The 72089-nt window shown below is 39.3% G+C and overlaps 3 protein-coding genes across 4 annotated transcripts; 1 reads left to right on the top strand and 2 right to left on the bottom strand.

Annotated features, from left to right (window-relative positions):
* Positions 1-16764: 16764 nt before the first annotated feature.
* On the bottom strand, positions 16765-23711 carry CRIPT (CXXC repeat containing interactor of PDZ3 domain). The gene is made up of 5 exons (XM_041477303.1): positions 23586-23711; positions 22673-22738; positions 22186-22240; positions 21429-21532; positions 16765-19234 (listed from the first exon to the last, which is right to left on the bottom strand). The coding sequence occupies exons 1-5, from the start codon at positions 23599-23601 to the stop codon at positions 19170-19172; spliced, it is 306 nt and encodes a 101-aa protein (XP_041333237.1). The 5' UTR covers positions 23602-23711; the 3' UTR covers positions 16765-19169.
* On the top strand, positions 23649-44262 carry PIGF (phosphatidylinositol glycan anchor biosynthesis class F). Its single transcript, XM_041477300.1, has 7 exons — positions 23649-23703; positions 23891-24137; positions 25778-25869; positions 26734-26850; positions 31382-31490; positions 42370-42503; positions 43858-44262. The coding sequence occupies exons 2-6, from the start codon at positions 23910-23912 to the stop codon at positions 42481-42483; spliced, it is 660 nt and encodes a 219-aa protein (XP_041333234.1). The 5' UTR covers positions 23649-23703; positions 23891-23909; the 3' UTR covers positions 42484-42503; positions 43858-44262.
* RHOQ (ras homolog family member Q) lies at positions 36082-60154 on the bottom strand. Of its 2 annotated transcripts, none has more exons than XM_041477301.1 (5): positions 59963-60154; positions 59749-59807; positions 44661-44825; positions 43826-43921; positions 36082-43085 (listed from the first exon to the last, which is right to left on the bottom strand). In XM_041477301.1, exons 1-5 carry the CDS (start codon positions 60102-60104, stop codon positions 42930-42932), a joined length of 618 nt encoding a protein of 205 aa, XP_041333235.1. In that variant the 5' UTR covers positions 60105-60154; the 3' UTR covers positions 36082-42929. The 2 variants fall into 2 exon arrangements, with proteins under 2 accessions (XP_041333235.1, XP_041333236.1); XM_041477302.1 differs by having other exon boundaries at positions 44661-44758.
* Positions 60155-72089: the final 11935 nt, after the last annotated feature.

Genomic DNA, 72089 nt, shown 5'->3' with positions numbered 1-72089 from the left:
AAATAAAGTCAATTTGTGATACAGACCACATCAGTGTTCCCAACCTACAGTACAGAACTATTACAAATCATTAGAATGGCCCTGGGTGTCAGAACTGTTTTTCCTAACTTTGTTTCCCAACTTCAACTGGTTATGTGATACCATGCCAGAATTTTCACTTCTGCAAATGTGAGTTTCACCCACATGTTCACCTAAGAAACTCTGTTTATGCACCAAGTAAGTAAGAGTTAAGCTCAGGCTAAGGAGCTAAGGAATAAAGAAATACTTAACCAGATCACTGTCCATTTACCATTTTATAGCCATTAAAAATTTTTATATGTTATCCATATGTGAATTTTTCAACTGAAAAACCCAAATCTTAGTATTTCCATGCTTCACAGTGAAGTCACAAGGTATAATCCATGAAACTCCAAAGCGTGATGAGGTCCTCAGCTAGAAGATAGCTGGAAGAACAGTTAGATTTATTTGAAAGTACAGAAAATGACCTGAACAATTAATAGGAGGAAATATACTGTTTCACTCTATTAGATGAATGGCATTTTGCCTGGAATATGAGTCATAAAAAACATTATATTCTGAGTGTAAGACATGGCTAGGCAAGAAGGAAGGGGGAATAGTAATTTGGAGGATAAATTTCAGGAAGAAATAACTAAGAATACACTGAGGTGTATATTAATGCATGAATAACTACTGTAAGATTAAAAGCTCAGTTGCATCTTATCACTTTGAAAGTCATTCAATTTAAAAGAGTCCAGAATTCTGCTGAGAGAATTAATCACATCTCAAAGCCTGTCAATACAGCATGTGAGAGCATAGCACAATGCATTCTCAGTCTGGGACACCTGCCTCTGGAAAGAATTGTCAGTACAGGTTTGATGAATCACAGTCAGAGCTTTCTTGAGTCATTGCAAAACTATCATTAACAGTTTCAGACCCAAATAAACACTGGCAAGACTAACTGAAACTCACAGCTCTCCCACAGAACAACAAAGGTTTAGCAGACACAGCCTGGTCCAATACAAAGCTTTGAAGAAAGTGAAATGTGAGAAAAGCCAGAGACTCAAAATTGAAACATTATTCATTGCTTCTATAAAGAATCCCCCAAAGTTACTGATGGCATATTCATCTTCTCTGGTCACGTGTAGACATTTTATTGGTACTTAGAAAAGTACTTTGGCAAAATGATAGTAGCAATGCTGGCACCTATAACCATACAGAGAAGTCTCATATTACTGTGGCACCAATTTCTGTTTTCTCTTTTTTTTTGTGGACTAGGGTCACTCGACCTCCTCTGGTATCATAGTATAGTGCATTGCTGTTATCGTCAGCAGTGACTGTTCAAAAGGAAGGACACCAGAAATGCAAAAGCATGTCAGGACTGAGATAGGGAAAGCTGTGGGCATACCTTAGTGACAGTAGGAAAAAGCAGACAAACTTCCAGTGCACAATGACTACATCTTACCTGAACTGCTTGCCAAATGTAGTCCTATCCACTGCCATTAACAAAATCCAGTCCTAATAAATTTGTGTAGACTTTTTGCAGGACCTGATTTGACACATCTATTACTGACATCACACAAGTCCTGCTTTGAGGAATTTTTTATTGAATGTGCAGATACAGTCTGCAGCCAAAGCTATTTCCATAGGATTTTTGGAAAAATATTGCTTTCAGCAATAATCTGGACAAAAGATGCATCTAGTATATTTTACACGTTATATAGCTAAAAAATACATTGGATAATTTGATTTGCTGCTATAGTTGAATCTACTCACTTATGCTATGAGCATAAAAGCAACTCACACACACACTTAGATGCACTCTGCCTAGTTCTTTTGTATTACTGTGCACATGGCCTCTGAATTTTCGTTTGGCAATGTATGAAGCTTATTATCTAGAATCTCTTTTTAAGGCTATCAATTTTATTTAATATATTCAGATTTTAAATTTATGGCTTTGATTTTTCTGTCTTGATTCAATGCCCAGTGAAGTCAGTGGAAAGTTCTTATTGACCTAAAATGAAGTTATTTGAGGCACTTTTCTGTGGCTGGTTTGATTTGACATTAAAGTTCTTCTTTAAATATGTTCCTCATATTTAAAATGGGTTTGGAACTGTCACAAAGTACTGAACTGTTTTCTGAATGCTGAGAAATGACTAAAGAGCACAGCTTGTGAGAGCCTGCCCCAGCTCTCACTGAAATCAGCAGGAGCTGTTTCATTTACTGTAGGGGAAGCTGAGCTAGAGCTGAAGATCAGAATGACATTTATTCCAGGATTTATTCCAGAAAGTGAAAACCTAATATAAAAACCAGATGGTTTTGTCCTTTCTGGGTCTTTATTGAGTTGGAGAGAAGGTAGGATTCCAGTGCTGGCCACAATTGAATGAATTTAATTTAATTAATTTTGCAGATTTAAATTTCCAGTGAAATTTTCTGTGAAACTTTCAGAAACTCCAGAGAGTTTCTGTGAAACCCTCTACTTTAATCTGAAAAAAAAAAAAAAAAAAAAAAAAAAAAAAAAAAGAAAAAAAAAGAAAAAGAACAAAAGGAAAAAAGTAAACTAACTGCTTTTAGAACTACAGAGAAAAGTGGAATGCCATAAATCCTAAGAGCTCAGAAATAAGAAGGCCAAGTCCCTCCTCACAGAATGATACATGGTAAAATGCTATGATTTTTAAATCGGCTTCATAGTTTGGAAGACTGATTCACTTTGAAAGGCTTAGTGTCATTAATGCCTCTGTCTCACTATGCTGGATAATTATTCTCTGGGCCATGACATTTCTCTCAACAGAATCAGCACTCCAATAATGCTAGAGTCTGTCCAAAAAGTCCAATTTCAAAAGGTAAAAGTCATGCAAGCATGTCATCAAAATTAGTTTTATCATGAACTCATATGGAAATGTATTAAATATGGTGTTAAAAATACAACATTATAGTCTGCCTTGTTCCTTGTATAAAATCAAAGTGGAAGAGAGATTAGAAGACCTTTTTCAAAACTATGTAAGAATGCACTAGATCACCTTTTTTTTCTGGAGGGAAGCCTGTGTCATATACAGGATAACATATATCTTTGGCATATAATAGATGTTCTTTGGAATTCCAAGACTCTATTACTGATACAAGAATGATTATTGACAACCCTAATTCTAGATGTGATCTGCTGCTCATCCACTGTACTCAGATTTCTTCAACACAGAAACTATTGAGAGAGCAACTATATCACACATAAAATATCTGAGCGCTTTACCAGCTCTACACACATTGTTATGCTACCCCGCTGTTCATAAGGAAAATGCTTGTTGTTTTCTGAGCTGTGAATATCTTCAGGACCTTCTCCTCCCACTGTCTCCTGCAGTACATGAAATATGCCCTACAGACCTGAGCTGTAAGATTTTAACATGCACCTACTAAGGCTGGGAAAATCAGACATTCCTAATACAAAGGATGCAGCCAGTTCCTGGCTGCATTCCTATTTTCTTAAAGCACCATATTACCACTTCTAGAGAAATAATTTTTAATTAATGAAGTATCTTCTTGCTAAAATGGCCTATTAAACCTCATGGGTCTGCCATATCAGACTTATATAGAATATTTTAATGAAAAAAAATTTATTTTTTAAAAGGCCCTGCTTCCAAAAACCAAAGGGATTTTATAATTTTATGAATCTCCAAGTTTTTATTTTCTTTTCTCCATTTTTTAATAACATGGATGATAAATAATCTAAACTTTAATCCCACAGATTACATTTGTGACTTTAAAATCTTATTTTTTCTTCAGAAACCCACTGCACACATTATTTCTATCACTACCACTGCTGGGTATATTTAATTCTGGATATTCCCATTGCAGTTGGTTAGAAAATTTTCTATTATTTTTTTGGTTGAAAGTATGTCAAGGATAAGCCTTTTAATAGGGACCTTTATGAGTCAGTATTTAAAGACCAATTAAAAAAACTATCCCCCTGCAAAGAGAAAAATCAGCAAATAGTTACAAACACATTGGTCATGAGTGAAATGAAAAAAAGAACAAACAACAACGTACCCAATTTTGTTTATCATCTGAGAATCTGTTCCAGAGGCACCATTTGAGATGCTTCCCTTTCAATTGCATATAACAATTTGATACCATAAACAAAGGCCAGATCTTGAAAGTGTTCACATGTAGGTATGACCTCTGTTCACATGGAATTTGCCTGGGCTAAGATGATTAAAGTGATGGTGGTCCTGAGGTGTTCACCAAACCAGGTCATACAGCAGAAGAAGGAACTCACAGACAGTGAGCTTAAGACCAAAAAACATCTAGGAGCAGTCTAAAAGTTAACATTGAGAATGTGATGAGAAGAGAGACTTGCAGAGCTCATCCTTCTTACTTAGTCTGACTGTGCTTTCCCTTTCTTTTGCTAAGTCCATCTGGGATTCACCTCTATTTTGCCCTACTGCTCAGTTCTTTGGCTAGTTTAGGACAATGATAATACTGTAGCTTCGTTAATAATTGGTAGAAGCATTTTTAGGGAGTACTGCAGCGATGACTTAAGGACTTGAATGAAGAAAATGGAAGACAGTGCAGGGAAGAAGTGCACACAAAAGAAAAGTACTTTATGGAAAGCGTGAAGAATGCTTTACTCAAAAAAAATCTCCTTCAATAAATTGCATCTTCTGCTCACTTTCTCTAACACTGGAAAATTACCTCCTTTTTTATCACTGCTTTCTGGGCTGCACCCATTTATTTGTGAAAGAAAAGAATTATTTATCCAGTGCTTTTGCTGTGAGTCATATTTCATTTGGGGATCACAGTTTCTATGTGTCAACTTGATTTTGCTCTCACTGTAATTCAAATGTTTGCGAAGAGGTTCCTCTACTGCTGCAGTGCATGGCAGACCCATTTTCTCATCCTCTCAGCACAATCACTACTTGTAAACTTGGGGTTCTAGTTTGATTTTTCAGAGTTTATTTGATTTTTCTCTGTATAATAAATCCATGTAGTTTTTTCCATATGTTGAAAATATTCTAAGTATTCTAAGACTTCGCATTTAGAAGAGCCTCTCACTGTACCTTGATTTGCAATCAGTAAAACAGTTAAAAAATAAAGTTTAACCCTAGAAATTTATCATATTGTGACTGGGACAGAAATTGGCCGGAACTCAAATTTTGGGAACTCTCAGCAATATTCAGATCCAGGTGAAAAGTTGAAGGCTGTAAATGTACCTGAGTCACAGATTTACACCCAGAAGAGAAGTACCACTTTCTTGAATGGAGGGAAAAAGGAAAGAGCTGGTCTGGATGCAAACCCCTATCTCCTCTTAGCACAACTGTGTCCTTAGAGTAACTCCACAAGTTAACTGCAGGCTTTTTCATTAAAGCTGTTCTCAAAGTCTGGATGGACACCTGTATTTCCCATTTGGGCTGTATGGGCAATTTGTCACATTACAACCATAAACCCCTTTACAGCAGTTTTCTGCTCTGAAGCCAGGTATTTCCTTTCCTGTAAAAGTTCATCTGTTCATGTACACTTAGTGATGCTGTCTTGATAAAGGTCTTGATGAGATGATGACCATTAAGGATACTGACAGGCTGTCCCTGTGTAAGTACCACTTACTACCCTTTGTTACTTACTGTCTAGCTCTTTATGGAAAACTCTGTTTTTCAGTCTTGGATGCCATGTTGAATAAATGGAAATAAAGAAGGAAATAATAGTGAAGATAATAAAAGAGGAAAAAATTGCTGTGAGTTCTTATTGCCCAGGGAGGTAAACCAGAAAACACTCATCCTTAAAGGCATATGTTAAATTGTAGCTTCTTACAAAGATGGTTTGGGGAGCATGAAATGTGAAAGTTGTTTTATCTGTGGCATAAAGCCAGTCCAGGGCTGGTCAGTGTAGATGTCCTTCAAGAAAGAGTTACATTTATTTCTGTAGCTAAATAGCTGAAAGCTGATGGCCTAGGAGGGGGTAAAGCTGCTGCTCTCCTCCAGGTATTCATAAGCCCCACTGAAATTAATAACAACAGAGCAAGTATTGCTCATGCAAACTACACCAAGGGTCTCTACCCAAAGTCAGAAAAGTTTAATCCAAATTTTACATTCACTGACTTAATCTTCAGATCCTTTCATAACTGAAACACCTACGTTTATTTGCTAGAATGCCATTTAAATGAATTTTTTTTTCTAACCAGTAGAACTTCCTTTTTTTTCACCTTCAGCCATATACTTATTTCTATGTACACACTGCTTAACTACTGCATGGCCCTAGTACTTACTCCACATGAATCTTTGGCAGCTTGAATGACTTGGAATATGCAAAAAATATACCTACCTGCCTTTGCAAAAATCCTGCTTCTAATCCAGACTCCCATAAACTGTGCCTCAAAATAAACTGATTAATAATTTGAATCACTGTTTTAATTATGACCTAATACAGCAAATGGAAATTCCTGACTTGGATCATTTATTGTTTTCCATTTCCATGGTTTTTTCCTCACAGAAAGAGTTGGATTCTTATTGATTAGTAATGTAGTGCTCATTTGCAGCAGAACATAGCCTTTGTATTACATTGGGACTTCTTTTTGCTAATCAGTAAGACACCTTCTTTTCAGTCACAATCATTTAACATGGCATGTATTTATTCAGATTTCTAATGCCTGTATTTTATTCTAAAAAAAAGTAGCTGCTATTAAGAGTCAATTTATTTTTGATTCCTGATTAGTGTTAAGCTATGCTTACATGCCAACTGGAATTCAAATATATTAAAAACATTCAGAATATTAAAGTAGTGCTTTACCATCTGAATAAAATCAGCTTGAATACCCAGCAATAGGAATAAAAAGGCTTTTCAAAATAAAATTCCCATTTATAATGTCACCTTGTCTTTGTGAGCTGGATGATTGTTCCTGGGCATTCCATCCTTCACAATGTTGTAAAAGTAATGTTATTCTGAAACTGGAGGGAATTAAGGTTTTCAGCTCCTTAGCATCTCAGCTGTAAAATACCTCTACATGTGCCCTGTTTACAGCTTCTAGGCTCTGTTTCAGATGCAGGAGTGAACCTCATATCAGTATTGCTGGTGAAGACATGCAAGCACAGTTTAGAAACTCAGCGTTTGCAGTTTCTGATTTACACCTATACTGCTGTGATCAGAGGCCACCCCACAGATTTAGTTGGCACAGAAATCCTGTCTGCTCATTAATTTGTTTAAACATCACCTTTCCTCCTAGGATCATTCCTAGCAGTTATTCAGCACTTAGACACTTCCTTTTTGCAGGTGCCTCCTTTGAGTCATGACAAAACTGGCAGATAAAAAGCTCTGCATTGCCTCCCAACCTGACAAAGAAAGATGACCTCCAGAGAACAGCTGCAAGGTACACAGGTGAAACTGCATCTCCACCTCTGAGAATTTTCTAAGAAAGTTCTGAGAATACTTTCCCCTTCTTATAGCAGGCAAGGCTCTTTCACAAACAGGAACAGTGCCAGTGATAGACTGTGATTTGTTTAGACCAGTAACAAAGATTATATCACAATATTTTTTGTAGGAAATTATAGTTTACATAATGAGATTTTATTATAATTTATATGGTTAATTGCAGCTTTTTACTGGCAGGGCTGTTTCATGCCACAGAAATGCTATCTTTTGTGACAGCATTTCTCTTCTCAATCAGACTTCTTGAAAGCTTGCACACAAAACACTTGCCATCATCTACAAGCAGAAAGATTGGCAAGAGAGTGTTCTGTGTGAGAGTGACTTAATTGAGGAGTTGGCACCTCACCCTGAACTGAAATAGCTTCAAGAGCATGCTGCAAATATTTTCCTATTGCCCAGACCTCTCAGTGGGCAGGAACTTGGCAGGAAGCTCAGGTCTGTATGAAATGTAGGTTCTGTGGTCTGCTTAGCTAAGATCTAACCACCATATGTACATATTTTACTGGCAGCTGCTGATGGCCCTGCTGGACATCTGCTAGGTTTGTCAGATGACTTTTGCAAACAAACCAAGGATACCTGTAACTTCCAGACTGGTGCCTCTTTCTGGGTAGAAACAAAGATTTCCCACTATAGAGGAGCTCTCCTTTCTCCCGAAGGGGCTGATGCTATCAAATAACAAGCATACTCCCTGCACTTGAAAAAATGGTCCATGTACCCCCGACCCAAAACCAGCACTTGCCAGAGACCCTAGTGTATTCCTACTGTAACTGCAAGGAATGGACTGTGATATTGGAGATTGCTTTATGGCTGTGATAGCAATGCTGATGATGCATTGGAAATAGATCACACTGGTAAAATACAATCTCTTTGTTGTGGCTGATAGATACCTTACAGAAAAAAGCAAGGTTTCCATATGTTGACCTCAGAATGTTTAAAATATGTATTAAAATAAGTGGGTGCTGGTTTAACTCTGGCCTCATAGACTTGGCCAGAGAGGAGTAGCAAATGGTTTCAACCATAGCTGAGCTGCAGAAAGTGAGGCATGTATTTCACTGGCTTATACAAATGGGACTGGGAGTTCCTAATGCTTTCTTTAATGCATCCTAGAACTGCCACAGCAGTCACATAATCCAAACTGTAACAGCAGCTGAGTATTTTTTAAACAAAAATATTTTGAGAGATAATTCTACAAAGAATACAGCAATGGTAACTGGTACATAGGACACTATGAATAGGCCCAAATGCCTTTTTTGTCAGATTAGATATGGTGGTGTACAATCATTTGTATTCCCAGCCCAGTACTCCTCATTAGTACTACACTTAACTGGCTTTTCAAAGCACTAAACAAATGTTTTTAGCACAACAGCTCACTTCATTACTTGGTGTTCAATGTGATGGCATGTGCCTGGAGCACAGCAGAACCATCTCCATGCTACTTCATAAGTACAAGCTGCCAAAGCTGATTTTGGACCCAGATGCCATGACCTTGGTGAAGTCACTTGCAGCAGCTCCACCGAGGAGACAAAGCTGCTCCAGTGCTTCATTTTAGGCTAATTCACCTGCAATGGGATATTCAGCCTTGAGATGGGCACTGCTGCTTATCTGCACGAAAGTGCATTTCAGAGCTGTTCTCAAAAGTTAAGAATGATACTGTTGTGAACCTTTGTCCAGACATAATATTCTAAAATATTAAACTCAGATTGAAGATTTAACAAATCACTGTATGGATGTGTATGCCTTCTATTGCTCAGTGCTGACAAACAGCAGGACAGTCACCAGCATCACCAAGGACAAATGGCCTGAAGTTGCACCAAGGGAGGTTCAGGCTGGATATGAGGAAAACTGTCTTCACAGAAAGCATTTTTAAGCATTAGAACAGCCTGCCCAGGGAAGTTGTGGAGTCACACTCCCTGGAAGTGTTCAAAAGCAGACCTAGTGCTTTATTATATGGTTTAGTGGGCATGGTGATGTTTGGTCAAAGTTTGGACTTGAAGACCTTGACGATTTTTCCATCCCTAACTGTTCTACAATTATTTTGCATTCTTGCAAGAAAATTCCAAACCCAAGGAAGAAATTTGTCATGCTGATCAAGAATTAAAGGGAAACAGACTCCAACAGTTTGACAGCACCAACAGTAAAAACAATTGCCAGACACTAGAGCTACCATATGTGGTGTTTGTGTTATGTTTGGAGAAACTCTATCAGCAAAACAGCTACTTCACAGCTTTGTTCTCACGTTCTGTTAGCACTTTGCAGTCTTCTAAAATTCTTGCTAGAGAATAAAAGTATTCAATTCATAGCTACCCAACAAAAAGCAGATGAGGTATTCTCTCACTGTTCGCAGCATAATGCCACTGTAACATTTTACTGTCAGAATCTAAAACCACCTACTCATTCCCACACAAGAAATCAAAAACAAACCAACTCATCCCACATACTAACAAAGCCTACAGAAGAAAAACTTAACTGCATATTCCCAAAGACACACAGGCATTAATCAGATGTCATGGAGAACTGGATGGCCAAACATCCTTGAGGGCTTAGACCACTAAGCCCTGCTCTTGAGGATTCAGCCCCATTTCAAAGGGCTCCATGGGTTGTTTTCTAAAAGATGCCTTGATTATAAAAGGTGTTTATGCTGTTCCCAGACAGCATCCTGCCTAGGAACAGCCAGAAAATACAGAATTGATTTTATCTGCTTCTCCACTGTCTTCTATCCTATCTGCCTGGCAGAACTAGGGTGCAAGCTAAAATTCCCAGCTGACATGGTTAGACAAACATGCCACAATGCTTCAGAAACAGCTGCCTGTTAAGCTGCCTTTTGGAATTCATGGCTCACCAGAAAAACAGCAAGGCAATTATGCGCCCATACCTAAGAGTCACTAGCTGGCATTTGGTTAAGTGGACTACAATGAAATATGGATATGTGGTTGTGGAGAGTCATTCTCCTCCAGAACTGCCCCTTTCCTCCACAGAAATGTTTCTATATCCTGGAATTAGGACTCTGTAATACATACAAATGTTATGGAGCCTTCTGCAGAATCCAAAGAAGAGGACAAACCTGTATTTGTTTAGCCCTCACAAAACATTTTTAATCCTTTTCCTTAACCTAAAGCAATTTTCTAGAACAACTTGGGAGAAGGGTTGAATGATACACTGTATCATGCAGTGAAGTACCATGCAAAGTATATAAGTACTGCATGTTCAGCCTGTTTTGATGTATCAAAAATGTTCAGTCAAGAGTTAACAGGCTGCCTCATTCCTCCAGTGAAGACAATTTATTTATCACTAGCTAGAAATTGCAGCTCAGAAGCAGTTTCCCACTTTTTGAAGGGAATACAGAACCAACAAGGTAATACAAAAAATCAGCTTCTATTGTATCATTATATACCCACTAATGGCAAACAGCATTTTTATTAAATTTTTTTTCTGGAAAGAAACCTGCAGTAATAGTAAATCAGATGGTGATGGTATATAAAAAATACCACTTGTTCTGATATGCCACATTTTGTACCTCACACCGTGCAGTACCTTATTACACAGCTTGATGCGAGCACCCATTCTCAATGAAATAAATGTAATGGGCATTAAGTCCCTAACTACCCTTACATATTTTCACCTCTAAACCAAATGAGGATCAATAATTGGAAGAAAGAGATACTATACTGCATCAAGAAGTGTGTCAAAATCTGACTGCTAATTTGAATTTGAATCAAAATTTTATCTTCTATAGATCTTGGGGTTTTTTTTCCTATCAGATTATTGATTTATTCAGTATTCTATAGTTTTAGTTAGTATAGTTTACCAGTTTTATGAATACAGCATTTTTCAAATGCAAACGTACTTTCAGATATAGTTGTTCTTCAAAGCACTGTAATCCTATTGACCCATTATCTTGACAAATGACCTACAACAAGCTGGATATGCCTTAATCTTTGGCAGAACTGGGATAGTATATCATAGCCCATACTTGTTCAAGTAAGAACAAATTGAACTGACAGTTTTATGAATGAAATATTCAATAAATATCAAAATTCCTATCTAACTTCAATCAATGCTGAAAGCTGACCAATTATACAGAGGAAATGTTTACACAAACAAAACAGCTGCATAGCCCAAAGTATTAAGTACTGGTATGAAACTTACAAACACACACACACACACACACACACACAAAATGTTATGGAAAACTGTTTGAATGGACCTTGAGGGGGAAAAAAAAATCTCATATGAAAACTCTGCTGTATTGGTTTCTCAAACTAATTCCTTCACTGAAACACTTCTTGTGTCAAGCTCCTGTCTTAGTGTACCCTGGTCATACAAGTACCAAAAGATTGCACATGGAAAGGGCACACAGAGACAAGGCATCTCCCAGCAATCCACATATGCCACAGCTCTTTTCAGTGAATTCCAACCCCAACCTGACACTGACTTCCTCATCAGCCTTGGACAAATCAGGTGAGTGGTTCTTATTTATCCACCTGGTGTGGGATTGTAAAGGGAAAATGAATGCTTACTGAGTGCTCAGTCACAGAAGTGTGCACTTGTGTTCCATACACTTTTACTGGTCCTAGTCCTACCATTCTGTCCCTAAGTCCAAATGGTGACATTTTCATTATGAATATAAAGGCAGGAATGAAGTCAGGGCATATGGCACTCCATAGTTGAACAGTGTTTATAGAATTGCATTTCACAGCCAGCATGTGACAAGCACACTTGCCAAAACCTGGCTAACTCATATATTCACCTCTAAAGAATCTTCATGACCTTGCCATATACAGTCTTATACTGGAAAGGATTTGAAACTTCTAATTATTCGCTTAAGTAAGCTTAAACTTGAAAATAAATGTCCATGGCCCCCAGCTGTTTCTGAAAAAAACAAACCAAAACACAACACAATCTTCAGAAATATTTCATAGAATAAAAAAGCACGGAGATTGCAAGCAGTTTATTTGCATGATCATTTGTTTTAAATTCAGCTAAGATAAATAATTTTTAAAGTTTTCTCTTTTATAATGAATGTGACATTCTTTAAAAACTTCTTTTTCTTTTTAATTTATGCATCATAATACCGGGTCATCTAATTTTTCCTCAGTGCAACTATCAGTACTGCACTTACTCAAAGTTCACCAGTAACAAATGCTTGTCTGTTACCCTGGAAATGTGGATTCCATAAAAAAAAAAAGGGGGGAGGGGGAAGGTTGTGAATATTAGCAGCAACTTGAGAAATAAATTGCATTTGCTGTTGTCTACAAAGTTTTCCTAGAAGCTTCAAAGATTCACTCACACAGTTCACTGTTTGTAATGTTTCAGAATTTGCCACAGAAATTAAATTTGAATACTTTGACTTCTAGAGCCTGAATTCTGCTGCCCTCACTAGCAGACACTTTTTTCTTTAGCTACCACCAGGAATTTCTCTGCCCAGTGCCTCCTCAACAGCACTGCAGGATGCCTCATGGACTGTGTATATGACGCCCACTTCGTTGTCTCCAGAGCAGTCCTACCAAATGCATGTAAATCCATACTGACCTACTTACCTGTCCACTATTTCTAAGCTAGGCTGGGAAATGTGCCAGTTTGGTGAGGTTCTGAATTCATATTTCACATATTCTGATGATAAGGCAGCAATTACTGTTACTAATATCTCACTATTCAAACAAGAATCTATTTTAAAGTAGAGCAACTCAGTCACAGCTTCAGGCTCACTTCAAACTCAGGCTGACACCACCGCATAAACAAAATATGCCTCATCTTTCAAAGACTTCTTTGGAACTCTAATAACAAACAAACCAAACCAAACCAAACCAATCTGAAAATCAGTAGAATAACTGTTCCCTTATATCAGGTTTTTTTTTTACTTCCCATCCTTTAGGAAACAATGCTTTTGAAAGCCATAAAATGAAGGTTATTCATCACTGAAATGTCATGTCATCACATTTTCAAAAGCCTCCCACAGAAAGACAATGAAAGATGTCAGAGTAAAGTCTTTGCTTAATGCAATTAGCATTCAAATATTTTAATCAATAAAATATGACAATTAGACTGGGCTAGAAGCCAACTCCCTGAGAGCCACACCTTTTTCACACATATTCTTATTTGCACTGCTGTGTTACTGAACAGTAGTAAACATATCAAAACAGTAAATATCCATGACACAATTTGGGAGCTGCATCAACTTAAAATCTTTACCTTCTATGGCAGCAAAAGGAGCAACCAAAAATCAACAGCAAGTAATGATTTCCAGGAGACTGGGCTGGTTATGATATATTTAAGATCCATGTGACCCATTTAGCCAGTAGAAAATGGTAAATGAGAGTTCTATGTGTTTTCATGTGACCTGAAACAGTTAACAATACTGATATTGAATCATCAGCACAGTGATGACACAGAAAACAAACCCTCCTCAACATTTGTTTTCCCAATGGCGCTTGGCAGACGAGCACACAACAAGTGCATTTGCTGAAGTGCTGATGCCTAATGAGTCACTAACATTGCTAAGTTCAGTTTGCATCTTTTAGTGCAAAGAGAGAGACAGAAAGGGAGTAGTTTTGAGAAGTTTTCTATTAGAAAGCCAGTCTGAAAATGGCTGCCTAATTAGACAGTTATTTGGTCATTGAGTCACCAGTGCCTGAAAAATCTACTTGCTGTTTATCACAAATATTTACCACAAACGGCATCAAGGCAAAAAATCAAATGTCAGTAGTGTCTTCCTGAACCATGTAACAAAGTAACATTTTACTAGAAATACCCACATAGAGAATACTTCACCCATCTCTTTCTTCAGTTGCTTGGCAAGATTTCAGATTCTTCCAGGTTCCTTGAACACAGCTTTTTCTGTTGCCCTTAAGTACAAGAAGTAAGCACTCCCTGTCAACAGAGAACTTGCATTTTCTGCATTAGCCAGACACGATGAACACACATTCTGCAAGTGAACTATGGCCCCTCCCATAAAAGTTGATCAAAAAACAGTTCCTAATGAATTTCAGATGACAACTTTGTCCATAAAAGCACACATCTGGGAGGAAGACAAGCAGTTCAAAACCAATTGGTCTTCATATGAGGCACAGCTATAATCCCCACGAAAAGAAACACTGGGGTCTGTTATTTGTAAGGATTGCCATCAGGCCTTCTCATACTGTCCAACCAGTTCTGTTGATTAGGAGAGCAAAAATACTTTAGCTTAATAGCAAACCTCAGCTGTGATGCAGCAATGTTTTCATTTTCTCACGATATTCAGAGAGAGTTTTCCTGTCACCACTATTCCCTTTTGCACCTGGTCACATTTATTTTCTAAACCAGCGATCTAGTGAGAAACTCATAAGCAAAGGAGGTACGTTCATGTTCCCATGCTGAACCAGTGCTCACTGAATAGACAGTTCTATTAAGCAACTGGTAGGTCAGTGCCTAAAACCACTTGGATTCTTCAACAGCCAAAGCAAATGACAGGAAAAGGCACACCTTTAGGCTGAATATGCTTACACGAAATCAGCAAGCCTAGTTCCAATCCAAGAAAAGCAATGATTTGTCAAGGGGAATTCTAAAGCCTTTGTAGCTCCAGAATTTTATTCACAGCATAGGAGCCCTATCATAAACTAAACTTTTTCATTATAGATGTAAACAGCTTGTGCTCTTGGTTATCATCCTTCAATGAATAGTTAATCTCTCACGCTGGGGAACCTTGTGCATCTATGGAACTTAGAGCTTCTTATTAGGAAAATAAAGCAACATGGTTCATTGCACTGCTTTGAACAGCCGTGTTTCAACTTTTGCATATAGCTTTAATGACCACTGATAATACAAAGGCACCAGCCATTCTTGCCTAGGACTGTGGGGAGACTGGCAGAGGGTCATGGCCTGAGCATCTCCAAGTGGAGCAGAACTGGAAGACTTGTACAATCTGAGGCACTGCAGAGAGATGGGCTGATGATAGGAGTGATGCCAGAACAAGCAGGTGCAACAGACTTACCATTTGAAACCTGCATATCTCTTATTTTGCCAAAAAAAAAAAAAAAAACCAAAAAAAAAAAAAAAGGAAGATTTTGGTGCAAGTCTGTGCCATTTTCAAGAAAAACAATGCTAAGTGGTCATGATGTCCTTGTACAGAAAAACAAAGTCTTTCTGGTTATTACTCTGTTGATGAAGGAACAGAATGAGCCAAAGAGGGGAAAAAACACCACCACATTTCTACAAGAAAACAATTAAAACAGTCTTAATGCTTTGGAACAGTATTATCAAATAATCATTCTTGGATGGCCCTTTCTCCAGCTTCTGCAGCAGGAAGAGCAGGGTTAAAAAAATAAAACAACATGGGAATGAATGGGACAATATCCTGACACAACAAGGACCCTTCAACAGTTCCTGTTTAATTTTCAGCTGATTGGCTTCTCCAGTCACAGTACATTATGTAGCTAATCTGTTCTCTTCATATTCTGCACCAAAATGTTGCTTACACTTAGCTCAGTAATAGTTCTGGCCAATGAACACACAAAGGAACAGCAAAGACAGTATATATTACGAATTCAGCAGTACCGAGGAAAATTCTAATCCTACTAAATTTGGCAGCACAAATCTCTTATGTAACCTGTGATTTAGAGGACAGGCTGATCACCCGGGAATATTACCGTGCTCTTCTCAGTACATTAAACAAAATTGGCAATTTTTCATTACAAATTTTGTTTTTTCACTGTGTAATGTCTCAGGAAAGACATCCCATGCTTACAAAACATTTTTAGCATCCACAATATGTTTTTATATATGACAATTCAATTAAATGGAGGGCGTATATAAGTTTAATAGCTACCCTTAAGTGCTTCTCTGCCAAGGCTACCTTGAACTGTGGTACATCTCTGAGGTTCACGAGATGGATGGCTTGTGTTCTAAATTTAAAGCAGTGAGACTTCAAAATAATGCTTGGAAAATGAGCTTTTCTGAAAGTTGAGTCTTATATCAGCAAAATTTACAGATCTCTGGAACTGATACTCTCATGAAGCTGAGGAGCTTTGAGAGCTACAGATGAAAGATCCTGAGCATGTAGAAAACACTAGAAAAACAGAAGTTTGTATCCACCATTAAAAAAACCCCACCAAATCAAAACCTGTCCTTTTACAACAAAAATAGATTCTAACATGCAAAAGCAGCTGTCCAGTAATAGGATACAAATGTAAAAAAGCTCAATTCACAAAATAATTATGAACCAAGCATCACATTATTTAAATTTCTGTTGTTCTTCAATCTTCAATATCTCCTTCAAAAGGAGGAATTAATTCAATGCCAATATTTATAGAATGCAATAAACACTCAACTCATGCCAATTCATTCAAGACGATGTCCTGCTTTTGAAATACAGATACAGGCCAGTTTTAGGAAAAGAAGTTTTATTCACAGAATAGCAAAAATCAATAAATCCTATAGCACATATCCATAAAGGGTGAAGAATTCAGGGATTATTGGAGAACCTGACACCTGAAATTGTCACACACACTGCTGACAAGATTTGCTGTGAAACTTGAAGCCAATTACAGACATTTTCTTCTCACCCATATAAAGGATGTGTCATAGAGATATACACCAATATGGGAATTCCTTGATGTGTTTGGAAACAAGTGGCCAGCACCAAGTTACCACCAGCTAGCTAATCCATGTACCTCCATGCAGTTGTTACAGTAGGAGAAGCTTTTGCAATAAAAAGCAGCAGCATTCCTCTCTTCTTTGGGGAGGCCCAGCTCATTCCACTATCCTGACAATGCTTCTCAGCAAATACAAAACGCCAAAAATAGTTACCGCTTTAGCAACTGCAGGAAGCCAACACATTTGAACGAGAAACTTTGGTGATAAATGCTCAAAAATTGATAGATAAGGATGCCAGGAAATGTCAGATAATCCCCTTTAGAGGGCTATTCGCAGCACAACTACTGCATGGCAGGAAGGCAACAGCAAAGAGGATACCTATAAGCCCAGTGTTCTTCATTTTGCCCCACAGAAAGAATAGCAATTTTTTCAGTTTCCATTAGTCATGTAGTTTCCTCTGTAATAATATGAGAACAAAAGGAAATCCAAACCAGAATCTGTTCATAGAGAAATTCCTATGAATTGATAGTTTTTCTGTTACAGTTGAAAGACATTTGCAGAAGCATGAAATTGCCAAGAGGAGGTTACAGGGGAGTAAACACTTAAATAGGTCTAGTAAAAACTTCACCATGCATTAAGAATTAATAATTCTTTGCCCTAAATTAATAATTAATTAAAAAATTACCATGAATTAAGAATGACTAATCCTTTTTCTTAAAATACATGCAAAGGGAGTGATCATTATGCTCCATAACATAAACTGCTTTCATATGTAGAAACTAAGCAAAAGACAAAACAACTGCAGAGCCACAGTCAGCCTCTCATGCTCAGAGACTGACCCCTTGTATCAAACCAGAGCTGAAAAGCAGGCAGCCTGCTTCAATCCTTTAAATTTGACACATATCTAAGCAATTACAGCATAGAAATCAAACCAAGTATTTAAAAGACAGACTAACTTAGAAAACGATGAGACTGAGATATTTAGAAATTGATGCTCATTATTTTATTACCTTGGGCCACCTGATACCATATGTAAAGTCTCAGTCCTAATGCCTGCGCTGGTTTTGGATGGGGTGGAGATCGTTTCAACCACTTTTAGTGGGTGTTCTGGATTCTGGATTTCTCTGTGTTCTGGATTTGTGCTGAACATAGAGTTGATAATACAGAGATGTTTTTGTTATTGCTGAGCAGGGCTTACACAGAGCCAAGGCCTTTTCTGCCTTTTGCACTGCCACAATGGGAAGCAAGTTGGGGCTGTCTGGGAGACTGGGAGGAGACACAGCCAGAAGAGGTGACCCCAGCTGACCAAAAGGATATTCCAGACCATATGACACCGTGCTCAGTGTATAAAGTGGGAGGAAAAGGAGGAAGGGGGGACATTCTGAGTGATCAGTTTGTCTTCCCAAGAAACCGTAACACGTGATGGGGCCCTGCTCTCCTCAAGATGGCTGAACACCTGCCTGCCCACAGGAACTAGTGAATTAATTCTGTGTTTTGTTTTCCCCATTAAACTGTCTTTATCCCACGTTTACAGGCTTTTACCCTTCCAATTCTCTCCCCAGTCCTGATGGTGGGGGAGTGAGGGAGCAGCTCTGTGGGGCTTGGTTGCTGGCGGGGCTAAACCACAACAATGCCAAAGAAAGAACTGGCAGGGCAACACACCAGATTTCACGAGCTTAACAATATGTGATTTAACCAACCATACTGTAGGCAGAAACAAAATACAAGAGGACAATTGAATTAAAATCTGAAGAGTAAGGTCATAATAGTTTGGGATGAGAATGATTATAAATACTTATAGGCCATACAACTAAACAAAGATACTTTAATGAGGAGATGCAAGTTCATATTTAATGTACAAACCATTACCATTACAAGCAGAAGACTTGTGATAGGGGGAAAAAAAAAGTATTCATCTCAAAGATCTGTGTTCTAATGGTAATCTAGTTTTAACCTATCCACTAGCATCTTCTCCATCCCTTTGAACTCTAACAGTTGCTGAAAGCAATTATCTTTAAATACCAGTTAATACTAATGCTAAAACAACAATAATCAAATATTATGTACATTTTAGGCAAGCAGTCTGTCTTTACCTCTCATTCCAAGTACTATCTTCCAGAAAGTATTATTCACAAATCATTTTAGAAAAAAGTTACTGTACAAAGACACAATCATAAAAAGACTAGTCAGTACAATTAGACAGAAGTTTGCTTGTAGTTCTTCGTATCCAAGACCTTCTTGCCACACATTGAGCAGATGCCTATAAGCACAAAAAAAGTGTGTAAATTATTTTGAAGTTATCAAAATAGTTTCTCAAAAACACAGTTACTATGTTTTTGTAAGCATCTTTTTCAAGAAATTGTTCAAATGAGCTCTTATTAGCAATCCATCTGTTCTCAGACACATTCTCAATAGATACTACAAACTTAGAAGTAATATTGTAACTCATAATACAAATTAATACGTTCAGCGTGTGTGAGATTCTTCCACTGAAGAAAATAAGCTCTATTTTGAGAGCATTATCATTCACAATAATGCTGGAAGCCTCTATAATTTGCTGGAATGCCTGAAGAGAGCCAGGAAAGGCTCACTTCTGACCAAAAGGTAAAAATGGTGTACTGTTAGTCCTTTTAAGTCATGTACACAAACAGGGCCTGAGATAGACAGACAGTAGCAGGACTAAGAAAATACAGTAACCAACAAACTGACTGCTAAATGGGGCATTCACAGGTGGGGTGCTTCAGAGAACGGAGGAAGTTTAGAACATGTTTTCATAGAATTAAGGTTTTTATAGAGCAGGAGTGAAAAGCAATGAACACCAAGAATACTTGAGAGTTGAAGTGATGAACACTGATGTCCCAAAGGACTTTGTCCTAAACTCTAAGAGTGTCAGGAGCACCAAAATGTACACAAGTTTGGCAGAGGGGAGGGTTGTCTCAATCTTTTCCTCTTCTTTCAAAGCAAAAAGGTGCTAAATCTCTTATCTGGTAGAACGCACCTCAATTTACACAAACATTCACCTGCAGACAAAAAATGTCAAGTGGCATCCACTCCTGCTTTCTCCAAATTGTGTGGTTTCATATACTGACATCATGAGCGGACACGTATCTAGCAGTTCATCAGGGAAGAGAACAGCAGGGAACATGGCACATTATTTACTCTAGAGACCAAAACTCAGCCCACTAAATATTGACTTCAGGTCTAAACTGAGGATTAATTAACTTGAGATTGCCTCTCAATTTCAGAGACATCCAAAAGCTGAAGCACTGAGCTGTATGACTGCATTTGCTTCAACAAGTATGCCCTAATGATATCTTTGATGGTCAGAGCTAGAACCTTAGAAAGTTCTTAATTTTATGACTCAGAGACATCCAAAAGCTGAAGCACTGAGCTGTATGACTGCATTTGCTTCAACAAGTATGCCCTAATCTTTGATGGTCAGAGCTAGAACCATAGAAAGTTCTTAATTTTATGAAGATAACAGGTTCAGCCTGGAAAGGTACACAAACAGACAAAGATCAAATCCTGAAGCTCACCCAAACCAGATATAAATCTAAGAAGGAGTACAAGGTTCTACTGAATGGGGTTCAGGCAGCTGTCTGGGGAGGACCTAGCAAGCAACATTCCTACAGCAAGCTGCTAAACCACGGACTCAGCGACACAGCACATATTTATTGAACAGTTAATGTCATAAACAACACTTACTAGTGGTTAGCTGTAGCTCTACACCTAAAAATCAGTTCATCTCATGTGCTGCAAGAACTCTTTGGCACTACATCATGTAACTGACTTCATTATGCTTTTTTCCATCCACCAGTTTTAGATTTAGCTATTATAAAAATGGGAGAGAAGGGACCAGAAAAGGAACTGCAACAAGCAACTGAGTTTTAGAAGACCTGGGGTTTTTTGGGATTTTGAGGACAATCAAACTTGTTAGATGACAGTTCTCTATGCAATTGCCAAGATTAAGTTTCCAAATGTACTGCTTCGGACACCACAAACATTCTATAAGAAGTAGAATTACAGAATGACAATGGTTTAAAAGAATCTCCTTCAGTCTCTAGTCCTGTCCCACTCAAAACAGCCAACTTGGATAAGGCTGGTTCAGGACTGTTCCAGCCATTCTCTGAATACCTGCTGTAAAGATTCCACAACCTCTGATGGTACCTGCTACTAGAGTATTTGATCACTCCCAAACTGAAAAATCGCTTTCCTTGCATGTAATTAGAATTTCCCATATTCTAACCTGTTATTTCTTTAATTATAATTATTTCTTATTCTATTACTGTGTACCAAAGAGTCTGACTCCATGTTCCCTGTGCCTGCCTATCAGTAGCTGAAGATAGCAATTAAATATCATCTTAACCTCCTTTTCATAAATACAAATTCAAGTGTTGTACCTCCTCTCTTGTTCCAAGCCAAACCGCAGTATTTTGGCACTCAGTGAAACTCACCTTTTTTATAGGCACATCCTTGACAGTAGTGGGACCCTGGCTGGTGGACAGAACTCTTACAAATGCGACATATTGCAAATTTGTTCTTTCCATAAGGATCAAACCTGGGAAAAAGGAAAAGTATTTTATTTATACTCATTGAAATTAAGTCTTTTTTCTGCCTCATCCTAAAAAGCCTAAGCCAGAGGGTGCAGTCAGAAACTCCAGCAGAAACTGTAACTTAGAAATGGGACATACAATAATTATTTCTAACAGGCTACACAAAGTATGCAGAAAAGCTGCCACTTTCCCCATTAAGAGATGTTTCTTCCATCACAGACAACAACTTCATGAAAGCAGAACTAAAAATGTTTATTTTTATTAAGATACTACATGACTTTGAACTTAAACACCTTCCAGCAGCATCTTGCCCCCCTGGAAACAGAAAGTCTTGCACACATGAAGGAAATGCTCAAGAGATTATCCTGGCAAGATTAGCATAGAAAATAAGTATTCTCAGCTTCTCTCCTACAAAAGCATCAAATCCTAGCAATTCCAGTGAGAACTGCAGTAAAATACTCTATAACTGAGCAGGAAGCACCCATGAAATATGTATGGACATATTTTTACCAACAAGTCAAATACCATAATCCCCGCAACTTTAATTTATTAAGTGTATTTTGGACAAGTCTGGAGTAGTTGCCCAGCTACGTAGGAAACAGGTGTCAGTTAACTTGCTAACTGATGCTCTTAGCCAAAATCAGTGTTAAGTACTAACCTTGCCTTCTTTGAGGTCAATGCCTTGTTTTCATTTAATTTGCGACCACCACTTTCTTAAAAAAAAAAAGAAAAAGAAAAATCAATATCCCTGTTCCAAGCATATTTTAAAATTTCCCCATTCCAAGCATACTTTAAAAATCTTTATTTACAACTTCTACATGTATGCAAATAAAGTCACAAAGAGAGATAAAATATTCAGCACAGCATTAGGGGACAGAACACTTTATGCTCCATTTAAATATTCTATGTACTTCATACAAGAAGGGAAAAAAAACAGAAAACAAAATCAGACAAATTCAATACCGAAGAGCTCTGGACAAATAAATTCCCAGTGCATTAAATCAGCATGGAAGGGAAAGTACATGACTTAATATTAAACCTGATTAGTAATATAAAGTTTTGGACTTAAGAAGGTAACATAGCTCAGGTGCCCAACTGGCTTTATAATACCCCAAAACCAAGCTGCTAAACCTTGCTGACGCTACCTGTAGTGTTTCTTGCACCATCTTTCCATGTATCAGGAGTGATCACTGTTCCAAGCTTCTTCTCGCCTACATGAGGAAACATTACAAAGGAAAAAAACTCAGAATCACAGAGTCAATTAGGCTGGAAAAGCTCTCTGAATTCATCGAGTCCAGCCTGTGACTGATCACCACCACGTAACTAGACCTTGGCACTGAGTGCCATGTCCAGTCTTTCCTTAAGCACCTTCAGGGACAGTGAGTCCACCACCTTCCTGGGTAGCTCATTCCAATGTCTAATCTCCATGATTAGGAAGAAATTCTTCCAAATGTCCACCCTAAACGTCCCCTGGCCCAGTTTAAGATGATGTCATCTTGTCCTGCAGATTGCTGCCTGGCAGAAGAGGCCAATCAATCCCATGGCTACAGCCTCCTTTCAGGGAGCTGAAGAAGGTGATAAGGCCATCCCTGAGCCTCCTCCTCTCCAGACTAAACAACCCCAACACCCTGGGCAGCTTCTCATCAGACCTTGCGCTCCAGACCCTCCACCAGCACTGCTGCCCTTCTACGAACCGCTCCGCCACCTCAGTGTTTTTTTTGTAGCGAGGGGCCCAGAACTGAACACGGCACTCGAGATGCGGCCTCACCAGCAGAACAGCAGGGAAATCCCTTCCCCGGTCCTGCTGCTCACGCTATTGCTGATACAGGACAGAATCATTTAAACTATGCACACTAACACGCTCCAAAGGCGGAGAACGACAGCTCACGCAAGGGAGAACGACAGCTCACACAGGGCCCTGCCGGGAACCGCCAGCCGCGGCCCACCCTGAGCAACCCGGAACCCGCGGCTGCTGCTCCGCTCAGGGCAGCCCTGGATCCCCGCGGGCAGGGCAGGGCCCGGCGGGTCGGGGAGGGCGCCCCGCAGCCCCGTACTCACACTTGTCGCACACCATGGCGGCCCCTCCACAGCCGCCGCCGCTTCCGGCACCGCCCCGGAAGTGCCGCCGGCCGGGCCCCGCCGCCTTCCGCTGCCGGGCGGCGCCGCGCGCTCCGCGGTAAGGGGCGCGAGCGGCGCGCGCGGGGTTTGGTTTTTTTGAACAAACGCTGGTTCCTGCCCCAAAATCCTCCCCTTCGCCCCGCCTGGGCCCAGAGCTCTGCGCTGCGCCTCGCGGCCGGGGAAGATGCCGCCCTGCGGCGCTGCTGCGGCGTGTGGGTGACGGGGCGGGACTCGGTGTGTTGCAGGTGCCGCCGCCCGGACGCCATGAGGGAGGCGGAGATCAGGAGGCTCCTGGCCGCCAACCTGCTCTGCGCCCTGGCCATCGTCCTGGCCGCCGTGGCACCGGCTTTCTTCCTGGACGGGTTCAGCGTCCTGGGAACGCACCTCACGTGGCTGTGTGTTTGTTCTGTTTGTGTTGCTACCCTTAATATAATCTTGCACTTAGTCCTTAAACCAAATCAGTCTCCTAAGAGACGTTCCTTTGCTCACAAGGTAAGATTTTATTTTTTTTTAAATTCTTAAGTGGTTACCAGTCAATACAGAGGGGAAGCAAATTCTCTGAAATAATCCAGTGAGAAAGAAGACAATTTTTGATGGTGAACTCTCCATTAGTGAGTTGAGTGTAGCACCTGTTGAAACAGATTTTTCAGTATTTTCATTATGTTAAACTTTCTCTACCTGTAAATAACCTGTGCAGGTGAGTGATTCCATGCTTTCCTGTTTCTTGTCAGTGCAATGTTGTTTGTAGTCCCAAGAAATCAAAATTAATGCAAAATTAAATGGCACAGAACTCCTTTTGTAGTCCAGGCCTGGCTTATTTTTTTGTTAAGTGGATGTAGCAGGAAAAAAAGTCACCACACATTTCTCGTGTGTAGTTGTAAGTTTATAATAACTTTAAAAAGAAAAAAATTTTTTTTGGAATCTGACACATAAAAGAGATGCTATGCTACATTTCAACAACTAAAAAACATCATATGCAAAAGTATTAAAATGTCTGCATTTCCTTGTATGATGAAATTGGTATACAGAGGAATCTAAAGTTGGGAGAAACTTTTTGTAGTTCCAGTTTGTAACATGGAGCATTAAGGATATGAATCCTAATGAAATATTTTGGAGCAGCACACGACTTGCCCAGCAGTGGGGGAATACCCCAGAGTTTTGAAGTCGGGGATAGTCTTGTGCTCCTGACTTGTTGGGCCAGACAAGATGTAGTGCTCTGAGGTGGTTCTTAAACGTTGAAGTAATCATCCCTGCCAGCATATCTTTGTGTGCAAAGCCTCTGTCTAGCTTTGCTGACTGACGAGGGTGTGAAATGCACAAAACCATGATGGAAAGCAAGTATTTTAACCATCTGTGATTTAAAAATGAAGCACACTTCATGTTCTAGGTGAGATTTCATCCCAGGAAATAAATATAGAAAGGAATAAATATAGAAAAATAAGGGTTCAAGGCAAGTTACGGATTTTGCATTGGTGACCTGATCAGAACAGACCTTACCAGAACTGTTTATCAAGTGTTTTTGCTTCTGCATGATATAGTGAGTACCCAGAAACTGTTGTTTAAGTTCATAGAAAATTGTGTGTTTTGCGGACTTAGAGAAAGTTATGGATATTTCTCAAATATATTCAGAATTTAAGATGCCAAGTTCAAAATGTAGTTTTAGTTAATTTAATTTTGATTCTTTATGTCGCAGACTTTTTTATATTGTATATTTTCTTGCTTTTATTTTTTTTTTTCACTTTTTGTGAGAGTTGCCTTTTAATTAATGGATATGACAGTCAGATGTAAAACAGAAGTGTAAAAATGTCCAATAAGTGTAAAAAACAGAAGTGTAAAAATGTCCAAGATAACTTCTGGTTATCTTGTAATTTCTGGTTATATTTTTTGTATGTTTGCCCTGTTTAGTGAGATGCACAAAAAAAATTGTAGGTGGAGTGTGATGTTTTTTAATTAATTATTTAAAGTATTAATATATGGAAAACTGTTTTGAAATATGCCATGCTATTATATTGTGCTTCAGCTGAAATTAAAGAAGTATTCAGAGTACAATACTCTTGATAAGATATAGACTCTGTGTGTTACTTATGTTCTGATTTGAAGCATTGTTCTGATATTTCATTGCTCTTTTTTAGATATCCAGATTTCTAAAATGCTGTATATACTTTTTCATGTCTTGCATACTATTTCATGCGATTATTGTTCTTTATGGAGCACCTCTCATAGAGTAAGTCAGAAGACTCTCTCTTTCTCTAAATGTTCTAAGGGGCAGCTGTCCTTGCAGATGTTGGTATAAGTACTTGTGTGTTTTCTGGTACACTGGAAGTTAAGGGATAAGCTCCTAGCTGGGGGAAGAAGGGTGGCTGTTTCAGCTTTCTCTTGGTTTTGGGTTGGTTTTTGTTTTGTTTGTTTGTTTGCTTGTCCAGTTGTGTTCTTTTGGAAGCCAGCTCTTAAATGAGACTTCTGTAAAGAAAATTGTAACGCAGTTACAAACAACTCTGTTACTTTAATTTTTATGTTGAGCATATGGGCACAAACATTTTTTGGAGCTTCATTTAGTCATTTTCTCTATAAGATTCTAAACCACACATCTTGCCTATCTTTCATCCTTTTGATATTAGTGTTTTAACTTCCCTAAAAGTTTAAAGAAAGAAGTGTGAAGCAACCTGGGTTTTGAGAGATACACTAAGTTGCTGACTAACAATAGTTTCATGCAGTTTGGTTTCATGGTTGCTGTCACAACGGGAAAAATAAATGGAATAATGAAGTAAGTATCCAAGCATACTTCAATTTAGAACTAATGATCTATGTGAAGTACACCTTTTGTGAATACACAAAAATGTTACAGGTCTCAGGCATTTCAAAACATTACTACATCTCACTCTTGAGATAACAGCAGAAATCTTTTCAGCTTCCTTTACTATACTACAGAGTAAGAATAAAATATTTTATTCTTTTATATGAGGTTTAAGAAAGCACACATGCTTTCACAAGTTGAGTTATAGGGGCTTTTTTCTTCCTAAATCTTGGAACTTTTTGAACATTAGCAACCACCTCACTTAATTTTGTAATATTCTTTTTCTTTTTGTAGGTTAGTGACTGAGACATTTTTGTTTGCAGTTCTTCTGTCTACATTTACTACTTTACAATGCTTGTGTTTGCTGGGACCAAACGTACAGGCATGGATACGGGTATTTAGTAAAAACGGGTAAGTCCTAATCTAAAGTTTCTGATACTTCTCTGAATAGAAATGGACAGAATTGGTGTAAAAAATATATAATGGAATTTTTGTAAAGAAAAGGAAACTTCCTGAATGGTGGGTGGTTTTTGTATTTGTGATTACAGACATATGAAAGCTTTTCTGACAAAGAAAGACTTATTTGAAGACACTGATTCAGAAAAATGGCTTTTTATTTTTGGTGTTCACATGCTAAATCTCACTTTATATGTGTTTGAAGGAAGTAAAGTTTCCAGCACATATTCTACTGAAGTAAAGACATTGTGCAGTTCTATATGATGGTTGTCAAATAAAGGGGAGACCTGACACTGAGCTGTGCATGGAGAATCTTGCACATGATCCAGTAGTACCTTCTTAAATACAACTTTTAAAGTTGAGGAATAGGAACTCAAAACAAGCACTGTTTTAAACTTGAATATAATGTTGAAAATTAAACGTGACTTACTGTGTTCTTAATTATGTAGCATTAAACCATACTCTTTTTTTCAATTTTAAAGAAAGCTGTTTTGAGTGTCAGAGTTTTCAAGCATTAATTTTTTCAGGAGTATGTTTAAAGTAGAACAAGCATTCTAACTGCATTTTCACCTCCAGTGGCAGCCATGGCATTAGCATGTATCAAGGATAATGTATTTTTCAGATGATTTCCATTTCTTCTGCCTTTTTTCATTCCATAAATAATGGCATGTTGAAAGACTGGGACACTGAAACATAAAGAGGCTTCACATATGCTTGAGATTCAATGGGGTTTTAGTGTTCATTCCCTTTTAGTAGTTCATGGTGGTGAAGTCTCATCTCAGAAGAGAGTGAAAGGTTGTATTACACTGCTGACCTATGGAATTATTTTTGGTTTGCACTCCTTTAGAGGAGAAGACTTTAATAATACTTTCAGGTAAATTTTGGTTATCTCAGTTCTCAACTTACTGAAAAATATCTTGAATCCTTACTCAAGTCATATACACTTGGGTTTTTTTCAGTAGAAGTGTAAATATACTGTAATAAAAGCAAGGAGTTGTTTAGACAAAATTGCTGATTCACTTGGTTATCTTTGGGGGTTTTGCATCTGGAAATAACAGCTGAATTGAAGTAACAGATGTATGACAATATCAGTTTGCCTTTGTGCCAGGTAGATTTTGAATGCCTGTTGATTTCTTGCTTTCCTAGTCTGGATCTTAATATAATTTCAGTACAATCATTTCATAGGAAACAGTTGTCTTGTTTTGACACTTTTGCTGTGAGGACTTGTTAGTACTTCTTACTAGTGAGCCATGTGACGTTATGTGAGAAAAATGTTCATTATTAATGATGTTTGTTTACACTTTGAGTGAATATAGACTACAAAGAAATACTGTAGCAGGTTTCTTTATGGATAGTAGCAAGCTGCTCATTTAAAAATAATCCTGTGTTTTTTCATTTGACGTCATGAAATTGGAACGTCTTAGGTCTGGGCACGAGATGAGTGTAGACATGATACATTAAAAGGTTGTCTCTAACTTAACCATGTGGAATGAGGTGGGACTGGTTAAATGGAAGAAAAGGATGGCTAGGTAAAATCAACAGGGCTGCTTTTCTTGAAAGCAGAGTTTACAGAATTGAATTGCACTGGAACAGTTAGCTTGAAAGTCTGATTAAGTGTATAGCTTAGTTTTTAAAAAAAAACCCTGTTTTTAAGTACCAGAGTGCAATTTAGACTTAAGTAACCTTAAGCCTACGTGCACATAGAATGTGTGAGAAAAGTAAGTCTGTGTAGTCTACATCACAAACCCTTCCATTCTTAGTTAGCTATAAATAGGGCCCTTTTCACTAATTCTGCATTTGGAAAGGGGTGGGCCCATGCCAGCATCTCTGGGCTCTACTCTGACATCTGGAGTTGTGACTGATGTCAGTGTCATGACACTGATCATATGCTGTCATGTGCTGCTGTGAGCAGTTAGCTACAGAAAGGGTTATCAGCATTAATGGCAGCATGTGGCTGTTATTTAAATTGTGTTTCAGTAACTTAGCTGGAATAGCTATTATGAAATAGCATAAAAGTCTTTAAGAAATCAGTTTTCAATTGCCTTTTTTTTTTCCTCTCTCTCCTTTTGGAGACTGTTTATTTAAAATCACTGCTCTGAGAAAGTGTGTTGAAATTTCTGGTAATAAGGTGTTACCAGGGTAGAAAAGAGATTTTATTTGGATATTGCCAAAAAATAATAAAAAAACATAATGTTAGGGCTCCTTTCTGTTTTCATTATGCCTATTTTATCACTTTGTGAGCTGCATGCTCTTACAGACTTGAAATGTTCTTTGTAAATGTAGGCATCATCACACACCAAGGGCTGCTTATTATTTAGTCCTGCAGTCCCTCTGCAGCCAAGAATTCAAAATCTCCATATCTATGAAGGAGCTGTCTCAGTAGATTATTTTATGTCAGCTAACCTCTTAATTCAAGCACTATTTAAAGCTGACTTGAATGTATTATATTATTTAAAGGGGTTAAATAATTACTTTAGCCTTTTAAAGACCTTTCTGCCACTAGTGTTTATTTATTATCTTAAACATTGCTACTTTTGTCTGCAGGATTATCTTAGTTAAATGAAAGAAATCTGGAAAATTCAAAGTTTGTAAGCATTGCTGCAGTTGTTAGTCTTATGCAGGTGAGGAGTTTATGTGGTGGTTTAAAGAATACCTTCAAAAATCCCAATAAGTGTCAGTCATTTCAAGAAGAAAAGTAAGTACTTAAGTAATGACTTACTTAAAAAAGTAATTGCTCCTTCAGGATAATGCTGGAGGACAAGTCAGGTTGTCTTTGGGTAGCCAGTCCATGCTGCAGAGGGGTTCAATTAGCAGCTGAAATAGTTGCCAAACTGCCAGTGGCTGTTTTTCACTTGGGCACCGTGCCTTGCTAATTCTGTTGTTTTGCATTTGGACTCAGTCTGATCTCTCCATATGGTACAGCAGTCTCTGGTGAATCTGCCACACACACAAGATGTCTTGTGAGGTATAACTGTACCTCAGTCAGTCCTTGGTGTATTCTGTTGTCTCTTTTGCTGCTTTAAGGCTGTAGTGAATGTTCTCTTCCTTGTTCTGCCTGACAGCTCTCTGCTCAGTTATTCAGCTTCTGAAAATAATTCAAAAGAATTTTCTGTGTGCAGACTCCTCAACAGTTTTCCAGTTACATCAGGACTTTTCAAGAAAAAGAATCTCAAACTGGTAGAATTGTGAACTGGAGTATTTTAAGTTACAGGGGTCTTGTTATTGTAGAATAAACAGTTCTGCTCAAAATGTCAACCTTGCACTGTCAGTACTGTAGTCTGCAAGACATTTTTTTCTGCAAATATTGAAAAGTGTTTGCTTTAAACTTGTGAGCTGCTTGGTCAATAGCAAGTACAGCAGTGTGTACTCAGAAGTAAAGAAATTTTATTCTCTTCAAAACCAAGTGTTCATGACATGCAACCTAAACAGCACATGATTAAGTGCTGTTCATGATTAAGCACATGATTAAGTGCAAAGTTCAGTTTACTGTGCATCTAGTCTTCGAGCCATAAAAATGCTTATATTTTTGCCTGTGTTACCTGAAGCTAGCTGGTACATTTATAATCTGAGATGTAGCAAACTTTAAACCCAGATCTCTTACTGTACTGATGTGGAACAGTGACTCTAGCATGGTTCTCTTGTACTGAAACTGTGCCCTGCTGCCTTCTGAACTTCTGTTGCTCGTTTCTTAATTGGTACCAAGTACCCAAATGTTCGTGGCCTGAGCAAAGCAGAGCGATCAGTTGGTACACTGATGGCAGTAAGTGCTCATCTGTTAAACAGAAATCCAGCTTTTCAAAAACTTTTGAAATCAGTAGTGACAGGAGGCTATAAACTGAGAACTGAAGTAATTTGACATCTCTTGCAATGTGTGCCATGACTGGTAGTGTAAGAGTTCTTTAGTGTGCAAAAAATTTATCCTGCAGCCAGTGTGCTTGAACTTGGATGCACTGCTACCAAAAGGCTCCAATGTGCAGTTACATTTGCTTGCAATGTTTATTTTCAGTTGATGGAAACTTGTGTTGAAATATTCTCATAGTGGACTTCTATGTTAAATTTTGAATTGTTGTAGTCATCAGATATGTCTATACCACAGAATCCTTTGTGACTGTGCTTGTGCTTTTCTGTACAGTCCCACAGTACACTTCATGTCTGCTTCTCCCTGCAATGCACACAGTTATTGAGATAGATTTATTTGCTCAGTCCAGCAGTGTTTCAAGGTAATATAAATTAGCTTTTGCAGTAAACATCTCAAGAAAAAAAATTCCTGAAAGTGTGGTATAAAAAGATTGTAATTGTAGCTAAATTATGCAACTTAGATTTTACTTCTAGTTTGCATGTTTTAGGAGAAACCTCCATGCTATTTATCAAATATGTGAATTTTTATGTCTGTTTGTAACCTCAAAAATTTTGGGAGAAATCTGATCTAACTCTCTGCTGTGGTAAATTCTACTGTTGTTGAAAACTTATAACACACTTTTCACAGAGCTATGTCCATATGGGAAAGCAGTCTACAGATTACTTCTGTGTGTAGTATACTTGGAGCTTGGTTTGGAGCATTTCCTATTCCTCTGGACTGGGATCGGCCTTGGCAGGTTAGTATGTACACCCTTACCATAAAGGTACAAAATACTAATTTTTTGGAGATGCACACTACACAAAATTGCTCTGAAGCTGTTCAGGTGTATTGTACTTGGTCATAAGCTATTCCTACAGAGTTATGCCAGACTTTTAAAAACTCATTGAAAACATCTGTGCTTAGGGTGTAAGGAAGTAAAATGCATTATTTTTACTTCCAGTTTAAATAGGTTCTTTAATACCTGTGAGTGTCTGTTGCATGCAAATTTTATAATGGAATAGAGCTCTTAATGATTTGAATAAGAAGAAGCTAGACAAGCTGGAGAAGAAATGTGAAATGATGAAGATGGTTTCAAGTTTGCCTTCAGTCTAGTAGCTTTTATTGTTCACAGGTAGGGAAAGAAAAATGCTTTCCTTGTGTTTTAGCTCCCCTCTGTCTTCCATAAAAGCACTTAACAGAAAGTATTTTGAATGGATTTAGATCAGTTTGTGGAAACAGTATAGCCAGAGCACTGTACTAAACACTTCTGATTTCAAAGGAAGGCAAACATTAGCTTTTTAGTTGAACAAGAAAAAATGTGAAGCTGGCATTGCAGATTCTATCTTTATGAATTGCAATGTTTATGCTAATTTCTTACTCTGTTTTTTTGGCATGGAGAAGTGATTCAATTAAACGTAACTAAAGTCTGCGATTGCCATAAAATGATGGCACTAGTAACAGCTTCTTCCTACATGTGCTCAGTGTTTCATAACTTTGTCTGGATACCAAATTCATACACTCTTAGCTGAGTAGCGTCTACCAGGCCTGTCCTTAAGCAGATGGTTTCAGGGGTTTCTTCCAGAAATCAGTGTAACAGGCAGCACATTTTCCTCTGTGATATTGTGGAGATGCTGTGGCTTACAGCTGCACTTAAAATTTGTCTTCTGTAAATAGCTCGCAGCCTGCTTTTATGCCATTAGTCTTTCATTGCAGTAGTGTAATTAGATATTAGAATTTGTATTTCAAAAATAATGGAGAAGTAGGTTAATATTGTAAGCAAAACATTTTCTTCCCTGAAGACATTTGGTTTATTCTTGCAAGATGTTTCACCATCAATCTGGCATAGGTATGTGTTGACACTTATTAATTGTTGACATGAATGTAACCCAAAAATCAAGGGATTCACTGAAATGCAATCTCCTATCTCCTTTCCAAGTCTTCCTCACTTCCCTGTCCTGATGAGAGGCAAGCACTTTTTCCTTGCTCAGATGGGATTTTAAAGTAGCGTGTCTCATCTGGCAGATTTTGTTTTATTCCCAAAATCTCAGACTTTGCTAATGTGCTGTGTATAAAACCTTCACCTTTTATGCAACAGTGATATGAGGAAAATTTAGGATGGGGGCTCTGATTAACAAAACAAAGACACTAATAGCTGAAGACAGATACTTTAGGTGGAGTTAATTTTCAGCTTTTGGTCCATTCCCACATGTTCCAATAGTGGGAGACACAAGTTTGATAATGGTTTGAAAACTTTTGCTGTTTGTAAACTCTTCCAAGTTAATAAAAGCCAAACACGACTGAAAATTTAGCTCTGTAATCTACACTTAAGGATCTCAAATGATACTTTATGACTTGTCAGAAACAGCAAATCATCTGCAGAAACTTTAGATATCCAAACTTGTCACTGGCTGTTTCTTGGTATGAATGCTCCCCAGTGCTCCCTGTGTGTCTGCAATTTCCCTTTTCCTTCACCATCTCCACCCTCATTTCTGACATACTCCTGATACCTAAGTTAGCAGGGGAGAGTTTATGACTCAAGTTCTACATCAAAGATCTTTTGACTAGATCTAGAGCATTTGCTGCTGTTCTTTCCCTTCCCCTCATTTTTCCCATTCTCACTTCTCCATCTTACACATTATAGAGTTTTAAATAGTGGGATGGGGGTAGAAATTTTTTGTTCCACTTTGAGTCTGACCTGCTTGATCTTTAATGATGTGGGCAGTTCAAGAGCAGCCATAGAGAGTTTGCTTATCAGTCCTGCAGGCTGCCACTCCAACAGTCTTTGAAAACTACAGTTTTAAAGACTAATTTTTTAAGGTCTGCTGCATTAGGGGAGATTAAAATGTAATGTAGTTTTTACAAGTCCAGTTGTTTCAGCAAAGCAACATAGTGACATACCAAAATTGTAACAGGTTTTCAATGCAGAAATCAACCTCTTTAAAATAGCTTGTCAAGGCTCCTGCTCACAACTCTCAGAAGTTTCCAATCACCTATTAATAATCTAATATTTTTGTGAAGGTGATCTCTTAACTATTGGTCACTAAACGATCGAAGTGTGGGGGCAGTGTCCTGGCCAGGCATTTTCAGTATTTGCCCAGGAAACACTGCTTCCCAGCTCTTGCTCAGCTCAGCCAAGAGATATATTGAGATATATTGTGAATCAAGTTCTGGAGAAACACAACTTCATGCAAAAGCTGGATGTCTTTTGTCTTTTTATTCCTACTGAACAGTATGGATTCAGCAACCCAGATATTGAATGTAGTAGCTGCATGACTGTCTCAGAAATTTTCAGAACCAAAGACATTTCTGTTCTTCAGAAGTTCACTGGGCACTGGCACAAAACCTGTTTTTGCAAGAGTATTCCTTTTGCTACCTGATGTCAGGTGATTACAGAAACTCACAGTAAATTCTTTCACTGTAATAGTAAAAGAGAAGTGCTTTCTGTGTTGTCTTCAACTTCAGACAGGGGAAAGAAGAGTGATCCCCAGAAAAGTTGTTGCAGATCTGTTTAGTTTGTGAAGAAGATCTTTAGTGCTGATTGCCCCTGAGTGACCTAACCACTTACTGAGTGTAAAAATGCCTGCACATAATACAGCTGCAGGATTAATAATAATAGTATTTTTTAATCTCCCCCAAATACAAGGACTACTAGTATTTTGTACAGAGCTTAAGTTTGCACAGAACTCTGTAGAACATCAACTGGTATGTTTAAGGGAACACCTATGGATTAAGTCCCAAGCAAGGTCTGAAAGAAATCATGTAGATCTTAATGTAGACTTAAAAGTAATCAGATCCCAGTCAAAACCAAATTACTTCTAGATAGCTGCATGAGTAAAGTATTAAGCTGTCATGCTTCTGACATAAGCTGTTTCTCATATTAGCCTAAAAACAGAGAGCTTGAGGATTAGTTTTGGATTTACTCTTTTCCTATCCAAAAATGGACTCAAATGGAACAGCTTAGTCTTTGGACTCAAGACCAGCTTCTGAGATAAAAAGAGGTTTCATTAGTGATTATTTTACTTTTTGTATTTTAGCCTTTGTGCTGTAAACAATTTTTTTTTTGATCTGTAGTGAAATGGTTCTGCTTTAAAGCAGAAAATGGGGTTTAAATCTATTACTTGGGGAAGACTAAAGTGGTATTATTAGAGAGCAGTGTTAAGGCCTTTTAGCCTGTTTATTGCAAAATCTGGTTCTGATGTTTGTATTGATTATAGTTAGTATTTGTGGTGTTAGTGTGCAGTGGAAACACAGCTGCATTGCTACCTGTAACTTCTGACAATTCATTATTGGCAAATTGTCACAGAAGAGATGAAATTGTTACTACAAGAATGGGATGGATCAGCAATAATTGAGAAATATCACATAATAAAGCAAACCAAAGGGGTTTTGCTGCTGCCCTTGGACTCTCTTAGTAGCCCTGGAATGTCAAAAGTTGTCAAAACCACAAAATATCCAGCTGGTACAGAAATGCAATGTGTTTGGGATGAAAAATGCTATTGATTTAGCTTTATTAAAGCAATATAATATGAGACAAGGTACACAGAAAAAGTCAGTGTCTTGAATTGGCATATTTTTCCACTTAATTGGGATTTAGCACTTAATCAGATCTGGTGTCTACACTTTAAAACTGTAGACAGTTTAAGAGTGTCTACAGTCAACTTTTAAATTGAAAAATCATTCAGAAATGGGAGAAAGTAAAGCTGCTTCTGTGAAGTCTGATTTATTCATAGAAATGGCTTCAAATGGAATGGTAGTCACTCACCTAAAGCAAACAAGAGGTTGGAGGGAGTACTGAGAATGCTGGAATCCCAGTAGAGTATTAACTAAAGCTATCTGCACTATTCTGTAAGATACGTGTCTGAATTGCCAGGCTCGTACCTACCACAATTCTTCTGCTTTATGTCCTTCAAAGAAAAAGCAACATTGGTTTCATGTTTTGCTACTGTTTCCCTGCCCTTGGCAGTCTGTTTTGAGTCTATCATATTTTCCTGCAAACTTCATAGAAGAACTTAAAAATTACCTGGTAATCATTGCTTTACATTGTGGTTGAGATGTATCAGTAGAATTTGAGAAATCTTTTGTACTATTACCTGGATCTTACCTGGTCAGAAAATCAGATGTCAGCGTCCTATGCATCTTTCACTAAAATTTGTTTTTACTTCAAAGTACTTCAGGGCTCTGTGGAGTAAACCTGATGATGAATTTCATAACAAGAGTTCCAACTCATGTGCTGATGACTAAAGCCCAAATGCTACTTCATCCTTACTTATTTACAAACCAAAGGAAACATACTGCTTTTTTATACATACGTCTTGTGACATGCAACAAAACTGAGATAAATACAGGTGTCTCAGAAAATCTTCACTTTATTTTCCATGTTTTTGTTTGAAAAATATTGCATACAGGGGATATTCAGATTAGTGTGCCTCTCTACCTTTAAAAATAATGTTAATTGCATTTTTTTAAGCATACAACAACTTCTATGCTAAGTAAATATTACTTAGCTGGAACAGAATATTGTTTCAGAAATAAACATTAATTTTCTGAATAATGTTTGAGAATGGAGATGAAAAATATATAAAGCATTTCTGTTAGAAGTATAAAATTTATGGCTGAAAGTTCGTTTGTGTCCTATGATTTTTTTCATTATTCTGTTGTTCTTAAAGCAACTTTCAAGCATGCCATGTATGTTACTCCTCTGCTACCTTTAAGAAAAATTTTGTAACTATGCAAAACAGTTGGTCAGGGAGGCCTAGTCTGTTATTATTCCTGGTTGTAGGTCTATAGAATTCAGCTTATCTCAGACAAAGGTAAAGATAATTCCTTACAGGCAGGAATGCAGGTTAGACACTACAGTAGTTACATTTCTGTATTAAAAACAAAAACAAAAAAAACCAAAACAACAAACTTTCCAGGACTTGTTCTGCCAGGCATGTTTCAGTTAGACTGTTAAGACCAATTTTGCCAGTGTTTTGAGATTATCTCATTTTTCAGCAATTTTTAAAACAGTTTGCAACACTTAGTTGTGATTATTTAAATAAGGGTATTCTAGACAATTTAGAGTTGTACATCCATCTCAGATGCCTCTAGGCTGCTGAAGCACAATGGGTATGTAAGGGTTACAGTTAGCTAGGACAGTTCTACAAAGAAATAGAAAATAACTTCCTTTGTTACAGTTGCTTAGTTTTTCCAGATTGCCTGTTTCAAGCTGATGGTGTGCTTTTAATAACCACATGTGATGAGGATCCTGGCTGCGTGTGTCACTGAGAAGTGGAACCTTAGAACACACCACCACTGAAACAGAAGGAAGGGGATGATGTAGGAGTTACTAGGCACATCCTTTCTCGACTCAGCTTGAGGAAACTAGTTGCAGAACAACATGGTATAGTGAAGAGCACAGCTTTATCAGCACACTTTATATGTGGTGGAACTATTATTCCAGACAAAGCATTTGCCATTGACTGGATTTAGCTCACTGGGGAATTCCTGGGTTTATTGCATATTTTGATAACAGACTTTTAAATCAAGTCTCTGTGTTTGTTATGTGCATGCCCTCCCATACATTCGGGGTTTATTGGTAGCATAATTTTGATCTGTAATACCTGTTATTAGTGGTAAAAAGTGACTTTGAAACAATATTCTGCTTACAATGTTATCATTAGGTAGAAGAAAAATTGCTATATTCCTACTTCATAGTGGATACTGCAAGCATAATAAGTAGTGCTGATATAGCTCACCTGAGTTGACTGACTGCCACGTAATTCAGCCAATATGACTGTAAATATTAGCCTTAGATACTTCTCAGACATTTGTAGCCTGAAAAATAATCCACAGAATCTTGGGTACAGTTCTTGGTGCTTACTCAAGTAAGCTGGAATGGGACTATAAACTTTCACTTTACTTTGGTTCTTCTTAACACAGCTCAGAGAGATTCCTTCTTGTATTCCTTTTTGGATCTACTACCTACTGTGAAAGTTTTGTTATAAGAGAAGTTGCTTAATATGAGAAGAAGGGATAATACGCAGTTGGAGTTGTTTTAAACAGAGGTAGAAGCTTATTCCACTTTAGTGTGGTTATCATTTTTTATTTAATAATGTGTTTTCTCAATGTAAACTTTAATGGCGAGATCAAAGGCTGTTATGCTTGCTATAACTTTAGAACACAAATCCATGAAATAACTTCTAGTTACAAATGCCAGCCTGAAAAAAGCCTCACACTTTCTTCTTGGTGTGTGCTTGTCAACACACACATTCTGTACAATGTGATAAGACACTTGTAGTTAATATGTGCATGCAACCAAAATAGATTAAAGGCATGTACTGAAGTTTTTAAGACAGTACAGACTAAACAATCAGGAATTTAAGGCATGTTAGAAACAGGGAGGGAAAATAATTGTGCTCATTTATTCAGTTTTAAAATGAAACAAAAATAATTACATAGCCTTCTAATTGACAGTCAGAAATCAGTCTTTTGAAACAGTAAGCATACAAAAAATCGTGTTTAGGAATATGAGAAAAACACTCTTAAGATTACTGCAAAGTAAGTACAGTAGATTGCCCCACTGTATTTGCATTTGTATAATGAAAGTTCCAACAGGCAGCTGCTTACTTCGTAATATTTTTAAAACTCTGTGTTGCTCCTCTGGTCTATAAGAATCTGTCCCTTATGTCCTTATCAATATCTATGTAATTCCTTTGCATGGGATGCAAGACTCATAATAGATGACACAACTGTCATTCAGTCAGAATTCTGGTTTAGCTAGCTACATGCACAGTACAGCAGAGCTAGATACCTTGCTGGGATCCTGCAACATGCTCTGCTTTCCATGCAATATGCTAAGCATTCTCACGTCTTAGAATCTTAGGTGTTCTAAAGAGCACTGAGGAAAGCTAGCTCATTTGTGTCCTGAAAGGTTGGCAATTCCTATTTTGAGTCATTATTCTTAAAATTAGTTCTAATATATACTAAAAACCTTGCAGTTCTGCAGTGTCTGTTAAGCTAGCCTAAAGAAATTCCTGAAGTCCAGCACTGCTGCCAGATGAAAAGGCAAAAAGAAAATTTAAATGAATAGTGGAAGTCAGAATCATTTTGCATTTAACACTGGCTCATGCTCTGTCCATTAAAATGCATTTTTTGTTCTTGTTAAGATTTGTTTTTGCCAAGCTGCTGTTCAGGTTCCTAGTAGTCATCTACAGGTTGTTACAATTGCCCTTTTCATCATGCATTTGATATGTAAACTGATTCTTCTTGTGTTAGGCTGTGAGAATGGTAGCTGATGCTTCCCAGCTGCTAAGACAGATAAGGCATTTCATGACAGTTTCATGAAAAATGTTCTGTTCTATCTCCTGCGCTCCCCACACTTTTCTCTCCTGATCAGCCTTTTTTCCCCTCAGCAAAAGTGCAGCTAGGCCATGTGGCCTAACATCTTATTCCCCTGCTGCTGACCCTGCCCAGACATGACATCAGTACTGGGGCAGGATATGTCAGCTTCCTCAAGGCAGAAGGGAGCACGATGTAGGAGGAACTGAGCTGAAAAGTTCTCAGGGGATGGGAGGGGTGTATTACAAGTTGCATATTTTAAGCAACCAGAATGGAATCTCTGAAACAGGCAGAGAGATATTTGCTGCTTAGATTTCTGTCACTTACAGGCAGTTCATACCAAGTCAAGGACTTTAAACCAAGTTTGAGATACTATGAAAGATGGGGCAAAAGCAGGCCAATTGAGTAAGTCAAAGTCATTTAAAAAGGTCCAGAAGAAAGTGATTGGGTCTCAGAAAAATGAGGCCAGCAGCTAATACAAAATAAAGCAACCCACTTCTACAGGAAGAAGCAACCCATTTTCGTAGACAATCAAAAGCATGTGAAAGTGGTGTTATTTTAGTGCAGCTGATGTGCTTAAGAGCCATATCTTAATCTGTCTTTGATAACTTGCTGCTTTAGATATACCCATGGGTGCCTCGGGCTATTTGTAGCCTAAAAGCCATCAGTCAAGAATAAAAAGTGCAAAACTGGTGTTACTACTTGTTTGTTAGGGGATTTTGCCGGGTCTTAAGGGTTAGAGAAAATGGCAGAAGGACAGCAACACTTTTAAGTTCAGCCTTTTAACTGCTGTGCTTAGGGAGTTCTCAAAAGGCCAAAATGCCCTCAGAACTACTAAGGCCTGTCCAAGCAGCACAGTAAGAAAAAGTGCCTGGCCTGGTACCCCTCTGTTCCATGCCACTAGAAGGGATGAGGTGGTGTCTCTTTCTGTCTTACTCATAGATGGGGAGATGGCATGTTTTGTGTTTTCTTCCCTTTGTTCCCTATCTTTTCCACTTGCCATTTGTGAGTGTTCAGAGGTCACAGTTTCAACTGTTAAGAGAGAGAGCCTGAAACTTATGTAAGGTAACACTGACTTCTAAAAACCAAAGCAAAAATTGAACATTTTAGAAGACAGACAGAGGCATAATTAATATTAAAAGTGACATAGCTATTGAAAAAACATGTCTCAAGTTGCAGTTCAGTCAGGTGAAAGAGGCTACAACAATCATCCGAGATCTTTTTAATCATACCAATAATCACCCACTATACACAAAATAGCACAATATACAGGGTCATTGGGTCATCAGGGATATTCACTGTCTAGTTAGGGGAATATGATCAATTCAGAGTCCATAATCTACCTATAGTTTTGGAAAGCAAATAGGCAACTACAAATTCACCTAATGTAGGTAAAAAATTAATGAAGGATTGATCATTGATCACTCAGAAAATTTGATATAAAAGCACCACTGTGTTAAGAAGCCTTTGTCCATAGTTTTCTGAATATTGGTATTTGACTTCATCAGTGGATAAAAAAGTACGACTTGCCATCTGAACATTACTGAGTGAGCAGAAGGGTTTCAGGGACTTTATTGTTTTGTCCTTTAGACATGTGTAATATGCAAAATGCTAGAAATAATTACATTTTGTTTAAAAGTTGAAAAGATCCACCTGAAGTGTAAGTTTAGCCAAGGCCACAAACTTATGTGAGTTTCAAATACATGTAGTACTTACCATACCAAAGCCTCTCAAGGCTTTTTATAGATGACCTACCATACACAGTAAATGAATGAAAACAAGCAAATCTTTGGCTTGAGAGGCAACTGCTGAAATACTCAGCAACCAAAACAAGCAGCAGAGACAGAATGTATGAAAGTGAAAGAATGAAACAAGGTCAATAAAGAGTACCTAAGGCACCTTGTTTAATAATCATCTTTGCTACACTCCTTAAGACCTCCAAATAACATATAAAGCTGTAAATGCTAAGGAATGTGAAGATGAAACAACTGAGGAGATTGAAGATGAAAGGGCAGAAGACAAAGTACATTACTCTTACTCGTAGTTAAAATTCCTATGATCAAAGGATGTGAATAAATATATTCCTTTAAGTGATAATGAAGTAAAGAGAAGAATCAGAGCTAGGAAAATGAATGAAAGGAGGAACCAGTACCATTAAGAGTAAGTTCATTTGATATTCATGAATTGCAAGTCAAAGTGAAGTAAAAAAGAAGGCTGGAGATTGGGATATTTCCTCTATTGACTAGTGCATTTCTCAGTCTCAACTGCTATGGGAGGGAGGGGTAATATCCCCTTTAATTTAAAAAACAAAAGAATAGTAGAGTCCAGTCCATACTTGCTTTAGGAATATGCAGTGTACAGTAGGAACTGCAAACTTGTCCTTGGGAAAAAAAAAAAAAAAAAGAAAAGAAAATTTTAAAGAGGCCTGGGAATTGTATTTATTCTAAAATAAATAAATTAATTACCACCTTAGTTGAGACTTTCATCAAATGCAGTATGTAATGGACTGGTACTATAAGCTACATCTGATGACAAACAAGTCTTGGTTCGGCCACTCCCTGCAAATCAATACCAATTTAAAAAAAAAGAGCAGGGAAGAATTCCATTACTACGCCGGCTCAATACAAGATGGTTTGTTAAAGAGAGTGAGATCTATTGAGTTGGCTTCCTTTTCTTATAATAGAAAATAGAGCATATAATTAAAGCTCTCTCATTCACATAACTGGCTTACTACAAGTTTGATGATCTGGGTGCAAGATGGTCAGTCAGCTTCCAAATTTGTGTTCCCTCCCTGCTGCTAACCAGAGGCAAATTTATCCTTTCATATACTTTTCAAGAAAAAAAAGCCAACAAACCTCTATCTATCTCAGTCTCTGACCTTATTTGAATCCTAATTCCTCTATACACACCTGAAAGTTTCAAAACACCATAAGAGATTGAAAGGAGAAATTGCTGAGAAGTCTGTAGGTATCCAACTGTGTACAGCAGAGTAGGAAGTTAGGTCAGCTGAATGCTTCAGGGGATATAGATAGTTCTAAGGGGTGTTTCTTTCCACATAGTTTTTGGACTAGCAAACTAAAATCTGCAATAGCCAGAAGCCTGCTTACATTTTAATGGATATTAACTAAAAACTGTACAACAGCATTTAGTGTTCATGAAGATGATTGTTATGCTTTTGGCATTTTTAGGAAAGCACATCAAGCTTTAAAGTAGAATAAGACTACTGTCTTTCAGTACCTAGACTTTGTGCTCATGAAGTACAAAAAACCACAGACATTTTCCTCATTGTCTGCTTTTACCTTGCATCCTCCCCACAGGTATGGCCCATTTCCTGTTCCCTCGGAGCTACCTTTGGCTATATGGCTGGTCTGATTATTGCACCTCTGTGGATACACTGGAACCGGAAGCAGCTTACATACAAAAGCAGATAACTGGAGCAAAAAGAGACAAGGTATTTCTTTGTGCAGATTCCATACAGACTGTGCAAAAGTTGGGGTTTTTTAAGATAGATATATATATATATATATAGTCAAAGCAGGAGACTGTCCATATTCAGTTAAAGTATTTCAGGCCAAGCATCTCCACTCAGTAAAATCACATAGATGCTGTTTCAGCATGGTGCAGTTTTTGCTTCCTCTAGACTGTGTAACCCTGAGAGATTGTACCTTCCAGTCTGAATAAAATATTTGTAGCAGATGTGGTGGCTTCTTATTACAAGTTTGTTGAGTTTGATTTTATTCCTCTGGATTTCACTGGTTGTAGAAGGCAGAAATGTAGGTTTAACTTTCAAACCTGGAACAAATTCACTATGTACTTAATGCATTGTATTTAAAATCAGTAGAATTTCACAGTAAGCCTGGCCATTGTCAAATGTCTCTCACGTGATCAAACAGCAGTTTATGCATCTTGAGCCTATTCTCTTCTTCACTGTGTGTTTCTTTGGAGTTAGAATGGCTATAATAGCTTCATCAAAAACAGTCTTCAGTCCTTTCTGTGTTAAAGCTGAACACTCCACATAACAGTAGGCTCCTATCTGTCAAGAAAATAAGTAAATTCAATAGCAGTATGTCTCAGCTGTTCAATTCCATCTGGGCACTTCTGCTTTCCCCTCCCCTCCCCACCCCCCACAGCAACATTACAATGTTTAGCTACAATCTAAAAAAAATTATCTGAATGTGCACCCCCCTGTAGAAGAAAATAAGATTTGTCTTTTGTCCAAAGATCTGGAAAGTATTTAAGTTGGTTGGTTTCTATGGGAAACAAGTAAATTCTTTAGATTGGCAGTGGAGGCCTAAGATATGGTTGATAATTAAAGAGCAAAAAATAATTACATTACTCATTTATGTTTCAAAAATAAAGGCTCTGTAAATGTTCTGATAAGCATTATCCACACAGTAGTCACAGTGGTAGTATAACATTCTCAAATAATGTCTAAAAGATGCTTCCAACATTTTGCTTGAGCAGGAGAGGTCCCTTCCAACCTCAACCAGTTTTTGGATTTTAATTATCTTTGAGTAATATTTGTAAAATCTATAGAAGCTATATAATTGTCTACACTGAAAATTAGAACAATTACTGACAAGACAGTGTAATTACTTAGGTTTGCTCATTAATGTAAGTGTTGTTGACTCGTAAGCAGTCACAAGATTTCATATGTGGACTGCTAAAAGATATGCAAAAAGTGGTAAAGGAAGACAAAGTCAAGTAAAAATAGGGGTGTTTTGTTGTTGTTGTTCTTTGTTACTTGGTTTCATTTAGGAATATCCAATTTACCTCTTTTGCTAACTTCTGTCCTTGCTCCACAGATACGGGCTTCTCTTTCATATCATTCAGTCTTGCCAGAGTTTTTGGGTCATCACGGAGATCAATCTAGCAAGAAAGATTGAAGTCATGCTGGAATACTTTCTCTAAACAAAAGTCAGCAGACAATATGATACCCTATTTTTAAAGGAGAATCATTCAATGGAATATTATCTCTGTAAAAACGGAGTCATGTCATGATTCAGACTGTGGACCCTTCCTGATTCAAGAGCCCTCAATTTAAATTGTGAACCTTTAATCTAGAAGGAAGAAACATTTATTCTGTAATTCAGCACTTCAGTTAGATGTGGTCATCTTAGAATACCAAATGCAGTGGCAGAAAGATTAACCCAAAGGTAACACCAATATGTGGGTCACTTCATAAATGAACCCCAGTCCACTATCCATGAGAAGCAAGAGGAAATTGTCTCATTTCTCCCCTTCTCCTTTGCTTCAGCAAATATTGCATGTGACTAATAGTTGTATACCCAAGTAATTCCAGTAACATGGGCATGAGCAGACAATTTTATTCACTAGGTCCCATGACTTTTTAGAAAGTCACATGGGAGACATGCAGTCCATCTTGCCACCATGTTTACAATGGACATAAGTTTTTTTTAACAAAATGGAGATAGCTCGTTGGAGAACAACACGTATCTGTGTTTTTTTTGCCACCTATAAGGGTTGTTCCTCCATAGGCAGAAGGAGGTGCTGCTCTGGTCCTGTTGGCCTCGACTTCCAGCCCACAGAAAAGGCACCATACAATGATCCTAATTGTTTAAATAAAGTAAAACAGAACCAAATATACCTGTGTTCCTACTAGTAAAAAGGGAACATTAGGTGCATATTCCTTCAACTCCGGTACCCACTCTTCTTTCACATTTTGAAATGAAGCAGGGTTTACCACTGAGAAGCAGATAAGGAAGACATCGGTCATAGGGTAAGATAAAGGTCTCAGACGATCATAGTCTTCCTAAGGAAGAAAAATTGTGTTATCTGCAATATTAAATTGTTGCCTGTATTTTAACAGTTATATTCAGAAACTGTATTTGTATTTCGTGAAGGTTGTGGAGGCAAACTTTCTGAATGTTTAAAACTATTCCAAGTTAGTTACTGTCGCCGTTAGAGCAAACTTTACATATGAAGATAGCTGTATATGAATATAAATATTTTGAAAAATGTCTTCATACTGATAGAAACTTTCTTCTCTATGAGAATATATAGAAGATTACCATTCAAAAAGTTTTCAGGAAAAAAACAAAAGGCTTATGGTTCAAGCATACTTGCAGATCAAAGACTAGTATTTGTAGAGAAATGAGCAGGTGTGACTGATGTAGTCATCCAGATTATACAAAGCTAGACTAGATTAAGGCTGTTCGATGCACTTAAATGTTCTATTTTGGATCATACACAGAGGTGATATTTAAAGCCCTCCTTAGAATTTCCTTTGTTTTTTAGAAACCTTACAGTCCTGTTCCTAGTATTCAGGGGAGTAGGAAGGATCAGAAGGGACCTCTTTTGTCTAGCCTGTGCTTTCTACTAGCAAGCCCAGCAAAGGATCAGATAGAACAGAAATTCAGAATCAAAAACACTGTGGAATATTAATGCGTTTGTTTGTTTGTTTGTTTGTTTGTTTGTTTGGAGTGTGGGAGAGGAGTTAATGTGAAAAGATTATTTAGGACATTTAGAGCCCCAGCATTTAAAGTCAGTAGTCCTACTGCCAGGGTATACTATACTGTGGCAAGACAAGTACCTAGGAGCATTGCCCCTCTTATAAGTCACAGTTCTCTCTAGCAGGAGAGAAAGTGGATTTTTGCCCTATGTTTTAGCTAACAGCCAGAGGGAACATGCCCCAGCTTCTCTCTGCAAGGCTTCCTTTAGTCTTTGGCAGTGAACCAATGCCTTACCATTCCTACTATAGAATTTTGGTGGGTTTTGCAACATAGATAACTAAGACTGAGGCCAGGCATTGCAGAGACACTAACAAATGCTGGATTTATACCTTCCACAGTAAACGTCAGTTTGTTAGGGCTGCTGCAGCAGTTTCCCTCTTTCCCATGTAAACTCCCCATCATAATTAAATCTCACAAATATTGCAATGATTTGTTCATTAAACATAGAGACAGACATGTAATTCAAGTCTGTGTTTGAAATGAGACAGAAAATTAAATTTTTGTTTCCTTGGGAACAGGCACATTACCAGATTAGTAACCTACAGTCACGCCCTCAGAAACACCCTTCATTGATTTGTTAGGTTTTAGACATGGTCACTAGAATTTCAGAAAAACTATGAGAACTTCCTCAGAACAGTTTCTGCTTGGCTCATTTTTCCATTTGGAAGTCAACAGCTGCGGGAAGAGAGCTGTTATTCTCATGAACTGGAGGAAAGACAAGCACAGGCAGAAATTCTGCAGTAGCAAGGAGGTGATCATTCCTTGTCATATTCTTGTGCCATTTTGAGTATCCACTCTAGTTTTGTGAACAGACTTGTCAATTAGCTAGAGCATGCTTAATTGTTGACAATTTCACAACCACAGTAACTGACACCACTTTGAAGCTACAACATTTCACAAGCCTTTTCGCTGCCAGTGTCAGGCTCTTGCCCTGATTCAGAAGACAGAAACAGTAACCATGTCTCTTCCAAACTTGTGGACATTCATCATAGAAAGCAGAAATAACTTCAAAACATCAACACAGGAAGTTGAAACTCTTTTGACATTCAGTTGGTTTTTTTAGACATGTATTTTATGTTTCACTTCTACTACTGAATATAGCTAGATCCTGCTCAGGCTTGCACTGTTTTCTGGGGTGGAGATTAAAATCCTAAAAGAAGCTTTTCAACTACCAATTACTCTGTTCCCTGGAGTACAAAATCTGCATGAAAGAGCACACAGTGGATCCATCAGTTGCTCTCAAATTCAGCTCTAAATCATATGTGGGGTATTAGTAAATAAGTTGTGCTTTTAAAAAAATCTAGTTAAAAGCTGTAATTTGTTCCTACCACCAAAGAGCTGCCATCCCTATACTCTACATTTTCTAAAAATCTCATATCTGGACTAGGATAACTAGAATACTAAATGCAGGAATGGAGAAAGCATTTCACTGTCACCAGAAATTACTGTTAGTCCATTAACATTAAAATAGCTCTTTAGTTAATCAGTTTCAAATTACAGATGGACCTTTTATTCAGAGCAAATATTAATCATTTTCTTAAAGCCAGTCTCAGGTCTGAACTCCGTTCCTGCTCCTGCATTTGTTCGTGTGCCTTTTGATTTATACCCTGCTCCACTTGCACTGGACCAGCTGTGGGCAAGCGTAATTAAGAGTTAAACATTAGGCAAGTACAATGTGATTGGATACATCGTGTACCACAGCCAAAGATGTGTGTGGCATTTGCTGCAGTGGCTTCACTGCATTTAAGCTTCCTTAAATTATCAGAGAATTTGGCTATACCCACCAGCCCTGCTGCTTGAAACATGACAGTGCTCTCAGGCTCGCCTTTAAACCTTGTCTGTGCTCTGAACATCAGGTGTGCATTGGTATTAATAGTGGCAGTACTTCTAACAAAGCCTGCCACCACATGATTGGACTGGTCCTGAGTCCTGGGAGAAACCCTGCTTAAATTTTGCCAGCATCTAGTAGGCCATCTGGGCTTAAAGACTCGTTCTGCCTCCCAACAGCCCCTCAGAAACAGCAATAAAACCTGTAAACTTTCTCTGATGTATTGGGCCAGCATAACTGCTGCAATTGGTAGAAGAATCTGAAATACCAAATTAATTTAGACTGAATGTTAGAGAAGCCTGGAAAAATCTTATTGCTTCAACTATAATTTATTTCCTGAATCTAGTGTAAGGGAAATAAATGTGGTTTATTCTAAACTTAAATGCAACAGCCAAATTTATTATACTAGCCAGTCAACATAAATTCCTGTTTGAGTGCCTGTACATACCATAGATTAATTAGACAATCTCTTTGGGGGAGGCACTGCATATATATTTAGACTTTAAAAATATTTAAGGATATTAGCAGGAATATTTTAAAAATGTGAATAAGATGGGCAAGAAAGCCTTTAAGGATTGAAATAGTATAAGTCTCAAAAACTTGAGGCTATAATAATGAAACAGCTCATTCTCCAACATACTCTGGAGTTTAAAGAAAATTGTTTGCTGAAGCAGGTGAATACAGAAAATATGAGAGCTGTAGTAACTTCAAACAAAATTGGACACAAGAATGTTGACTTAATTAATGTTCTGTGGAGCTGTGATCCCTCTAAAAGACACGACACTGCAGCAGGGCTGTTCATAATTTCCCTAGTATCCCTGTGGAAACCCAGGACAGCTGCCAGTACACAACAAACATAAAGAAGGAGATGAGATGAAGGAGCTAAGGACTTGGCTTCTCAGCTACAAACAGGGGCTTTTGTTTTTAAAGTGGAGAATGGAAATTCAGGCTTTAAAATTACCATGTCTTCTTATGGTAGGCTGAAGGTATGTCTAGCATTGCCTTTATCTTGGTTCCTTAAAATCTATCCTTTAGGTCTCCTTTTCCATATTACAGTACCTAATAATCTGCCTGAGATTTTCTGCTGCCTTGTATTTGAATACTGTATTTTGGATGGTGAAGAGGATTTGCTCTAACATGTCCAAAATCTGGCTATTTCCAACATTTACCTGTCCAGAAACAGAGGTCTTGAGAAACTTTTTGTATGCAGAATGATGAATGGTATTGCAATTCCACAGCATTATAATATTCTTCACTTCATGTGTTTGCTCAGACCAAAAGCAGAACACAGTGTCCCATTTCAAGTCATGCATTTGATTTTGAACTGATACTTTTACCCAGTTCTACAGATATCAGCTGAGACGCAGCTAAAGAAAAGGAAACAGTATTCCAAATTCTGCCACTGACACAGTATGTAGTCCTGAGTAAATCATTATCCTCTCTCTGTTTGCATCCTCCCATCTTCAGGGGTTTGCTAGCTTAATAATGCATTAGGCTTTGCAAAGCACTCCAAAAGCCTTTGATGTACACAGCTTATGTGCAGTGGGATATTTTTTTAAAAAAATAAACTCAGATAAAGTGGAGTATAATAATTTCTGGACTACCTTCTTGACCCACAAAAAGCATTATTTCCTTATATTTATTAGCACACTGAAGTGCGAGGTGCAGACATACAGAGATTCTCTATGTAGAGACCTTGTAGCTCCCCTGATTTATGGTATCATGCTCCTCCCAGCTCGAGTTGAAGTGATGGGCACAGAGACAGAGGTCCTTACCCCTCTGTCAGTAGTGTGAGACCACAGGCCTCCTGCTCATCTGGAAGAGTAGTAGGGTCTCTCTCTGTCTGCTTCAGAGATATGAAAGGCAATTAAGTCCTTTGCAGCCAGTACCTTGCCACCCCTTGACCAAGACCTTTGAGGAAGTCCAGGCCTCTCAGATCTACCATTGCAAGTCGTGAAGACAATGTTAACCTAGATCTGTCTGGTTGATTTTTGTTTTTTTGCTACTGTTTTTTAGGAAAATAGGAGAAACCAAATTATGGTATATCATTAACACTGATGCAAGGGCCTAAGATGTGTCATGTTTTAATCCACACTCAGTGTCTTGTTCTGACAGAACCAAAGTAATGAATTATTTTGTGTCTTTTGCAGTTTAGGAATGAAATTTTAACAATACATCTTCAGTTGTTATACTGACGTATCCTTGAAACGCCTTTTTCTATTCCAAGAGGTATAAAGTGGATGGATGTAAACAAAATAAAGCTTGCACCACTGGAAGAAAAACTGGAGCTCAAAACCTCTGCATTTGTGATCTCTGTGTTAGCAACCATCTGTTGCTTTCACAGCTTACAACAGCAATCGTAAGGAGAGGTTCTCACTCCCAACCATCTGTTTTTAGCGGGGAAGCCAAAAATAGACATCAGGCAGAGTTGCTAGAGGAATCCAACCTTCATGTAGCAAAGGGTAATCACTACTGCTCAGAGGGGCACAGTGAGGCATAGTTTTGCAGAGTAAAATCCCTGATAAAAGTCTGTTTTAACCACTTTATAGTAACAAGAGTCAGAAGTCCTCTCTCATTATAAATTGCCATATTTCAGTTTTTGAAATGTATTTCAAAGCTGTCCTTCAAGACTGCATTTTTCAGTTTTCCTCCCTGAAAATAAGTTTCTGTTTCAGAAGGCCCCCTGTAGTATTTTGGAAAACATAACAAGTGAACTATAATGACTGATGTACATAAATGTGGACTTAGTAACAACTCACAGCTACCTCTGGACACATCCTGCCATCTCCCCCAAATTATTTGGAATTAAAGGCTGATCTGCAGCTTTGCTATAAGCACCAGGCAAAGCCTCTATCTAAAGGTTTTGAAAGCAAATGCTTACTCGAAAAGTACACCAGGAAACAGACTTCACTCCGCTGAATCACCCTGTGGTTTCTGATTCTACAAGACATTTGGTGGGGGAGGAGAGAGAGGGAAGTGGCCTGTACTGCCCCATGCCAAGCATAAATTGCTTCCCTGGCTGAAAACACTCTTCAAATTTTTCAGTCTGGGCTGTGTAACACTGTAACCCTTTGCAAGGAAGGAGGGTGGAGCATCCCCCAGGATGCTGGTTTCCTGGCACTGCCACTCACAAGACACCACTAATGCAGGACCATTTGGCATAAAGCTGCAGTTTGAACTGACAGTGCCTTGCCATAAAACGTCTGCTTATCCAATTCCACGACCCAAGCCCTGCTATGCTGATGACTGCATTTGATTTTTCAGTTGCCTACATCTGTAGCCCCTAGCTTTTGAACACGCAAATCAAGAAAGATGCAGTGATTATTCCCTGGCTGCAGGGGAAAAGTGCACTACAGACCCTCTGTCTCTTCACGGGCTTCTGAGGATACAGCTTGCATTGCTAAAGAAAGCAGAATTGTCCTGTTGTGGTTTGTTCGCACAGGTTTCCCAGAGAGTGCAAAAAGCTGCTGGTTTGGGCCCAGCATCTATTTTTAATTTATAGAAAAGGCTGCAAGTATGCAGAGTAAGTGCTCTTCCATTGTATTCTAAAAATGAAGTAAACTGATCTAAATCCATTTCTGAATTCCTGTGAGGAGGACTGTTCAAAGGACATATGAATTATACATAGAAAAAGCCCAGGGTTTGTGAATTACCTTTTTTTTAATAACAAATCTTTCCTTCTGGCATATTTGAGAACTGTGCAGCTGCTTACATCTCTGAAAATCTTTTCTGGATAGACAGAAATAACTAGCTGGAAGATGGAGCCTAGTGAAGATGGATTTTTAGATCATTAGAGACAGGAAGGACAGCATATTTCTTTTATTATATACAAAATTGCCTTTAAGTGATCAGATTGGATCCTAGCCTTAATATGGGATTCAGTACTGTCCAAATGCTACATCTTGCCATGTGGTGATGCTAAACTACTTTCCTAGATGGTCTCAATAGCACACTCCCTTCTCTCCATCACCATGAAAACTTCAACTTGCTGGTTGGTTTTCTAAAAGTGAAAGTCCCTGAATTTTCTCTGTAGGGCTTATTACTCTAGCATCTGTATCAACAGAACATGTATTCAGCTGACCGCAGGCAGTTTCACTTGAACACCTTCACTTAAAGCTGTTGTCTATCCACTATGGAGCTCTTAAGAAATGGCAGAGTAGCTGGCACGGACAAACCCTTTCACTCCTTGCCCATAAGAAATCTCAGTCCTGCTGTGCATTTCTTTCTCTCTGTCAGTGACTTTTTGAACAGGATTTTTTCCACACTGAATTTCCATTTTCCCCAGGAAAGGAATTCACCCCAGTTGCGTCTGCAGCCATGAATAATCAGGATTTTCAATTCTTTCAGATACAGCAAATAAAGCTAAAAAATAAAATGCACCCTGACACAGGAGATCTGGACAGATCTCTGCAGAACCTGCTCTTTGGAAAGATAGGTTCTCTGAGTTTATTTTCACAGAAGAATCTGACCTGTTCTCACAGGCAAAACAGCCTACAGAGTAGAGTTGGTTTAATACAGTTATCCATATAATATCAGATTTATCTTTTAATTTGCTACCTGTATAAAGACTGATCAAACAACACTGATCAGTTAGGTGTCCCATTCCCTTTCACCCTTTACAAATAAATCCCAAAAGCACATTCTTCAGTCCAGTGTTGAGGAACTCATAGAAGATTACAGCTTTACTGTGTCCTCAAGATTAGCTCCCATCACACAACTTCTCAGGAGAGTGCCAGGGCCGTCATGTCCACCTTGAATGAACACATCACAGTGAAAGAGTTTCTGGAATGAAAGGAGTTCCTAAGAATCTTCTGCATCTTGTTTTATATCAAGTCCCACTTGCTGGGGCTAGCAGCTCCCATTGAAGAATGTGATAAAACACTCAGCAGATGTTAAGGCAGTTGAAAGAAAACCATAGGCAATTTTTCTTAAGTGAGGAATTTTTAAGCCATCTCACTGCCTGTGGCTGGCCTATCTGTTGGTCATAACTAAAGATGCATCCCGGGTCACACGTGGCATCCATCCCTTGTTGACCCCAACACTGAATCCCAATGGGAAATCGGACCAACAAGGAAGTAGCATTAAGTCCTAATGATGATCTGAAAGCGTTCATGACTACATCTATTTTAGAGCACAGGCTGCCTGAGGTACTCTGAATCTGTGTTTTATTCATGTGGAGCAATATACTCACCTGGGATGCTGACAGATGTTGCTTTCCTCTGGAGAATAATGCTGCCACCTGCATTTTTATGTGCACACCAGTGAGTGCCTGGCATAGTAAAGAATTATTGCACACGTGCCACAGCACAGATGCAGCATGGAGCAGGATTAAAACAGACTGGGGACAGTAACTGTAAAGTGTCAAATGACACAACCTCTTCAGAACTGCTGAAAGTGTCACGTAGCATTCAGACATTTTTTTAACACAACTCGCCCAATCACCAATTCAAACAAATAGACTGCTTATAAAACCACAGAACAGAGCAGTAAAAAGACACAGTTCTTCTCCTCTGTGTCCTTATTTTTATTTTTTCTCATTAGGGGAGGGGCAGTTTTATTAGAAATGCAACTGCTAATTTGGAGGCTTAAAAAAAAGTCCGGAAGCTCTGCCCCAAAGCATCCATTTTTGAGATGTTAAAGTTTATAATTCACAATAGAACTGCAGGATTTTGAATCAGTGTGCTTTATATTATTTCTTCATTACCAGATTCCTGGAGTCTCTATAAAGAAAAAGCACGTCCTTTTCACCTTTAAATGAAAGATTAATTTCTAGTACCCCACAGATACAGAGAAAGGTTGATACATGACCATAGATGAAGGCCAAAGATTTAAAGAAAACCCACATACAGCAAAGGGCAAAACCACTTTAATTTCCTAGAATTTTTAGGTAGTGGTGTATGTGGGTAGGAACAGCTGGTTCATCATTTTGAATACCCAGGACTAACAAAACCTTGCTGAAGTAGGTTTTACATCCACTTTGTCCATGTGTTCTTAATAAAGGAACTGTAACAGAGTTTACTAAAATCAGCAGTAGGGTGGCAGCTAACACAGAGCTTTGGATTAGACCCTAACACACCCTTCTACATTGCAGGTCTCTGCTATGGAGACAGTGCTCTCATCTAATTTTGTTTACTTTTTTTAAAGATGTAATTTGGAGGCTGAATCTGGAGTTAGGCTATAAATGAATACTTCATTTTTTTATACTTCTCCTATTTACCAAAATATGTAGAGTTCTTTGCAAAGAAAACAGATTTCAGTGGAGACGTCTGAGTATGGACCTGACAAAAATTCCCAGAGTCTCATATGTTCTCTATCAGAAAAACTCCACGAGTCATGCTACCTTACCCAGTTGTCCCATTCCATCACTCCTGCCTCCTGCAGCACAGCTGTAGATTATATGATACTCAGCTGAGTGCAGGTGCACACACCATCTCAAAATGAACTCGGGAAGTAAGAGGATACGCAATAACATTGTGCTGGAAGAGCAGTAACTATTTGTATTCAATGTTGCCTTTTTAGCTGGTCATGTTTAGATCGCATTGTAAGATGCCACTGTGCCTCAAAGAAATTGAAAATTAGGAAAATTCAGACAGCGCTCTGTCACAAACTAAAGGATATCTACTGACTCTTAACCCAGGAAAAAAGGGCTTTTTACTTGGCTGTGTAATCAGTGTTTAGCAAGGGTCCATCCTACGTCAGTAGTCTTCATAAAAACGTGCTTTTAACGTATCAAAAGTTGAAGTTTCAGAAAACCTGTCAAACTTGGTTTGCTTTGTGTTCTTTATTTTGGTCTGCCATTAACTTGCTGTTAAAGTGGCAAAGACATTCTGGATCTACATTTTCAAATGCATCCCTTAGATTTGATTTTAACATAACTCAGTGTCGCTATTCAGAAGTACTGTGGGGCTTTCGGCACTCTGAAAATGAAATGTAACTGTCTTGAGTTTCCAACATCTATTTAGTGGATGCTTCTGGAAACTCAGAACACCGTCTCCCATTCTGCAACTCCCCATCTGGTGATAACAGTGCTTACCTATCCTTCTAGGAAAGCTGCTGTGCTTTCAAAGCATGAGTCATGGCTCACGAAGAGGCGTTTAGATGCAGGCTTTGCACTGAGAGTATTATTGTTGCAAGGCCATTTTTAATAACCAATCTGAAGGTATAAGTCCTTTTCCTTTTAAAGAGAAAGCCTATCTTTGCTTCAACCCTTATCTAGAGAGCTCTAAACACAGAGATTGTTAGCTCAGGCACTTCACCTCCTCTTACACTGAAAAACTTAAATTCCAAAGGGAGAATCTAGGCATGTTTTTATTTTATCTGCATACATCCAGTTGTTAAATCTACGTGGCTGGCAACATCCTGAGGCACAGAGCAGCTTCAGCGGAGGCTGAGCTATTCATAGGCCAGCACGCTGGGCTGGGAGTGAGCTCATGAGCTCACAGCCTCCCCAGTGCCAGCTGCTGGCTCGGCTGGGACATGTAAAGGGAGCGAGGGAGAATGCATGTGGGAGGAGGGAGGCACGGGGAGGGGGGCAGAAAGGAGAGAGGATGTTAGTTGCTAACATTTCATGTTTAGATTTAGATCTGCCAAAATCATGTTGGAGGTCTTGGTGTTTACACCTCTGCAGTAAAGGGTGGCAGGCTTTGCATTGTGTGAGACTGCTTCACTCCGGGCTGACATTTGGAGTTACGGCTGCCTGGTAGGGGCAACTCAGAAGGAGCAGTGTGCTCTGAGGAAGGACATTTCTATTTCGCAATAGACCAGCAGCTGCCTCTCTTCTCAGTAAGATACTGGAGTGGTACCTAGGGCTAGACCAGGGCTACTTATCAAAGCCAAGACAAAGAGCCAGCAAGGAGTATAAAGATTACTGCTATTTATTTATAGCAACCACACAGGTTTGGGAACTATCCATTTTAATAGCCACACCTCAAACACAGACACTTTCACATTTATAACTATTTGTTTTTACACCTCTCCTTAATGCAGACACTCATCTCCCTAATAATTGAGTTAGCTTTATACACTTCAGCAGCCTGACCAACTTAAAATTGCTTTAGCATCAGGGCTTCTGTTACAACCAAAAAATCAGTTTATCTGAATTAAGATGGTTGTGGCTGCAACCACTGTGACCATCTGAGCTGAGACGTGCAAAGTGGCTTGTTCTGTGCTTGTGAATACCATGTTTTGTGGTACTGTTCTGGGGACAGGTGAGAAGGCACCAAGAGCTTCATTGTATCAGACCCTGTGTTAGGGTGTTTAAGGCAGAAATATAAAAGCAGAGAGCCCAGGAACACAGTTCACCTCAGCTTTGTATGACCAGGCCCTGCTAGTATCAACAGTAAGTGATGCTGAGGGATATAAATGTTATTATGAGGCACTGCACTGTAGTGCCTCATAATTCACCATACCCTGCTCTGCCCAGATGCTGGCTTGGTGCCAAATCTGTACCAAACAGTCATGCCATGCCTCAGCATCTCTTCCTGGAGTAACACAAGCAGTGTGTTAACTACTGCAGCCTCCCCGTCCTTCCTCTAGATCCCAACCATCCTTTACAGCAAAGACACAGGAGCAGAGCAAGACTTCCCCCTGTATGTGGTCAGCACACACTGGAAGAAAGGGACACCATGAATTAAAATCCTACAGCAGAAGGAAAGACTCCAACTGTAATTTTAAACAACAGCCTTGAATATAGTGCAAAATCCCCAAAAGGCAACTCCTGTGTGTCCTACCACTTATTCTGACCACTTGGGACATGGCAAAGGGACCTGTGGCACCCCTTTGTTAGTGCTTGTAGACATTCCTCCAAAAATGTTAACATCTTGAGAGCTGGCAGTATTACTTCTGATATCTTGGAAGAGCAAAATGATAATCACTTGCCAGCAGTTCAAAACCACTCCAACATGGTGATCTTAACAGACCCCTGATGAAGTTGTGGTTCTCTTCCCAAGCTGATTTTGCCATGTACCTCTGTTCAATGAAGAGCAGTATTGACACACAGTCTCCCAAAAGAGGCTGCTGCAAAGCCAGAGGCCTCCAAACATCAGTATCACAAGCACCTCATGTTTAAACTTCAGTGCATTGATGTGTCTTCAGTGTAGGTATGTTCCACAGTTCTCATCTTCTGGGGAAACCAAGACCTGCTCTAAACCCACCCAGTGCATGCAGCAAGGCTAAAAGGAGCTGCTAGCTGCACCTCTGGGAGGAATTGCTGGAGGAATGGCACCAAATTCCCGCCCACCTCCCTGACATGGGAGGCTGCCTCCACAGCTGCAAACCCAAATGGGCTCTCAGAGCCTCCACGGCCCAGCAGCTGTACTGGCTATTTTCTGCTGAACCAGGGCCTCAGTATTTTCAGACAGAAAAAAAGCCTTCTTGAACTCACACACACTCAAAAGGCCTGTGTGTAAACTGAACTTTGTGAACCACTAGTGGCATTTTTCCTTGCTATATATATTACCAGGGGGAAAAATGGGATTTTAATAGGTTTGTTTTCAACCTACTTTAAACTCATGAAGATATGAGGCCTTATGTCATCGTTATAGTTACTACATGTGATCCTGTGTGTGTTGTGAGGAAGCGAGCTAGGAACGAGTACTGGATGAACTCAAAAGCTTGCAACTCCTCTGCCAAAGCAAAGTCTGTCACAAGTTGCTAAATACATAACCACGCAAGTTAAAGAGACCCACACACTGATAAGCCAGTATTTCAGGGTGATGAGCCTGCTGTGCACCAGCTATGAATCAAAATCTTGTCTTTAATCTTTCTTCTTCTGCTAAGGGCTTTCTGCATGGATTTGGAGTAAGTCACTATCTGAACTTTTATTAACCCCTTTCACTCCTCTTCCCCCTGAATTGAGATCTGTAGATTGGACCTATTTACTTTGTCCAAGGCTGGAAGTATAAACCTGCTGATGATTGTGAACTGCTTAGATACCACAGTAATCACACATAGCCAAGTTTTATAAAACTATACTGTCAGGCCAATATTTTACACTAAAATTATTTGGGGGTGACAGAATTAGAGACAAAAGCATTCATGTATGCTGGCACAGAAATCCCAGCTTTGGGCAGAAATGTATCCGATCCATATGGAAGTCTGTGAAAGCAGCAGGCATGTACCAGGTACAGCATGCAGTTTCCTCAACACAGAGAAGACATCATCAACTCATGTCTTTTCTCCTCTTTACTATATATATTTAAGTTTTAATGTAAGCTTTCTATTATTGTGTAGCTTTAGAAAGACAGGCTTGTCAGCTGCTCTGACAAAGCAGCTTTTCACTGAATGAAGTTGCTGGACTGGCATCTTGATACAGACTACCTTCTTTAGTCGTACTGGATGTTGGGATGGGGCTCCCGTGGGCAGTCTCTGACATGCACCAGTTCCCCAAACATGCTGAAGTGTGATGGGGATAGTGGTAAAGATTTTATTAGTACCACGGGTCTGACTAAAAGGGAAGTTTTGCCAAGACCAGATATATCTGTAAAGATAGCCTCATTAAAACACCCTGTGTGAACTGAGGGTCCTTTGAATCAGGCCAAGAAGATCTATTTCTAGGTGCCTCAAAAACTGCCCTGGAATTCAAAATGAAGATCTGACTTTTCAAAAATTGTGAAAAAAAAGCTTACCTCAACTTTCTCTATATACAGCTTCACACTGAAATGTTTTTCTTAGTGTAACAGGAACACCTTAATTCGCTGTTTGTTGTAAACTGTCCAGTTTACCTGTGTTTGCAGTCAGCACATTCAGGCAGAGTGGGGTACCACAAAGCCACCTTAGTTAAGGTTACACTGAGCTAACACATACTCACATTAATAGCAACAAGACCAGAACAAGGGCTCAAATAAACCGTGCATATGTACACAAGTGCTAGGCTCACTTTCACACTTTCCAATGCTCATTATAAAAAAAAAAAAAAAAAAATTAGTTGCATGCTAACCAAATGTTTTGTCTGAGCACTAGATCCTCACTTTGCAACCTACTTGAGCAACATTTTAAAGCTGTGTTCTGAACTAATTACTATTCAAAAACAGGACTGTGTTGGTAGTAAGAAATGCACTTAGCTGGCATAAATTTGACTAGCTTGTGTTTATATCAGGGAGATGACAAGCATGAAGTCAGTCTGTGGGAAGAGTCTCATCCTTCAGGGTATCAGCTTTCTGGAAATGGCGCTGTTTCCTACAATTCTCATGGAATTAATTTTTTTACTGATTTCAGGCCTAACAAAGATATAAGACTGGTTAAATGCTGATTCCCTAACTCAAAGCTATATACAGATCTAAAAAGGTGCACTAATTCAGGCAGCAGTCATTCAATTAAGTATAGGAACAACATGGTTAAAAATTACAGCTTCAGTCTATGCGACTTCAGTGAGATTGTCTTACGAGTTGCTCTTTACAACAAGGAAGCATGTCTGAGGTCATGTGAGACCAAAGCACATGCTCACGCTGCAAGAAGAAGTTTAATATAGGGAATACACAACTTTACAGAAACCCATGCTACATTTCTGTATATGCTCTGCACCTCCCTGGGAGATGCCTGCACCTCCTGGGGTCAGGCTCTTCACCAACGGTTTCAAATAAGCAATCCCCAGAAAGTACTCTAACCCTGGAGACTGTACTTGGCTCGTGGCTGGTACCATGCAAGTTAAGCTAAGGAAGAGATTATTTGAATCACGGAGTCCTTTAGAAACCACTAGACCAGTGATCCCTCCAAACATCCAGTATTTTATCCATCATTAAAGTTACTTAAGAGCCATGCTGACATCACAGCATCTTTCACAACTGGCTGTAATGATCTTAACCAAATTAATCGCTTGAGTTGTCTGGGACAGCAAAAGAAACCCAGGTTATCTCAAAAGCAGTGGCTGAGAATTACATGTTATTCTTTTCCACCTTTAGTTCGAACAACTCTTTGTAGCTATTTGAGTGCTGTAAACCACAACCAAGGCAAGCTGCGGCAGCCTGGCTCTCCATCCCACCCGAGGTGGCTGAGGCAGCGTGTGCCCTCTGTGCTGAACGGGGCACGTTTCCCCACCCGAAGGCCGGCGGGAGGGTCGGCACCCCGAGGAAGGGGGTCTGGCCGGTAGCGATGCCCGGCCCGGAGCACTGCCCCGCGGGCGCCGGGCATCCCCCCACCCCAGCGCCGGGCGATGCCGTGGCGCCTCGGCCCCGGCACCGCTAAAAATAAAGCCCGTCTCCGCCTGCCCGCCCTCGGGAATCGAGGTTGGATCAATGGTTTTCTTTTAAAGCAGGATTTTATCAATCGCCCCCCACCCCCGCCAACCCGCCTCTGAACCGCCCAGCCCGGACCACAGCCCTGCGAATAACTTCAGCGCCGGGATCGCCGGCGGGCGGGGGGACGGGGCCGAGGATCCGCGGGCAGCGCTCGGCACTCACCTGGCCGGCGGTGTCGTACAGCCCCAGCAGGTACTGCTTGCCCCCGACGGTAACGCTGACTGCGAGGGAGGAGAAACACAGCGGGTGAGGGGGGCAAGCCCGGCCGACCCCTCTGCCGGCCCCCCCGACAGGGCAAGGCCAGGGGATGGAGGGAGGAGGGAGGGGAGAGCGCGGCTGCCGCCCCCGGCGGTAGCGGGACCCCCCGCCCGCTCACCTGCGTAGTGGTCGAAGACGGTGGGCACGTACTCCTCGGGGAAGGCGTCGTTGGCGTAGCTCATCAGCAGGCACGTCTTGCCCACGGCGCCGTCCCCCACCACCACGCACTTCAGCATGACCGCCGCGCTGCCATGGGCCATGGCCGGAGCCCGCCCTCATGGCCCCGCGGGCGCGCCCCGCCGAGCCGGGCGCCCCGCGCGGAGGCGGGCGGGCGGCGGGGCTGCAGGGCCGGGGCCGCTGTGCGAGAGCGGCCCTCGCCCCGGCCCCGCTGCCCGCGCACGCATGCACGGCAGCAGCCGGCGCTTCCCCGCCCCGCAAGTTACTTGGGCGCTGCGGGCACCCCCTGCCCCGCGCAAGCAGCGGGGCCGCGTTGGTTCCGTGGTGATCCCCCACCACCGCCCTGTGCGTACAAAGGAAACTCCGGTAGCATCCTCTGGTATTAGCCCCTAACTGTGCCGGTAAGTGTGAAAATAATCAACGGGGTGCGAAAGGATTTTGTTCTGAGCTGAGTTTGTTGTCTTTGGGTCTAAATTCAGTAGTGGGAACAGATTTAAGAACACCAACGTGTGTCATTTGAACAGGCTTGAGTACCCGTTTGCAAGGTTAAAGGACCAGAGGACAAGACCTAGAAAGAGATGCTGCATGAAAAATGAGTGAAATCATGCTCCCACTAGTGTCAGTGGCAGAAGTCCCACTGTTCAGTGGCACTAGACTGTCACCTTAGCAAGCTGTTTCTAACTTCACATTTTCAAATGGTGTGAAATACGTCTGCAGTCAGACAGAAACAATTGCCTTTTTTAGTTTACAATTTTTCCAGATTTATGCTGTAAGCCCTATCCAATTACAACAAAAACGGCACACAACAGTGCAAGCCACGAGGAGACCTCTGTGTTGTTAGTTTGTGTTTCTATTTGATCTGACATGCTTCAGGGAGAAAATAAATGCAAATCCCACATTGCACAAAGCTTATCTGAATATTCAATGAAACACATTTCCAAACCAGGACAAAATACAAAAGTTATTACTTTGCAAGTTTTTCAGCTTAGTCAATCAAGCTTTCATGCCTTCAGACCACAGAGGGTGTGAGCAGGACATCCAAGACTGCTTGCTCTGGTGCAATCTCATGACAATTCATCCAGAGAGCATTAAACCCATGAAGAGACAGAAGTTGCCCCAGGAGGTATTTCCTCAGCCCTTGGAAAATGCCAGCTATAAAAGAAAGCTGGATTTACCGAGAAGTCAGTCAACTGGCAGCCAGCGCAGGACTCAGCACACAGGTCTCCCAGACAACAACTTTTCCTAGCGAGCCAATATGTCCTGCAGGAGCAGCTGTTTCAGGATGGATTATGGCACCACATCCAGGAAAACTGCTTTAGAGGTTTCCAGGTATCCTTGAGGGACTTGAAATCATGCAGATACTCAGTGGCCCAGGTGACATCCACTTCCCTTTTGCTTGCCAGTGTATACATTTAGGGGTACACAACACATCCTTGAGCAACAGCAGCCCAGGCTGCCATCTGCACAATTGATGGGAAGTATACTTCCTCCACTCTGCTGCTTGCTTAATTGCTAGTGTTGCTTCCCAAATCCTGTAATCACAATTTTGAACTTGCACAATCTCAGCCAAATGATTCTCATCCAGTCCTCCATCTTGCTCAGACAATGCATAGCCAATTGGTCTGCACTAAATATTTAGAGAGAATGAAGATACAGAACCGGCAAACTGAAACACTCACCTTGGCTCTCTCCTCACTAATTTGGCTGGTTGTACAGCCAGGGAATCACATAGCTGGAAGGACTGGGACCTTGAAAAACCTAACAAGAGTCCTAAGAAGAGTGATATGGCTCTATGGAAACACCCATAGGGGTGTAGGACTGTTGGTTGCAGATTAATTTTCCAGCCAGCACCCACAGCAGTGGGATAAGTAGGGTGCAGCTCTAAGGAGAATACACATTTCAAAAGTTCCTGGGAATTTGTTTATTGTCTTAAACTTCTCTGGCTTTCAGCAGCTCCTCAAGAATGTGTTAGGATCTGCTCTGTGTCAACCAACTGCCTCAGTGAAGGTTTTCAATTCACTGTATCGGCACAATGGATACCTTATCACATCCTTCTTTCACACAGATTGACAATCTCTTCTGTGTAATATGCTTTCATTTTTCAGCAGCACAAATATAGTGTTAAAATAATTGTCTATAATAAATATTATTTTAAATATCTTTTTAATAAAGACACTCAATCTAGTTCTATTTTCCCCTAACTTCTTTCATAAGGTCATAAAATAAATCAGTATGAAATGTTAAAAAGAAATTCTTATCATCTTAATGATACTTAAAATGTATTTTTATTCCTCATTGTTTGCTATAAAGTTGATAGGAAATGAGAAAACAGTTCCATCTAATTTTTCACAAAAGTGTTATGTTCTGACTAGCTCTAGGCTATGTGCTGAATGGTTACTTTAGTATCACATATGAGTACTAAACAGCCCATTTTTTCATTTAAGGAATTAAAATTTTGCTTTGTAGGATTTCTGTAAGATTTCTATATGCATATGAGGCTGAGCACTCATTGGGAGGAAGAAATGTAACTAGATTACCCTCAGAAAGAAGTCCTGTTCCAAATAATTCAGGTCAGTAATGGGGGAAAGTGTGTAGAGGAGAAGGTCTAATAAATGATGGGAAGCCTATGAAGACACAAGTAGAGGAGAAGGTCTAATAAATGATGGGAAGCCTATGAAGACACAAGTCTAGTGAAACTCCATAATGATTGTGCAGCTGAATATTTCTTGGAAGAAATTCCTGGAGTACCCAGACTTTTCAAGAGGGAACATGGCACAGGACAATGAAGCAGGATCAAAAAATCCTTCATCTGTGTTACCAGCAGCAGGGATCATAGAAGAGAAAGGAATGGAGCCAGGCCTCAGTACAAGCAGCAAAAGACCTGTTTGGTCTATGGAACCAGGGAATAAGTGGTATTAATCATGTAATCAACACATTTTGAAATGACAGGTCTGTCCAAGTCCATTATTAACATGTCTATGAATTTAACCTAGAAATGTACACAGTATTGTTACTTTCATCAACTGTGCTGCCACTCTGTGCACTCTGTGTTGCGAGTGCACTCCAGCAAGTCTCTGTCCCAATTCTCCTGTTCAGCTGCCTTGCTTTGTCATGGTTTGTTGTGCATCACTAGTGTGTGGCCATACATCTCGCCACAGAGGTGGACATCTTTCCATGCTGGGTGAAACGACTTCATGGAAATAGCCAATATTTGAGGAAACACCACTAAAAATGCCAAGTCCCAACCAAAGCTCTAAGCGATGTATGAAAAACACCCAAATTACTCCCATGAAGTCCATCAGGGGATTAATTTCTTTCTAGGCCTGTGGAAGATTGGAGCCATGGTTTTCTAGTTCTCTAAAAAGCCTTCTAGACTTACAAGGAACGTTAAGTCTTTAGGAAAGTCAGTGGAAAGGGCGAAGCCATCTGAAAGCCCTGTTTGCACCATATTGTCTTTCAGACCAATCAATCTCTCATCCTCAAGCAGAGATGTCCCTAAGCAGAAGGTTACACCTGAGTGAATATAACACAAGCCTAGTTTTTAGTCAGAATAATTTACTGTTTTCATAAGTGGTGAGAACACCACTTTTACAGTTTATGAATCATTACAGTTTTGCTTTTCTGCCCAAGATTAGGTAATGCCGAGAATGTGTCTGTACCTCAGCTAATACAGAGAAAACAAATCAGATATTTCTAACTTGCCAAAAAAGGATAGGCAATTTGATAGTTGCAGATCTAATTCCTTCTGAATGTCAGTTTCCACTCTAATTTCCTCTCAATTTAAAGGGTCACAGCTGTGAGTTTGCCTTCCTCATGTTTTTCAAGACCATGGTGATATCTCCAAGCAAGGGCAAGCACTACATGAAATCAGAATGACAGGATGACACATTTTAGGTTATCTGCTAGAGCACACTGGCTCTTTAGTGTACCTGTAGTGGCCTCCTTCTCTGAATGGGGGTGAAGGTTGCAAACAGGGGAAACATCGCTCGTTCTCTTCAGGGAGCAAACTAGCGTGCTCCCCTACCTGGAAAGCTCAAGCACAAGTCTGGTCTCATTCTGTTATGCTGGTGCAGCTTGTGATTCTTTATTAACATTTCCTTTCTTTTTCCATGGATGTAACTGAGATGGGAGTTCTCACAAAGGCAACATAGTAGCAAAATAGCAAATGTGAAATAGTAGCACCAGGACCAAAACTAGAATACATTGCTGAGAATGAGATACAATATTTCAAAAATAAATTTGCACTTCCCACTGTAAAGTGTCAAAATCACTACTCTGTGCTTTTTCTTAATAACTCTAGTACAGGAGCTTTAAAAGTGGTCAAAGAAAATACATCAGTGAAAATATTTTCTCTGAAAAATCAGATCCTTTGAGAAGAATACCTTTTGAAGTCATGTCAATTCCATGAAAATGTTTTAAGAAAGCCATACAAATGTTCTGACAGCTTCAAAGCATTCGATTTTTATTTTTTTCAGTGTAAAACATTTTAATTTCTAAATCACTATGTTTCAATTTAAGTTAGCATAGCATACAGTGTAACATAAATTAAAAGGTGCCATCATTAAACATGTCCATCAGTTTCAATTTTCTTGCAGAAGAAATCTCAAAAATATTCATAAAAGTGACTTATCCTCTGAACAGCATATTCCTGGCAGTTAATGTTAAAAGAGACATTAAGAAAAAGAAAAAAGAAACAGCCAAGGAAACAAGAGGCAAAAGTGTCTGGTTCAGATAGCTTCTGAGAGGGTACTAAATTTCAAATAGAAGAAGTCCACAGAACCAGGCCCATGCCTAAAGTTAATCTTGTGTTTTATTCAGGCCGACATAAAGTCCAGTTTTCTACACAAAGATATAAAACACCAGAGAGAATAAATATGTTGGAAACTTGGTGAGATTAGGGCACCTGCCTCCCACAGGTCTCTTGACAAATCTTGCATTTCAAGATAGAGTATTAAAATAAAAAATAAATTATGCCAGAGCTCTCTTGGTGCTATTTCATATTCAGTGAAGGAACCTGAGCAGAATTAAATTTCTACTCAGCTACTTAGCACTGGGCTAAGTGTCAAGAAGCAACAATTCTTTTCCTCAGGCCAACCTGATAACAATGCCTTGCACTTCACCAGACATTTTGTTGGAAATAAATCTGCATCATGATGGGGCTTTTTGTACAGCTCGAGTCACCACCACTCCCAGGCACGGAAGAGAGCACTATGCACTTAACCTCCTCAGTTGATGCCACCTCTATGGCTCCATACATCCCCACAGCATCAGAGCATCCCTTTCACAGGTGCTATGAAATACCCACCACTGATTCATCTCTGACTCATCCCAGCACTCAAGATGGTACAGTCTGGCATGGCTGTTATGTACTGTGGTGTACCAAAAGGAGAATGAAATAAAATCTTAAACCTTGGTTCACTGCCAGAGACCAGAAGAGGTATTGTTAAATAAATGGGATAGGATTTGAGAAAGGAATATTGACTCCTTTCTGTGTTTTGAAACAAAACTAATCCCCAAAATATATGGTTCTGGAAAGTTAAAATTGATTACTACATGGCATTGGTGAGTTCCCTGGGAGAATCATGCTGTTGCTCCACTCAAAACTATCCCAAAGAATGTTCTAGGGATGTCACAGTCCTGGCAACTGAGCCTTAACATTTTGTAGTATTCTCTGACTTTGTTTAATTTACTAGGATAAATGTCATCATTGCAAGGCATTGCAAGGCCTATGTATTCTGAATTTCATTTTTATTGAGTTGCACTAATCCAAAGCAAATTATTTCCCTTGATTCTTACCAGTAATTATTATTTATTAATTCTGGTAAATCTGGTAATATTGTCTTTTGTGCAAAAAACAACTAGCCAACCAAAAAATCTTCCAGCTCTAGATATATATTAATGAAATAATACCTTTTAAATCCCACTTGTTATAAATGAATCTGACCCTAAAACTAACATCTGGATTTTCCCCAACCTTTGATAAAGTCTGGACTGGAGTTTAAATTTTCATGAAGTTTGGACTTTCAACAGATTCTCTGATTTGGATTCTAGATCTGCTTGACAGACAGAAGCAAGTCCCTAAATGAGTTAATCTTCTGTACAGCAGTAAGATTCAATTGTAAAGCCAATATGTAAATATTGTAAAGCCATCTTTGGTATGGTAGTAGGTTGGATACTGGGAAATGGGGTTGGAGAACAAAATAAGTGAGTGGAAAGGCAGGCAACCCCACAGTACCGCCACTCCTGCTTTAAGACCCAAACACACCTTGCACTGGTAGGGAAAGACAGGTCCTTCTTTGGCTCTCCTCTTCAACAACTTTTCATGTAATCTGGCATGTGGAGAAAGCTGAAGGGCATTAAAAACAGACCTGAGAACAGAAATACAGGCTTTGGGAATCTAGCATATGCAGGGGAACATGGGCTGTAAGCAGCTCTCTGTGAAGCATTAGAAACACCTTAGGTGCTAATAGCTTCTAAAAAAGCTAATGGTTTAACAGGGCTGGAAGAAAAGAACATGCTGGAAATTTTCTCAGGCAGAGTTTTATATATCCTGATGGGAAATGGAGGGGAGGGAGAAGAGACCCATAATTTTCTTCTTAGGTATGTATTGGAATAAAAGAGGAATCATAATTTCTGAGGATTCTCTCATCATGGTGTTGATAACTTCACATGTCAAAGATTTCAGTGGGTGGTGACAACCTCCTTCCATATAACCATAGAGAGTACAGGGCTTCAGAGTCACAGGTTTATTTAAGTTCATTAGTGCTGTTGCTGCAATATTAACTACAAGCACCTAAAGTACTTCCAAGATCTAAAAAAAAAAAAAAAAAAAAGAAGAAGAAGTCCTTGTTAAAAATATTACTTTGCTGGAAAGCTTTGCTGACATATGGTTAAGGCTGCTCAATTGCTTCCATGAAGTTGATATCAGCATAATTTGAACTTCTGAGAAACCAGAAAATATAGAGGATAATAAAGCAATATTCAATTCAACCTTTATATACCTGTAATGGAAATAGTTCACCTTTTCATTGAGTGATTTTCAGAGAGCATTGTATATAACTACTATAGCTCAGACACCTCTTGTGTTTGGAAAAGTGGACTGTATTCAAAGTGACACTTCTTTTACATGCATGCTCTGACTCAATTTCCTAGATAAAAATTCCATGAAAATTAAATTTTATCTTTTTCCCTGACTCACCATTTAGTCACACACATATTATTAAGCCCACAGAATATTTTTCCTACTTTACTTTGCACTTTTGATCCCACCAACAGGAGGGATGAGCACTGTGGGGCTGAGGCTCCATCTGAAGGTATGGACTCCCATTTTCCCTGCTATCACAGTTTACTAAGTTTTCTCCCATTTGACACAGCATTAATCAGCTCAGCAAATACTCCCAATTCCCTGTTCCCATTGCCAGCTCCCAGGAGGGAAAAATAAAGATTGCTTGAATGTTGACCTAAAGTCCGTATTGCCTGTCTTCAAAAAGTCTGAATTTTGCTGAAGCTGATATTTTATAAGAGCTCCAACTATGGCCAGGAAATCCTAACCTGGCATTAATTAAGGGGCTTTGTCAGTCAGTAAAAAGTAAAGATGCTTTAAAGATCTGATATTCACTATTTCCTTGATTCTTAAAATATATTTAGAGAGCATCTTTGCAATGTGTCAGTCTGTGATTCAGGATTAGAAAAAAAATTCTGAAGCGTCCTAAAGTTTCTAGTATGGACTAGATGCATTGGTAGACTGGGTGGAGTTTTTTAATGTGTGGGGGATGGTAGCTTGGTTTGAACACTTTTGTGCTTATTGACTCTTTTATACCAGGTGAATGCTGTTCACCACCATTTTGATACTTTATTTACTGCTCTCATGGGACCTGTTTTTAATGAGATTCAGAGGCACTGAGCTAAGGATGAACTGTCTTCTTTTGCAGGTATATACAGAGAAACTAGCTTCTACAAGTGTATGTATAACTGTTTGAAGCCTAAAACACTGCACCAGTGAGCAGCTCAGCTTCTATCTCTTCAGGGAAAAAAAAATAAAGAAAAAGAGTAGTTATCACAAAATACCTGGTGGATGTCTCTGGCATATTTTACAGCTGGGTTTTGAGAAGTATATGAGTGACCTCCTTGTGAGGTACATGAACACCCTTTAAAACAGATCCAAGTATGTATAGATAGAGTGAAGCTTAAGTCTTGACCTAGGACTTCAGATAATCTAGTCCTTTAGTTCAAGTTCTGTCAAAACTCAGCCACAAACTCATTACTGAATTTTTCAGTTCCAGAGCTCTGTGAAAGGATGGAAATACTGTGGCAAAAGAGTCATGCTGACAGAAGAGTAGAGAGGAAGGACCAGCAGTGTCAGTGGAAACAGGGGATGTACACCTCTGACCCCTTCTGTCCTCTGATGTAAACTTGTATACCACAGCTGTCTCTCAAGGGTAACTGAAACCTTCTTGACCTTTCATTTCCACAACCTGAAAACTCTTCTTCCAGGATGGCTGGAAAACACTGTGGTGGAAAGGGAAAAGAAAAAATATTTTTAAGTCAATTCAAGCATTTGAAATTTTCAAAGAATAACAGGAAGAAATGTTTTCCATGGGAAAATTGGCATTATCACGCCAACTTAAGAATGGTGAAATACCTCAGGAGATGTTCATGAATATTCAGGAATGTGCAGGAGCACACCTGCCACCAAACTCACTGCTCCTTCCAGGCATGAAACCATCATCAAAAAGTGGTGGTTTATGCTGGGCAATATCAAGAGGTCAAGGAGATAAAAGCTGATGTAGACTTCAGCTTATAGTAATAGATTTTGAAAAGAATTCAGCAGTGGTATGAGTCAGCCCACTAGCATCAGCTCCTGTGATATCTGAATTTGGTCAGTGGATGAATCCAAGAAAGCAAATCTTGCTTTAGAAATAAATTTTACATAGCCTTTGTGCAGTTGAGCAGCGCAGGAGAGGAAAAAAAGGTATTCAAGCACAGACAGCTCCAACTCTCTCCCTGAAGAAGATTTCTGTGGCAACCAGTGATTAAGTGTGATTGAAGCCATGCAAAATATTTTCAGAGAGCTGTTTCTTCCCAGGTGAAAACAGGCTTGCTTTTGAATTCACAAATTCCTAAAGGAAACTGGCCACCTCCTCACATGTTACAATGTGTGCCCCCTTCCTTTCCCAGAAATAATATGATCATCTGTTCACTAGAATGACTGCCAAAACCCTGGGAGTAATGGTTGTAAATATTTTTAATTTCAAGCTGGTTGAGTTGTTCTAGAATTGTCTGTTGGCACCAGACAAATCCCAGTTCCCTTACTCACCATCCAACCTCAAGTTATCCTAAAAGCCAGTAGAAAATTCTCCTTCATGTTTCATGCTGCCACTTCCTGCGTGTGGGTCTCTAGAATCTGTCTTACTGACCACAAGAAATCCAAAGAGACAGACATAGGGACATAAGCATTTGCAGAAATAACTGCACATTATAAAGTCATCAGAGAAAATTGATACAGGCCACCTTCCCCCTAAGACAGTAACACTGCTGTGTTTATGAACACCCTTAATTTTTAACAACCTGTACTCTGAAATCAGAGATAACATCAACACCTCAGGTCCTTTCCTGGCAGCAGAGCTGGAGGTAGCATAGTTATGTGGAAGTCAGCTTTGTGTGTTTGCATGCAAAGGTGCTGCTATCTCCATTAATTACACAAAGACTTCCATCTCCATGAATCTTCTTCTCTTGCAGCGAGTGAGTCCTGTTCATGAGGTCATGCCTTTCTCACATGGTATCTGCAGTAGCCAAAACACCTTCCATCTCCTTTGCATCACCTCCACAAACACGGACTCACCCCCAGAGGGTTCCCAGGTTCGGGACTTGATACACCCATCCTTTCCAAAGAGCACAGAGAAGGGCTAAGTGCTAAAAGCAGACCCAGCTAGGGAGTGTTTAAGCTAATGGCAGCTTTTATGCAAGTGCCCTGCCACCTGTCTGGCTGCCTGCAGGATGCCAGCCTTTGCTCTGCTAGGGTATGCCTAGGAAGGTTTTAATGGGAACTGGCCTGTTTTTTAAAAATCAATAATTAGAAGGGAAAATTTTGTTTAAAAAAATGGAGCCATGTTACAGAATAGCCATGCAACTGAACAAAAGCATTTCCAAACATGATTCAGTCTGTATCTGTTTTTCCTACACTGCACAGCAAGCACTTTTTTTGCAAGAATCATATTTTTCTGCCATATTGTTTTTATTGAAAGGTTTCTTATTCCTCAAAATCCGTGCTCTGAAGTAATAATTTCCAAACTTAGTTTGGTTTCATTAACAATTTTGCCTTCCTGGTTTTGAAAAAGAGGTGAAAAGCTGAACTGTAAAGTTTTAAATACTAGATAATTTTTCAGCAGGTCCAGGGAGGGAAGTCTGGGGCTGATGCTCAGTTTCTGATTGTTGGAGACAGCAGTGCTATTAGTCTTAAGACCAGGCCACTTAAAAACCTTGGCTTAATGCTCATACAAGGATTTGAGCATGATGTTTTCTCTTATTCTTCCTTCCCCACCCCTATGCTAGTACCAAATTACATACATTGCTTCAGATTTTCAACATTTCCCAATCTGGATTAATTTACATTTGGAGAGAGGGTGTGAATTAAACTGTTATAAAAGGCTTAGATGCAGTGCCAACTTGTTACTATGCTCTTTCAGGCATCAAATGCTTTTTCTATTAAGGAAGCTCTCAGAGAATTTCTTGCATCTGGAAATCTCTCCCATTGCAGAGCTTATTTCTCAAAAGCAAAATATGACGTATTCAAACAAAGACATTCATAGTAACACATCTCCTGCTGCAGTTAGAGGCTCTGTTACTATGGCCTACAGTAAGATATTGCTGTCTTCAAGGAGATTTCAGTCTGAGAAAAGCCTAACTCCTGCAGTGATGCCAAATGCAAGGCAAGAGACAGAAGCTACCAGCAGACAAGCAGAGGACAGAGTGCACACTGAACTGCTACAGCTGACTCAGTGAGAACTCGCAGCCTTCGGCTTGTATGCACCTAACAGTCCAAAGGGAGAAGCTGGGCCTGACAGCACTTCTTAACTCATTAAATACCTAGGAGTGAAAGTGAAGCCTGCCCTTATTTTCTACTGGTCTTTTCCCTTGAATTTTCTATGTCAATGTCAGACATACAATTCCATTTTCTGTCAAGGGGTGTGATATGAGTCTTGTACCTACTTGGTTACAAACATCACACTCATACCACAGCTGTTAATTATAACCCTAAAGCATGGGATGAGGCCAATTCAAATCTGGGTATGTCTACAGGATGGTTTCACTCTTGCTGTTATTGATACTTGTGTCAGAGCTGGGTTAGTCACTAAGGATTCTGCTAGCAAATTGCATTCAAGGTCCATGTAACTTCTCCATTGCCAGCATTAGCCTCTGCTAATTTTTGTAAGCTCTGTAAAAATTATTCATGGATCACAAATTTCCCAGAGATGGTGATTTTCAATTTGAAGCATTATTGGTCAACACATCCTCCGGATGCTTTAGAATGTTCATCTACTTGTGATCTTAAGGCTGCCTTAACCTCACACTCACTGTCACCTGGTAAGTGTCTTCTTCAACTGAGGGAATATGGGCTGGAGCATAGAGCTGAGTGTCTGGTTTCTTTCTGCAGCAGCAGAAGGGACTCAAGCTTTCAGGGGGAATTGTTAGTGAACTTTTTTTCTCCTTTAATCACTTTTTCCAATGAACAGCTACAAGAGCCTTAGAGGTTTTGCATTCCCCCTTTACCAGATTTCTTCAGGGGTATGTGATAGCTTTTGTGGGGTAGCTACAAAGTACAGCTTTTCTCCCGCATCACCTCTAGCTGTCAGAGACAGCCCAAATGCTGCCAGCAAGGATTATAGTCCTTCTTCCCACCACTTCAATAGCTTGCTTACTTTTCTGTCTGATTCTCTACTGAGTGTGGAGAGAAACATGAATCAGCTTCTAACTCATCAAATGTGACCAGCGGTTTTATGGTGCTTAACAGATGACATAAATGTGAACTGACAGGTAAGGAAATTACCAGGCAGCAGGTTTTAGACAAT

The sequence above is a fragment of the Pyrgilauda ruficollis genome, unplaced genomic scaffold (assembly GCF_017590135.1).
Source record: "Pyrgilauda ruficollis isolate IOZ18807 unplaced genomic scaffold, ASM1759013v1 scaffold4, whole genome shotgun sequence".
Lineage (NCBI taxonomy): Eukaryota > Metazoa > Chordata > Aves > Passeriformes > Passeridae > Pyrgilauda > Pyrgilauda ruficollis.
This window is presented reverse-complemented; position numbering and strand designations above follow the sequence as displayed.

Bases quoted from the DNA above. Each gene is read 5' to 3' on its own strand.
- CRIPT (XM_041477303.1), bottom strand. The intron at 22,241-22,672 runs GTAGCGTCAGCA...TTTTTTTTTAAG, and splicing joins TGGTGCAAGAAACACTACAG to AAAGTGGTGGTCGCAAATTA. The intron at 19,235-21,428 runs GTGAGTTTCACT...TTGTGCTTATAG, and splicing joins AGGATGTGCCTATAAAAAAG to GCATCTGCTCAATGTGTGGC.
- PIGF (XM_041477300.1), top strand. From the start codon at position 23,910: ATGAGGGAGGCGGAGATCAGGAGGCTCCTGGCCGCCAACCTGCTCTGC. The intron at 25,870-26,733 runs GTAAGTCAGAAG...TTCTTTTTGTAG, and splicing joins TATGGAGCACCTCTCATAGA to GTTAGTGACTGAGACATTTT. The intron at 31,491-42,369 runs GTTAGTATGTAC...TCCTCCCCACAG, and splicing joins ACTGGGATCGGCCTTGGCAG to GTATGGCCCATTTCCTGTTC.
- RHOQ (XM_041477301.1), bottom strand. From the start codon at position 60,104: ATGGCCCATGGCAGCGCGGCGGTCATGCTGAAGTGCGTGGTGGTGGGG. The intron at 43,922-44,660 runs GTATATTTGGTT...CTTTCTTGCTAG, and splicing joins TTTTACTAGTAGGAACACAG to ATTGATCTCCGTGATGACCC. The intron at 43,086-43,825 runs GTAAATTGGATA...TTTTCTTGACAG, and splicing joins GACAGAAGTTAGCAAAAGAG to ATAGGAGCCTACTGTTATGT.